The sequence below is a fragment of the Xiphophorus maculatus genome, chromosome 17 (genome assembly GCF_002775205.1).
Source record: "Xiphophorus maculatus strain JP 163 A chromosome 17, X_maculatus-5.0-male, whole genome shotgun sequence".
NCBI lineage: Eukaryota > Metazoa > Chordata > Actinopteri > Cyprinodontiformes > Poeciliidae > Xiphophorus > Xiphophorus maculatus.
The window spans coordinates 15,649,633-15,719,083 of record NC_036459.1 but is presented as its reverse complement, the minus strand read 5'-3'; the positions used below and the strand labels follow the sequence as shown (position 1 = coordinate 15,719,083).

Below are 69,451 nucleotides of genomic sequence, written 5' to 3'. Positions count from 1 at the left end.
CATGATTTGTTGATCGAGTCTACTCTGATACAAGGTAAAGTAAAAAGAGTTCTATTAGTAAAATCGCTGAAGAGCAGACAGGTTAGTGCTACAAAAGCCACATTGCTGATAATAGGAGATCTTTACATTACGGCATGGTCAACCACAATTAACGGAGGACTGATAAGTAGGTTCAAGGCAGTCATACAAGATGGTGCTAAGATTACTTGTGTGTCACTTTCTGAAAGTGAAACAATTTTACTGACAGGTGATAGCTGTGGAGTAGTTTGTTTGTATGATATTGAGGATTTTGGTCTTCAAACAAAAGATAATGTGGAATATGAGACAATCGGTGGATGGCAATACCCTTTGCAACCACCTCCACTGATAGCCACTTGGAAAGCTGGTACTTCTGAGTTGATAAGTGTTGCATGTGACCCTGCTTGTGAGAAAATAATTACAGCAGAGGTGGATTACAATGTGAAACTCTGGTCAAGCACTGGTACCTTTGTTGGCATCTTTGGAAAGGATCGATGGGTGAACATGGTTCCAAAACAAGTTCCGGCGGTGGAAGACATAGGAATGGATGGACCAGAGAGTGTGCCACAAGAAGAAAAAGCTACAGATGGCATGGAGTTTGACTACATGATCTATAAACAACCATTTTTGTTAACTTTAATACATTATCTTCAAGAGACAAAGTACATGCAACGTTTGACGAGGCCATTGCCAGAAAATTCTTCGCCTATAGATATTTCAGTTGAAGGTGCAATTGCTCAGTTTGCTAAAGTTAGGAAGGAATTACTCTTCATGAAAAAGCTGAAGCAAACATACTATCAAGAAGTCCGTAGCAATAGAATAAGATACCTGTCTGGACTTTTCAATGTGCCTATAGAGCCGGAAACGTCAGCAAAATCTCCAAGTGAAGATGAGGAGAAAAGAGCTGAACAGCCTCCGGATGAGGTCCAGGTGCAATCTGAATGTCTTGAAACTGAACAACCTACATATATCTCAGAGATTATAGCAGGTACTGAGGCTGACGATGTGGAAACATTTGAAGATGATTATCCATTGACTGGCTTTGACAAAATCCATGAATACATCAAATTATCTGAAAGTGAAGAATCACCAAAATTATCAGACGAAAAGGAAGAGGTGAAGCTATCTTGGCCTATGAAATTATTAGAACAGTCCCCACCTGAGTCTCCACCTGATGAAACAGAAAGTATGAGCTTTCTGGAAAAGCTGCCTATGAAGAAAACAAATCTTGATAAACTACTAGAGAAGCTGCTAGCATTGCCGCCACAGATCCAAACAAGGCCTCGGTTAAGTCGGTCAGAAAGTAGAAGTTATAGTATATTTGAAAAGGAGTCAAAAAGTGACGATACGGAGACACCAGGTGTCATTTTGTCATTATCAGAGAGATTAAAAATGTTTAAGTCAATCCAGGAACAATTTGACTTACTTGAACCTGAAGAGTCTATAATTAAGGAGATTAAAAAACCTGAACCGCCCTCTACACCATCACCAAAAATAAAAATGGTAAAGTTCACAGAACCACTTGAGCAGCCAAAACTTGCTGAGTCCCTTAGACTTAAGCCTGGGCCTGTAAAAAGTGTTCTGAGAAATGCAGGCACAGTAAAACAAATGCTTGAGAAGAAAACAGATGCTGTACCTCTAACAAAGAGCCCAGAGGAACTGCAGCCTTCAACACTTCCATTCCACGATAGCCGATTTATGCAGCTAGATCGAGAGAAGCTTGACAAACATCCTACTAGTGATGTGAAAACATTTTTATTTGCTCCATCGCCAGAGATGTGGACTAAAATGGACACCTTGAGTAGAGCAGAAAAGAAACAACAAAAACAATCAATCTCAGAAAGGATTAAAGCCCTTCAGTGTATCCTACCAACCTTTAAACCTGTGACGACACAAGCCGGAAGTCAGATTAGACCAAAGACAAAGACCTCTCGTATTCCTTCATTATCACCAACATCCAAAAAGGTTCCCTTAATGCCAACCCATCATAAACCACACCCACCCAAGAGTCCTGCAGATCTAGCTACGCCATTAGGCATCTCAAGACTATACATGGGCACAGGCAGACATATGGGTGAGAGGGAAACAAAGGTTCTACCATCATCTTTAAAGAAGGTGGAGCCCCTGAAACCACAAACCACACAGAGGGGCAAAAGAGAAAGTACGTATGAGGTGGAAACAAAAGTTGAACCAAAAGAGGTTCAGTTCACTGAGAGCGAACAAAAGCCACAGACTGCTCCTCTGTCCAAGCGTAAAAAATCCAGATGCTCAAGAGGACATATACACGAGGACGAGATTTGTATTGAGGTATCGCCTTTAAAAATGCTACAGATCTCAGACAGCGACGACGAGTTGCATCCTGCACAGACACCTGCGGTCCAAGAGCAGAAGAAAAAGAGACGGACCACAAAAGGATCTATTCAGGAGACGAAATCTGTTGAAGCAGAATTGTCATCAGCATCCAAACCTTCTGAAAAGGCAGAGCCCCCACAGATTAAACAGAAACCTTCTACTCCCCCGACTCGTTCAGCCACGGCTTCAGAGGTGACGACAATACGGAGATGCAGATTTGGACATTTGTATGCAATTGAAAAAAGTCTTCAAGTGTTGCCGCCAATAACGAAAAAGGTACCCCGTTCAACAACTCAACAACAGCCACGTTCATTGTTGACTTCTGAAAGTAAAGCTCCCCTGATGGATCATTCACACAAATGCATCAGTGAAGCTATGCATGCGAGGAGAACAAATCTTCTTTTATTGCCACCAATATCAGGAAAGGTGGCGTCCCCTGAAGATAAAATGGAAGTGAGGGACGGGGAAGAAGTACAACAGAGACGTGACGGATCAGAAGATGTGCAGACCAAACGAGATTCAGAACCACATGCTCTAGCAACAGCTGAGGAGCTTCACAGACTATCAAAACATGTACACTTTGCATCTGAGTAGAGTCTTCTGAACAAATTTGCATTTGGTCTGCTTTAGGAATTTACCAATTCAATACACTGTGTGTGTTGTCTTCTGGTCCGTCATTGGGGTTTTCTCCGGGCACTCCGGTTCCCCCCACCCCCAAAAAAACCCTCTTTTCATATAATGACTAACTTTAAAATGTTAAGAAGTTTATCTAGCTCTTGGCCAATATCAAAATTGGCTTGTGAATGCTGTCATTCAGTAGATAATGGCACTTTTCATGCAAAGTTGACTCTTTTAATTGACTTTTAATATAGGTTTTAATGGAACTTTGCATAAAAATGTAATTATTTACCAAATAATGCTAAGTTGATGCTTTTAATGCACTTTTTTAAAAGTATTACAGATTTTTCTTAGTTCTATAATGCATTATATTGATTGTGTATATTTTATGTGTATATTTGTATATATGTATATTTTGCATGTGTATTGCTTAAATATATTTAAGTGAATGTACTTTAAAACATTTCATACTTGCTTTTATTTGCAGTTTTTTACTATCTGTGGGGTGATTTGTGAATGTGGTGTATCTAGGTTGTCTATATCGTAACCAAGTTAAGAAATCCCATGCAATTTTTGTTTTAGTTCACATTTTTTCAAAAACCCTCTAAATATCAAACACTACCACATTGTGTTCTGGATAAAATATATTATTAAAATTCAACTATTTCCAGACAAGGTGAAGCCCCTAATATTTCAGGATCCTACCAACATGTCTGGGACCTGAGTAGGAGCATTAATGTGATACAGTACAAAGCAAAATGCCATTTTATCTGAGGTTATTAGTCACTTCAGCCATTAAATATCAAAAAGCTATTTTGAATCATGAAGACAGGCATGGAAAAATAAACACTGGAGTGTTTTGCTGACTCTTTAAGACCTTCTCCTTGATATTTACCAAGCTTTTAAAGACTGTGACCACTTATGGGGACCAAAGTATGATATAATGTGGTGTGTTTTTGTTTCTGGCGTTAAGACATTAGCATTCCCTTCTTCTTACTATACAATCTCTTATTCTTATATTTATACATTTCACCTTTGTGTCAATATGCATGCTTCCATTAACTTGCCGCTGGTACTTGAATTTCCCTACTGGTTGACGATAAGATATTTCTAATCTATTCTCTATACTACAGAAATGAATGGAAGACTTTGCAATGACCGAATAGTGTGTGTGTAAGTGTGTTTTAGTATTTCTCACCTTGTAAGCCCCCTTTTTTCCAACAAATACTATCCAAAGCCTGGACCCCATAAGATGGGCTCTTTTTGGTAGAGCTGGGCGGATCAATCCAAAATACAGATAATATCAATACCAAGTTGATATCAGTATCAGTATCGTAGTAAGGTCGATACTTTAGTTTCACATTCCCTCTTGAAATTTCAACTCACTCTACTTCAAAAAGCAATTTTGTTTTGATTTGCTCTGAAATAAAATATATTTTTGTATTCTGTTTATTTAGGAAAAAATGCTCATGGATCTATTTTGTTTTTCTATTGTTTCTATTTGTCATGTTAATATGTTCTTAAAGTATTTTGTAGACTATAAAGCCTATAAATTGTGTCCAAATTCTGTTCTAGGTTTTAACAAATTAATTCAAAGGAACCCCCTCATCCACAAGAAAACACCTAAACGTCAGAAGTTTGATATAATCAAATTTGATTTAAAAGTATCGATATCATATTGGCATCGATGACATTGGCACTGTATTTACTCTGTATCGGATCAATGCCAAAATATGATGTATCGGGCGCCGATTAGGTTTAAGACTAAGGAGTGAATTTAGGTCGGGTTAGACTACGTAAATGAATGAAAAATGAATAGAAGCCAAGGCAAAGTCCTTGTGACAATAGAAAGACATACTGGGTGTGTGTGACTGTGTGTGGAAAGGAGCTTCAGAAAATGAGCATATATTATCAATTAACCTTCAGACGATAAATGAATGATTATGGAATAAAATCTCCTGCTGCCAAAAGCTTCAGTCTGTTAAAATGGCAAGCAGAGACGAAGAGCTCCTTTTCTAGGGCAGTGACACGTTCACTGAACCCCCTCATCTCTGATTGATGGTAGTTGCTGGTGTCCCGGTCATTCAGCCAGTGGATAAAACTGGATCAATGTGGCAGCCATGGTATTTTACGATGCCAATAAGATGCTCTCTTAGTTTCTTTCGCTGCTATAAACAGAGCAGCTGGGGTAATGGACTAGGCAGGTACTTGTAAAGTCAGAACAACCCTAGCTGTAAAGAAATGGGATTCCAGTGTACCTCTCCCTTCAGAGATGAGTGGTGCTTTTCAAGAGTAGTTTCCACTGACCTAAAAATGGAGCCCTTCTCCAGCCCTGCAGTGTTCCTCATTACACATTATAAATAATGGATTACCTTTTATCTTTCTTGACTATTTCAATCTCAATTGTGGGTTTCAGTGTTTATTCTGGTCATGGTGTGAAGAGCTTTTCTCAGTTTAGGTTCAGTTCTTGAGTTTGGGATCTTTGCTGCATGCCCCTTCTCTCTCCCCTTTTCCTGTCTGATAACTGCAAAAAAAGGCCACTAGTGCTATAACAAGACTAAACAAAACAAAACACTTGTCTAAGTGTACAGTTTATTCACCAGATAGGTTTTTGTTGGTGTCATGAGGTGCTTATGACACCAACAATACCCTATTACAGCACCCATTGGTTAATGTGAGCACATGCGCACCACTGCCACAAGATCTATGCTAAAGCAATGCAAATAACACAGCAATGATCAAGCAATAACATTACCAAATCTAGTTCACTCTCAAATTTAGATTTTGGTGGCATCAACCATCTTTTCTAAACTGTTGCCTCTTAGAGTAATATCAACAGTTTAAGAAAATCAATCTATATCCATCTAGATATAATTAGCTAGCTATCAGGCTAGTTAGCTACCTAGCTATTTAGATATCTAACTGAGCAGCTAGATATCTAGCTAGCCAGCTATCTGTCTAGCTTTTAGCAATGTAGCTGGCTATCCAGCTATCTAGCCAACTAACTAGCTCCTTCGGATGTTCTCAATTGGACATATTTTTTATGAAACATAGCCCAAGGATAGAGCAAAAAGAAATGCAATCCAATAAGAAATTAAATCAGGGCGTGCCGTGGTGGCGTAGTGGTTAGCGCGACCCGTATTTGGAGGCCTTCAGTCCTCGACGCGGCCGTCGCGGGTTCGACTCCCGGACCCGACGACATTTGCCGCATGTCTTCCCCCCTCTCCTTCCCCGGTTCCTGTCAGCCTACTATCATATAAGGGACACTAGAGCCAACAAAAAGACCCCCTGGAGGGGTTAAAAAAAAGAAAAAAAGAAAAGAAAAAAGAAATGAAATCAGTAAAAGATGTTCTGCCCTTCGTGTCTTGCCTGGTTTTCTTATTATGAGGTGATGTAGATGCCTGATGTAGTTCTGCCCCAGAGACTGCCATGTAGCGTTGATGAGGTTTTGATAAGACTTGCACTCTTCCTGACACCCGCCCTGCTCTCCCTTCCTTTTTATTTACAATGTAGCACACAATTACCTGTCTCCCCTCCCCCAAGTCAAATGCAAATATAAAGGCCCTCAAAAATAGGTTTGTGTTTTGAAATTATCCGAGAGAAAACGGCAAGGCAGTTGTTTTTAGCTAGTCCTGCAGGGTGGCTCCAGGAAAGCAAGCTGTCTGTCAGCTCACTGCTGCTTACCTACACTGGTGTAATTGGTTGAGCATGCAAATGGTTTAATAATATTAATGTCTTTGAATGGACTAAAATACTTTTGGGAAGTCGGGGTGAGATATAAACCAAATAAATTCTTCTCTAGCAAAGATCTTATTGGCAAAAAACACCCTAAGATGTATTATGTTGTGTTTAGTTGGAAGTTACCATAATTCTGCATCTGTATTCATCTCCAGTGAGCTCATATTTTCAAAGTCTAAACCTCCAACTCAGAGGGGTCCATGCTTGTTTGCAACCTCTACATCCTGTTTGTTGCATATGTAGCGTCAGTGTCTGCGCTTGTCATGGAAACAGCCCGTTTTTATTTAGTTTGGTTAACAAAAAAGCTTTTCTCATTTCCAGTTTTCGTTATTTTCGTAGTTTTAGCCAACTATAATAAGTTTGATGCACTCTAGCTAAAAAAAAAAGAAGGAAGTTTTAAACCGACATCGGTTTAAAACTTGCCACAGTTGTCGCGGTTTTGCCGATTGTTTACACTGGAGCATCGATCCGTTGAGTGTTGACTCGTGTGGCGTGGCGAGGCAACCTCATTAACTCGGCACACATTTACTTTGCTGTCATCCGCTATCAAAGCCCAGCACCCACAAACAGCTCAGCCGTCTTAGATGGCCGTGCAGCTAATCAATTGCAGTTCATCTTGGCTCTGCGACCCCGACTGGACCTGCAGGTTTACCCCCAGCACCCCACCCCTCCTAGGAACATCTCTACTCATAATGGTGACAACTGATAACAGGGAGATGGAGTGAAAGCGAAGGAGGGAAAAGGGAGTCATTCCTCCGCATTGCTTGGATAATCTGGGAAAGGTTGTAGAATCGGTGTCTTCCTGTCACTCGCAGGCCAGAAATTTACGATCGCAGATTTCATGTGGACGCATTCTAATAAAATCTGATTACAGACGCTGCTGCTGCTGCAATTAAATATCAGATGACAGCTCCCCGTGCCCGGTATGCTGATCAGACTGGTAGGAGTACTGCAGGGTAGGCGGAAGGGGGCTGCTGTTATAGCTTCACTAGTCTTCAGCAACATATGTCTAAAAGAAATGGAGTATTAAATCGGCATATTTTCTGGGAATATACGTACAGTGCTTACAGTGATTCTGAAATTCAAAAAGGTTAGAATTGCGAATTTCAAGCCTTACGTGTGAATCTGTTTTATCCAATTGAGAAAGGCCATTTCAGAAAAAAATGTCTTTACTCAATGACATTTTTTCACTGTAGACGTTTTATAAAAATAACTGTAGACTTGAGATAATCATGATCAGAGTGTTGGCTCATTGACATTTCTAAGAATGTTTAAAATGTGTTAACAATGATAATTCCAGTTATTGTACACTGCTTCTAATTTGTTGGTCAGTACCTAAAATGTCAGAGTCAATCAAGAAGGTTGTCTTGACACGATCAACAAAAGAAGCAACTAAACAGTTTCTGTATTGTGCATGACATTATGTTATGTTAATCTGTTTTTGTGCAGGTTCCAGCTTTTCTCCTGTACAATTTGGACATATGCTTAGCACTACTTTTTAATTTTCTTTAGCTATTTTTTCATATCCAATCTGGTCCTTTATGTGACCAACATGGGGGATTCTAAACATCCAATACCCAGGGCAATAAGGATTTGCTTTCTTGTCACAATCCCCTTCTCCATTGTCGAATCACATTCTAGGTAAGATAAGGTAATTTTATTTGCATAGCGCCTTTTCAGCAACAAGGCAATTCAAAATGCCCTACATGAATTGGAAAGAAATACAACAAAACAACAGACCAAAGGAAAGAGCAAAAGAAGAAAAAAGAAAACAAAAACAAGTATGATCCCATGTTTAAAGATAAGTAGTCTGTGATTTATAAACTAGTAGGGGTTTCTCTGGATTCTTGTTCTGATAATGTAGATCTAAGGTAATGAGTAGTTTCTCTAGATAAACTAATAAGAGTTTCTCTGAATTCTAAATTTGTTTTTAATTCCTGCTCTGAGTTTCTCTAGCCAGTTAAAGTCTGGCTTGGTGCTAGCCAAGTTAGTAGCCAGTTCCTCACTATGTGGGCATGTTTATGGGCAGAAATGTTGGAAATAGGGCTGGCCTTGAGTGTGCACAAGCTGTGGTTGAGTGTCCGGTGATGTAATTTTGCACATCTACCCTTAAATGTCCAGTTTCTTTGAAACTCTTGGTGTATTTGTTCGTTATGAGTTGCCTCGAACAGTTGAAGAGTTTGGACTTCAAGGTTTGTCCAAGGAATTATCGATTTGCAGCTCGCCATCTCACCAACTACTACAGTCTCCTTGCAGATTGAAAATTGTGACTGAGATGTTGATGTAAATTCACAGGCCAATCAACGAGCATAGCCTACTGCCAATCACACGTCACAGAAGTTACAGAACAGTAAGTGTTAAACCAAAGTGAGTTACTCAGTTGTGTTGTGGCAGTTCTGGTGCTGAAAACCAACGGGTCAAGACTACTCCTAAGTCTCCTGATTCTTCTTCTAATGTATAATAAAGCAAGCTTTAAGAAAAGGTGGGATTCCTTACTTCAGAAGGACTTTTAATAGGTTATGATTCATATCTCAATCATAAAAATCAATCAGCATCCCTGGATATCATTTTAAGAGAAGGGCTTAGAACCAGAAGGTCTAGATCTTTATCACAGTTTTTGCGCATGTCTATTTTCTCTTGTCTTATTTTGCTTTTGGCTACATGGCTAAAAAGCAACAAAAGCACATGCGCTGTGATCTGTCTCAACACATTGAATGCTTAAGGGCAGTCTGGGAAGGCGAGATGAAATTAGGATTCTTCTTGTTTACTTCCAAGATTAAAAAACAGAGCGGAGAGGCCTTTGGTGGTAATATTACATCAAGACCCCAGTTCAAGTTTTGCTCTGAATGCGCCAAGTTGGTTCCTCCTTATATCTTATTGCTGCAGGTAAATATCACTGAGGACACACTCTGGGGAAGATGCATCATTTCTCGAGCTTTGAACAAGACAGCCTAATTTCTTTCCTGAATTGGATTACTTTTAACCCTGTAAAACTAAATACTTGAAAGAAAAATGCTTCAAAGAATGGTTGATAAAACTTGAGTTCAACAACAAACTCAAGAGTAGTGCAAAGTACTATTTCACCCATTCAAGTGTTTCAAGAACCCCTGAGTCATGTAACTTCTTGTAAATATTTTAGAAGTGTGGACTGTGGACTCTGACATTAGCATGGGGGACGTCTGTGCAGCTGCATTGAAAAGCTTCGCCGATAGGCTAGCTCCTTTTAGCAGAACTTGAACACAACAATAGTCTTCTCTAGCATCCCGTCAGGTCGTTTTTTGAATCATAAATGATCGCCCAATAGGCCGAGAGAAGCAGTTTTGTTGTTCGTCACTGCTGTTTCCAAATGTCGGTTGTGCGTCAGGTTTCTGGGCGCACCAGAAACGTCTGCATACAAAGGTTCCGGCCAGAACCATTGTATGGAAAAAGAAAAACGTGATTAATTGCGTCAATTATTTTTTACGTGTTATGGAATTAATGTGTTAAAGTCCCAACTGTAATATATCGAGACTTTCTGTCTTCGTAGTCTCACGTCTTTTCCATCCTCTAACAGATGCTCTTCCTGGATTGCCCTGTGTTTGTCCTTAAGTATATTCTTGTAAACATTGAGCTCTGCTGAGGAAAAGCTTCCACATTCTGCCACTTCCAGCTACGCCCCATTCAGTCTGTCAGATACACCTGTTTCTTGCCAAGTAATCACCCACCCAATTGGAGAAAGAAGATAATTAGGGGCTCATCTAGGACTAAGAATACTACGAGTAGCAGTGCTACTATAATTAAGTATTCCACTTGAATATTTTTAGTACATTTTCTATTTCCACTCAATCAAAACTAGCAAACAATGAGAAACTCTGCTGTTGGCTGACAGTTTATGGGGTCTTTGGGACATTTCTCAACAACTTCTTAGGTTGGTGTCAAAGGACTTTAGTATTTCAGGAGACGTATATCTGAATGTTGGTTCTATTATGCTTTCTCCACCCAAGTGAGTTAACAAAGTCAGATAGAGTCAGGGCGGTTTGTCAATCCAAGTGGCTGGATGAATTATGTGGTGGTATTAAAAGTGAATGTTGGTGTTAGCTTATTAAAGTGGGTAGTAAAAGTTGGATATATCAGGTTTTTCCTTCAGTGTTTTAAACAAATACCTTAGTAGCAATTAAAGATTCAACCCCATACCGTTAAAGGGCAACTTTTTGTCTTTGCCGATGAAGTATTGCAGCCGACCCGCTCTCTCGGCTGAGTGCAGCCGCGTCCGGCGTTGACTGTGAATGGCTGAGTGCGAATTACACTGCTGGAATAGCAAATTCTGTTGTTGAAAAACCGAGGCTGAATAAATGCGTTCCTGCTAATCAGTGAACCAAACACCAGGCCACGGGTGGAAATGACAAAAATTAGCTAATCAAATTGGATTAGAAGTACGGCGCTGGATCTGCGCCGTGAATTTTATTGAGAGAGGAAATAGACTTTTGAATAAATTCTTTGAGGTTCACTGCTCGGGACACAATTATCTTACATTTAACTGTGCTTTTCCCATCATGTCCTTATTCCAGAGGGGAATGCAGCTCTCCTATATATCCTTATTAACAGAGTGATGCCTCTCCATATGGTGGGGGGGGGGGGGAAACACTGGCACATCCTCATAAGGTCCTCTAGGCATATACCCGTTCAAACGGCAATTAAAACTGAAAAAGTCATTTAATCAGCTTTCCTGTTACTCAGTGATACAGAAAGCATGTGCACACAAGAAGAGCTTGTTTTAGAGGATCTCAGTTTCTGCTGATTTGCAGGCCTCCGTCAGAATCCCAGGAGGCTTAGCGCGAACAAGGAAAAGCAGCAGCGGGGGCTTATTTTCTCCATTTCCCCCAACTGCTCAGAAATTGGTCCCAGGAGCTCTCAGAGTAAATTCAGAAGGTAAACGACACTGCAATTTGTTCATAAATCCAACAGATTGTAGCTCCTGCTGAAGAATTGGAGTGTTAAGAAAGCGACAGCAATGTATTTAGAGCTGCAAAGCTCCCGGCGCAATAATGTTTCACTGCACGGCTTTAAATCAGAGGATTAGTTTCAGTTTCCAGTTTGTCATCTTTTTGATTTTCCTTTTTATCAAGCTGCTAATCAAACAGCTGCCACTGGAACCCAGTGCTGCTTTTCATGTCCAGTTAACCCTGGGAAGCACAAAAAGGTGTAAACACTGGTATATGTTCACAGTGATGGGTTTTGATAGGAGTCAAATGGGTGGTTGCCCAGGGCGCCATTAGAAAGGGGAGCATGAGTACTAGATAAAAAAAAGACTAATTTGGTTGGGGAGGGGGTCAAATAAAGGTGGGGCACCCCTCCTGAACATCGTTGGAAATCTACATTGTCGCATGTACCAGTACATCCAATTGTTACATTGTATGTACCAATGTAGTAATTGGTCCATCTTCTGCAACATCCAATGATGTACTGGACCAATAAATTTTTAAATATATGGGCGCAAAAATAACAAAGTGGGAGGAATTGTGTGATGATTGATATACATTTGTGTTAACCAAATGCAATGTTGACCATTTAATCCCCATCACGGCATGGTTTAGCCAGATCAGGTACATTACTGTTGCCATGACAACCTTGTCTCATTTGTTAATGTAATTTTTTTGTGGTTAGTTTTCAGTGCTTTGAATCTCACCTTACGGGTCAAGTCACTTTTTAGATAAATTCATCGAAACGTAGGTCATGCTGTCAGTTTCACTTTTTAGCTTTAAGCATCCAGATAAATGAAGTGTAGGGTAAGATTAACTAATGCTATGATGTACATGTCTGAGCTGTAACTTTATGAGGTGGAAATTTTCAACCTGGCTAAAAAAAAAAACCATTAGTAATAATAATCCATTCCAGGCTGGCTTATCTGGTGATCAGATTGTGTGGGCTAGTGTCAGATGCACGGTAAGCAAATGCGGTAAATTTATCGACCTCTTCTCACAGCCTGTGGGCGGATTTACAGATGACTGGGACAGTTCAAGGTGCACCTGACTGCTTCCTAAGTCAACTATACTCCTCATCAGACGGTCCCACAGGCCAGTGGTTTTAAGCACCTTAAATAAAGTTAGTTTACGAGGCCATTTCCTCTTTATGTGGAATAATCATGTCAGTAAGCACTTGGAGCAGCGCAGAATTTTAATCCGGGGTTCAAACAGCTGTGACTTGCATCTTTAGGCTGAATGAATATGAACTGCAAATGCTCCAATCTGTCAACAAGTATTAGGTTGCAGTGCTGCGGGCTACTGTGAGCTTACCTCTCCATGGGAAATGAATCAGTTGTTAAGGTAGCTGCAGTCAGGACTGCTAAAACCTGTATTTTCAACTGGTTGCAGTCTTAAGATGATTTATACCATTTAAAAGAAAACGGAAATGTTTTTATTTTCCTCTTATGGATAACTTTTATTGACCAACAGACCAAACATATTGGAGAATATGTCTGAATAGAGAGAATGGTAGTCATAGTTATTGTCCTCGATGTTGAAATGCAAATAAGTAGGGCACCATATTTTAAATACACTGCTGCTGTTGCACACCTTGCGTGGTGGAGTTCACCTGTTCCGATTCAGAAGATTGTACATTCAACTGTAAGATACAGAGATCTCAACTTGTACCATAACAAAAAAATAAGTTTTTCATTTGCAACACAAGGAAGTAAAGCCATTGGTAAGTGACAAATCACTGGTATTAACATCACTCTGGTGATCTTCCAAGATATATATGAGAAAATATGCAAACATTTTTGCTTAAAGTAACAATATAACACTACAATTATGTAACTACAATTTCTATAAAGTGACCAGCTCTTTTTCTTTTTTAAGGAATACTATATTTCTGCCTTGGCCTCCCATTTGTTCTTATACGAGAAGTGTTCCTTTCCTAAGACCGCTTCGGGATACGTTCGTCCGTGAAATGTCTTCAGCTGTTGTTTTTTAGCTACTCCATGTAGCACACCCTCAACAAATAAACGCATCACAAATGCAACCTTAACCTTGAACATTTAAAAAGGATAGAGTGGATGCATGATGCAAGCTTAATGAGCTGCCATGAAACTGTGATTAGTAAAGATTTTGGGGGGAAATCTGTAAAAAATGGACTTTGTGTCGTTTTTGAAATGTTAAACATTTCTACAAATGTTTTCACTGAAATGTCAACAGAACAATACACACTAATTGACATTTTCACCCAAACCTCCTCCACACAAGATCAGGAAGGAAACGTGACTCAGCTTTTTCCAACATCTCCACAGCCACTTTCTGACGCTTTATAGTTAGGATCTAGATTTGTTCCGCTTGTGTTACGTACAAGAAAATACAAAATGGAGGCAGGAAGTTAGTTCATCCTTCGTTGTTTGTCCTCTAAGCCATCTCGAGCGATCATTGGACGACTTACATAGTGCATCCTGGACAGGTCTTCAGAGACACAAGACAAACATCTGTCTTCTCAACAGACAGTTTACATATGAAGCATATGTTAGGACTGTGTGGGAGGAGAGAAACATGCATTCACAGGAAAAACATGCAAGCTCCACGCAGAAAGAGCCCGGTCTGGGTTTCCAACTTGGGATCTTCCTGCTGCAAACCACCAACAGTGCTAACCACTGTGACAGGAAGTGTGTTTCAGAGAAGTTTTTACCAGTAAAAACATTTAAACTTGCGCCACAGGCTTGCTGGTCGATGTGCCGCTTCTTCTAGGCTCACCTAGTAAGACCTGGTTGCTTGTTTCTCTCACAAGACCCTTCAACGCGGCTCTGGAGCATTTTATGTGCTCTGTGGATGTTACCATGGTGATGCAGCGGGGTCAAAAAGAGCCACCCTAGTGACATTAAAACCTCTCACCTTCAGTTTAGCATAAACATTATCCATGATTTGTCGTTCACCCCTCAGGTCACATCTAATTTTGCTCAGCAAAGACCTTTTTTTCCCCCTTTTCACTCACGCTCAGCGTATTACCACACTGTGTTATCTACAATAAGAATTTGAGCAGTTTATTATTCCTCCCTGCACTTTTTTAGCTTGTTTTTCAGACTAGCATATATCTTCCACTTGGGGTTTCTTTGCCTGTTTAAAACTGATCAGATGTGTTATATGTGGACTAACTTCTCAGTTGACATTAATCCTACCTGACAATTGATCTCCCTGCTGTCGTACTGTGGTTTGTCCCTTACTGATCACCTTATATCCCTTCAGCCTCTATCACAACACATCACATCTGCCTATGTCAGAGTTGGCATTGGTGCCTTTACCATTGGCATTGAGAGTGTGTGCACTACTTGGGGGAAACACAAAACTGTCACATTGTGTGGTGGGTCTGTTTTCCATGTGGGGACAAAGACTGACCACATGATGCAAATCTTTAAGTTTTGAGCTAGCGGCTGGGTTAGTGGGTTGTAGTTTGTGTGGACATTCAGAGTGCCATTAACCTAATGGATCTGGAAATGAGGTCAGGTTCAAGCAAGCCGTGTTCTAGTTGCAATCAGGAGGCCAGTTGAGTTTGCTGATTATTTTGGTTCAAGTCAGACTGTCTATTTTTAGCAATACAAAAGCTGACGACAATTATGTATTTCTCTGCACTTCATGCAAAGAGGATGCATGCATGCATGCTCTGTGTCACTTATTCATTAATACATACCCCATTATAAGAGCGAATAATAAGATAAATGCTACATATAAAACCAGATCTTGTACCCAGGGCATTTTTCTTTTACTACTAAATTGAAACCTGGAATTATGACTTTGGATCCTTGAGTCTCCCTTGTGTAGATGTACCGTTCAAGAATATGACTATAAGGAGAGATATGAAAGGCAGAATCATCCTGTGTGTAGTTGTTCGTGCCACCATATTGGCTATCTTGCAAAGAACATAACTTAAAGCATAACCGTGAATTCAGATTACCAAGACAGGGATGCCAGGCATCGCTATGGTTTCATAGTTTAAGCTGTGGGTGAAGATCTTTGTTGAATTTTAATTTCAGAACAGAAAGCAACTAAACTGTAGCATCAGAGAGTTGTTGGACTTCAAATACGCTGTGGCTAAATAAATATTACTGGTATCTCACTGCCACTTGTAGCCCGCTGACTAGAACCTTTCAATCGGGCTGACGGGACGGTTTGTAATGGCCTCATTGAGGGAGTGCAGAGGTATGTTTGGTGGCTCTTCTTGGCCAGACTAAGGAATTGCTTGGTGAAAACACCTGTGTCTTTATAATGATGTATTGTCAGATGGCAAAAAAAAAACCCAGTTGTGCTGGGCAAGTCCATTGGGAGGCTCAGAAAACCCAACTAAGATTGCAGGGATGGGAGGTGAGTGGTCAGATGTCTTCTGCCACAACTTTTGTCCCGGTAATCATTCCAGCTGATGAAAGTGATACATAATAAACTCTTTACTACAGTAATACTATGAACTGCTGTATTTTTATCAGCTTACTAGTTTATCTGACCGAATCATTAATCATACAAGTGGTTAAATCAAAGTTTGACATCCAGCATGTATGGACGTACCGTCACAAATCATCAATAATAAACATTGACCACTTCAAGGTAGTACCGAGTTCATTCAGATACTTTGAGTTTCTGAATTAGTCATTCCAGATAGTACGACACTCCAGTGGACAAACCCATCCATTTTCTGTACACCCTTGTCCCTAGTGGGGTCGGGAAGGGTGATGGTGCCTATCTCCAGTGAATGTTTCGGGAGAGGCGGGGTCACCCTGGACAAGTCGCTAGTCTGTCGCACACACACACACACACACACACACACACACACACACACACACACACACATATAATCTATTAAATGTGTTCTTTCACTGACCTTGCCCTATTTTGTCGTCTCCAGGCAAGGTACTGAACAAACATACTAGAAGTGACAAGTTTGGTCTGTTGGCTGAAATGTCATCAATGTAGCTGGTAAAAAGAGACTTCTTTCCAAGAACATGGCCTGTATTTATCCCAGATATGTTTGGTATTTTTTATGGTTGTTGTCAAGATCATTCAGTAGGTAATTTTACATTTCAAATGTACATTTATAATAGGGAATTTAAAAAAAAAAAACCATCTTATGTTTGTGACATCCTGTATTGGAAATTCACTTTTTTTTATTAATCCTGCTGTATTTTCTTTTCAAATATAATTGTACAGTTCTGGAAAAGTAAATACGCCTCTACTTGTTTTCCTTAAGTAAGGCAGTCTAGACAGTATCAAGTTTACTCTTAAAACAGATTTTCTGTGAACAGTGACCTCTTGTTCGTCATCGTCCCGGACGTCAGGGTTGGTCTGCTGTTTCATAAAGGAATGGTCCCCATGGGGGAAACAAGACGCCAACATCTGTGCACCGCCATCTCCAAACCCTGCTTGCAAAAATTACAACCTTCAGAAAACGTGCGTAACCTCGATCCCTACCTTCTCAAATCTTAAAAATCACCCACATAGTAGTCCAATCATGACATCCAAGAACCCTTTTGCAATTTATTATAATTATCCAAACTAATAAATGCGCCTATGAAGCATCTCCCTATTAGGATAATTTACAATAAAATTGCAGCTATTAAGTGATGCATTCGTGTTTTTTAGCTGCAGTTGCAGACCATTCAGTGCAGCGATCCTCGCAGTCAGGAGGGGCTGCTGTAATTACCAATATGATGTTACATTACCTCTGTTTTCTTTCTTGTGAAACTCGACGAGTATCCAAACCTACAAAGTACTCCATGCTGCAGAGCATACAATGGCAGAGGTTTATACTTTCAGGTAAAGTCTCCTGCACCTCTGCACTCACCACTTACTCCGTTACCATGTCACTTTATACCCCAACCCCCACATGTTTTGGACAGGACTGATACATTACCCCGGTGGGAAAGCATGAGAGATGCCTACACATTGATGGAGCCTGTTGAATGGATCATGTTTGGGTCTCAGAGTGAATTGTAAGAGTTGAAGTGGCAAAAGCTACTGAGCCTGTTGAAAAATCTTTTTTTTTTCTCACTTTTTTGTCGCCCTTTTGAAGCGGAGGTACAATGCAAGATTGACATTTTGCACATTTATATACAGCTTCTAACAACACTTAAAAACATCTGGCCAATTTGGCAATAAGTGTCTAGAAAATGACTGTAACGTAATAAGTAAGCAGGCACTGTCCCTCACCTAGCAACCCCAGCGAATCCTAGCCCGTCACCTAGCAACCCAAAGTGAGCTTCAGTGCATTTGGTCAGCTGGTTTTACTGCTGTACAATGGCTGCTGGGGGAAAAAAGTGTTTTGTTGTTGACTTACCATTCAGAAACCTCTTGCTACATCCTTGTTGGTTGTGCAGGAGGCTTTACTAATGCTTTTCAAAGATGTACCGTTGTGTAATTGCTAATCTGTTTGAAGCCATTGTCATAAGTGTGTGTAAATGTTGAGATGGAGTGAGGGTGAGTGTGGCCAGTAGCAGCTTATTTTAGATTTAAAGTGACAAGACGCCCTAAAACATCTCATCCTGAGAACAGATCAAACTAGACAGAACTGAGCAGACTGTGCAAAAAATGGAATGAATATGTTTTGTATAGTCTAACCTGTTCAAGGAAGCATAGTCATCTTTTCGATGTAACAAAACTAAGACGATTGGCTTAGGCCAAGACTACTGCACTACCCAGCACTGTCTCTGACAGAAGAAGTATACTGTGGAAAACAAGTGTTTGATACACCATTGATTTTTTAAAAATGTTTTCCCATCTTTGTAATTTTCAACTGCACCTCAACTGAGACAACCAACAACAACAACAAAAATTGAGAAAATCCCATTACAGGATTCATGAAATTAGTATTTGATGATCTATCAGCCAACTAGCAAGAACTCTGACTCATACAAACTTGTTAGTTCATCTTTAAGAAACCTTCCTATCCTCTGCTCAATATGAAAATGGACGAAACATGACAATCAGTTTCCTCTGGCCTGGGCTCTATGTAAGATCTCACCTTGTGGAGTATCAGTGACCATAAGAAAGGAAAGGGCTCAGCCTTGAACTACACTTTTTTTAATGTGTCCTGTCCAGCAGTGTGGCACTCAGAGTTGTCTGAGTGTCAAGGTGAGGCCCAACAGCTTTACTTTCATAAGTGATTCATCTATATGACTTTATTAGAAATGGTTTTGAGTTTATTTAAAATGTAATGGGCAAAGAAATGAGAAAAGAAAGGGAGAAAGGAGTGGAAAAGATTTGAAAGGAACGGAGATGTGAGTAGAGCAGAGAAAGAAGTTTAGAAAGAACACAAGTCAATACTCTTGAAGTCTGCCTCTAAACCTGCAGAAAGAGAGAAAAGAAAACTGAGAAACCGCAACAACAAACAGCATATACAGTACATATATAATAGCACATGTAATACACTGTACATGGTAACACAAGATGTATTTAGTGGCAACTGCAACCCAACTGAGACTGTCTCTGACAAATACTTGAATCTTAGCACCAGACAGACCTGGTTGGTGACCTGAAGAGAGCTGGAGCCTCATTCCCAAGAGTTACCATTAGTAACGCACTACGCAGTCATGGATTAAAATCCTGCAGCGCTCTCAATGTCCCCCTGCTTACCCTAATATGTATTCATGCCCATTTGAAGGTTGCTAATGACCATCTGGATGATCCATAGGAGGCATGAGAAGAGGTTATGTGGTCAGAAGTGCAGTTTTTCTGTAAAGGGGACAGAACAACAGGATGGGATTACAACATTTTGGGCACCAATGTCCTTCCCTCAGTAAGATCATTGAAGAGGAGTCATGGCTTGGTTTTCCAGCATGACAGTGACCTGAAACAAACAGCCAGGGCAAGTGAAAGGAGAAACCTGTCAAGGTTTGACTTAGCTAGTCTCCATACCTGAACCCAATAGAAAATTCTTGATCCCATATATAATTTATATTTAGCTGATCAAAATCTGATTTTGATTCCAAAGGTTACCTGAAAACATAGATTTACAGCGCAATACATTAACTAACTACATTTCAGCAGTATTTCTGTTTTTTGTAATATAGGGTACAATGTTGGCATTAGTTGGTATTAAGTATGTATGACTTATAGACTAGAATGACTGCTGGCATCAATATGTGTTTTACCCAGATATCCCCTGCTATTGATGAGCCCAGCCCATTTTGTTTAGTTTTCCCTGGTTTGGTCAACCATTCTTTTTCCAACATTACTGTTCGGGTTTAGATAACTCTGTATTTGAACAGAAACTGTTTGGATGCTAAACCAGGTTCATGTTAACCAAACACCCAAAGTGAAACAGGATTATTCCCACAACCAGTGGATTGTTTTCCATTGGTTACCTACAGATAAGGAATTGAGATGAATGAAACATCTTTTGGAAGTAAATACGTAAAAACTGTGTTTCTTCATTTCACTTTGCAGACAACAAGCCAACAAAGGAAAAACTTCCCCTGCCTCGTGTTTCAGCTCCTCTCAACGACCGAAACAAAAACTTCTCAAAAGGACGCTGCTGAGTTTAAATCAGGTATGACTTTAGGTTTCAGAAATAACACTCAAATGAGCTTCTTTACCTAATACTGCAAAGTGGGACGGTACCGATATGAACAGATACACTTCAAAAACACTACTGTGATAGCTGCAGAAGGTGGTTCAACAAAATACCGACAAAATCATAACAAAATCATTTTCCTTCCACTTCACACTGCTGTTGTCTTTTGGATTGGTCTGTGACATGAAACCTCAATAAAACTCATTACCTGCATTTTCATTACAAGTGTACACGTGAATAAGTTTGTTTATGCGATAAGTCATTAAACATGCCACGTCATCATCCTCCAACTACTTCCTGTCGTCGTCTTCTTTGTGGTTTCCGCCAGTAGCAACATCCGGTTGTTGATCATGTGACCCGTGTGATGCAAAAAAAAAAAGTGTTTCCATTGCAATTGTGCGAAATAAACTCCATCCATCCATTTTCTGTACATCTTTGTCCCTATTGGGGTCGGGGGGGTTGCTGGTGCCTATCTCCAGCGAGACTTTTCGGGCGAGAGGCGGGGTTCACCCTGGACAGGTCGCCAGTCTGTCGTAGGCGATATAAACCAATTTTGTATAAAGGTGAAAAACTCCCTTCTCATCCTGTCGCTAAAACCTTTTATCAAAAGGCAATTTAAAAAAAATAATTGTTTCCATTAAGCTTATTTATTCTCAAAATGTCAAATTGCGCGATTATCTGACCAATGGAAACGCAGCTGATGAAGACTGTGGATGTGATCAAATGTCAAAAAGTTAATGGGTTTCTGAATACTTTTAAGCGTCTGTATAACCACCCAGATTAACTCATGTTGAGAATGATCCTGAATGCAGGAGCAAAATATCTATAAAGCTCAGACCTTAATTAACAGAAATTGGTGCGTTTCTGAATGGGACTCATGACAACAATGGTTCAGCACCTGTAATGGTTACATATTGGTCTTTCAGCTCAAATACACATAGTGAACAATAACATATTACAGATCAAACATTGGCGTCACTCGCAGAGACTAAGAGAGCACAAAATAGGAGACACTGACAGCAATGTAAGCTGTGAGGCGTAACAAAGCCTCTATCTGGCCTTTTCTTCACAGTTTCCCAAATAGACAGTAACAGGCTATTTTCACTTCTCTCCTTTTGATTTTCTTCTTGTCACACCGTCTTGTTTCCACTTTCTCCGAGGGGAAAAGGAAGCAGTGGGAAGTGTGGCTTTCAAAAAGAGGGAGGGTGACGGCAGATGCCCCGGCCGTCTCCGTTTCTCAGCGTCTTCACACCTCAGATTGTGCTAAAAAGAGATGGAGGAAAAACAGAAAACACACCCACGCCCTCCCACTCTTTCTCCTCCTCTGTCTTCCTCTTCCTTCTCCTCCATCCTCTCTCTGCCTGCAAATTTTGGATTCAGCTCGGAAGGTCTGCTCCCACATTTGATCCCCGGCACTCCCCTCCAGGGATTGAGTGATGTGCCCTATGCGTGTGTGTGCGTGTTTTTGGATGTGTGGAAAAGGGAAGAAAAAAATGTCAGCCTTCAGCGCTCCTGGCCTGTTAAACAGTTTCCATAGCAACATCCAAGGATAGCTTTGCAGGTACGGGGACGCTGAAGCTCAGAGGAGTCGATACCCGGCGGCCTCTTAGTGAACTGTCTGACTCTGACTGACGGCCGGAGGTTTGATTGAGGCCTGTCGCCGTGTGTGAACAGATCGCTTCGCGGAATAGGCGGGGGACGCAAAGCGCTGCTGTAAAAGTGGAAGTTAAACACTGACAAATGGCCAGGCGCGTTCTAATAAGTCCATGTTGAAACACGGGCGTGGCAGGACTGGTGATGGACGAGAGAGAAAATAACAGTATTGATGTCAGTAAATGCGTTTCCATTGACCATATAATTGCGCAATTTGACATTTTGAAAATAAATTTGCTGAATGGGAACGCCACAATTTCGACAAAACGTTCATTTTCTGATACGTTTTTTGTGTTATGATGAGGTGGGTTTTTGTTCGCTTTATCAAAATCAGTTCGTCTCGCAAAACTGCAACGGAAACACAACTGGATGTTGCCGTTTTGCAGTTTTCAGGAAGTTTAGGAAAAGATCAATATTTTCTGGTCTGATGAACCTTGATTTCACCTGTGACGTTCAGGTGGAGGACTCAGAACTTGGTGCAAACGACATAAAAACATGGATCTGTTCTATATTGTTGCAACTGTTCAGGCTGCTTCAATGTTTACAGGACTCCAGTGAGTAACTACTCTTATTTCCTCTTAAAATCTGAGCTAGTGGGAGCATGTAGTTATTAAATAGAAGGTGAACCAGTATTGAACCTTGGGGTACCCCAAGCGTGACTTCTTTGTGCTATGATGAGTTATCTGTCGACACAAAGAAGTCCCCGGCCATGACTGTAAGGCACAGTGCTCAGACAGAACACTGGGGATCAAGTTCATTTTACATAGTTACACTATAAATATTTAAATTGCTTTTTTCTTTTAATGAATAGAAAAGTATCCCCTCTGCCAGCATGGTAAATGGTATTTACAGTTTAAGATAAAGGACCCAGATTTAGAGCATAAAACACAGGTTCCTTTTGTTGTTAGCCATAAAACAATAAATAAATTAGGATTGTATATATTGATTCAGACCAAAATAGCTCGCATGAGCGGTCGGCATTTCTCTACACAGCCAATATTTACCTTAATTTAGCGAGTGGGTGTGCGCGCGTGAGTTGCAGAGAGAGAGAAACGGAGCAGGGCTGAGTCTGCACAGTGCATACATCACAGACAAAGGACGTCCCAAACACTGACAGGTCCGGTAATTGCCTTCAGCCGATCATAAAATTGCACGAATTGCATCAGTCTTGCCTCGCCGATGTGGGGGTTGGAGTGTTTTCGTCCCGGGGTTAGAATGCCCGGTGCGTTTCGGTGCAGCTTCGGTTAATTAAAACCCCCAGCGCCGTGCGCGTAGCAGTGCCTCAGCGCGACGTTGGCTGTCGCTGAAAGTCAACCGCATGAGAGGATCCCCAGTTTTCTGCCATTATTCTCGCCTCCAGCCGTCTCATCTCTGCAGATTTTCAGGATTGTCCGCCTCACTTTGTTCAACAGAATGAAAGAGCAGTTTTGCGTGTTTCCCTTATCTCAGCAACATAGCACTTTATTGAATAACCCAAATACAACGTCAAATAGTCACAGGCACTCAGATAGCCTGGAAGTAAATGCGTTTCCATTGACCACATATAACCCAGGACGTGGGTATCGATCCCTGTTATAATCCATATCAATCATTTTTATGTACAGGGCCCAAACATTAGCATTTCAGCGGCGCTACGGCCAAGGCAGCTGTCTTGTGTTTAATTTGAGCTGAACTCTATTGTACATCACGGAGCAAAAGGCCCGACTTCTGTCTGCATCATCTTGATTTATCGGAACAGAAATAAATCTGTCACATTCACGGGGGGACAGGAAGCAAGTTTCTGCATTTTTATGTCTAATTTAGCTCCCTTCACATTTAAGGATTCAATTTAGCTGTTGAGGCAGCAGAGATTGATGGGCCTGAGGTACCTGGCAACGGCTGTTCACATTTCGTTCTTCTACAAACACAAACATGCGTGTATTTTAGTGGGATTTTCGTCAGATAAACCAACACAATGTTCAAATGGTGTACAAAAGAAGATTAGAAAAGGGCGCATTTGTAGTCAGCCTCCCACCCTCCCTTGTAAGTAGCTTGTAGAAGTTTAAGCGTACAAAGGCACAGAGTGTTGGTCTATATGCAAGCAATATATTGAGAATTGAGTTTGCATGGCAAAAAAGTAAAATATGTAACTGATTATGTGTCTGATTGGGTGGTTTACATATCTTCATAAAGAGTAAAAGTCTAAATTTAACAAAGTAATTAGCCATAAGCTAAATATTTAGTTAGCAATCCAAGAAGAGGCGGGGTGCACCCTGGACAGGTCGGCAGTCCATCGCAGTGTAAGCTAAATATTTATCACTATGAATAATTTTTTTTATTTAATTAACAAGGCTTTTTTTATGTAAAGCTACTCTGTGCAACAGCCCAAACTGATGTATGTTGCATAAAGGTTTTCGCCAGGAGCTGAACATGTCCATGTTAGGAACAAAATTACAGCGATAAAAAACGATAAAACTGAAGAACTTCTGGGACTTGAAAAAGAACACCTGGGTGTGAGAGACAGCCGTAGTTTGAGGCCGGAGGAGGAGGAGTGTCTTCCGGCCTTCTGAATGAAGCGTTTTGTCTCTCTACCCAGGCAATCAGATGTCTATTGAACCTGAGGAAATAAAAAAAAGTGCTTCCGATGGGGATTATGTTAGTGTCCCTGCGCATTAGTTAAAGCTTTAGTTTTGCTTCAGCAAAAACTACTTTATATCTTTAAACACTCTGTGTGTTTTCATTTTGTAGAAAATTTAAAAAACCACATGGCGCCGCTAAAGTTGCAGCCTCCTTTGAAGCTTCTTATCGGCGCTCAGCTAACAGCTATTTCACAGTTTTTATCAAAGGCGTGAACTCGAGTCATGTGACTTGGAACCAAGTCACACTGCAGTCACGAGTATGTTTGACCTTAGACTCGGCTCACAAAGGACGTGACTTGGACTTTCACACCAATGACTGGAGCTTGGGTCAAATTAACTTCCATTAGACTTATAGCTAATGCAGTGACTAATGCATGGTTATTGTTAGCATAACAAGATGCTTTCTAAATCTACAAATTATTTCAGAAACTATTTGTTTGAATTTAAAAAAAAAAGAAAAATTTAAAACCAAGTTTTCTTTTCTGTTCCCCAAAAATCTTGCAAAAATCTAATCTCCTCTCACTGTCGGAAACTAATATTGTCGGGCAACTTTCCATCAGGTTTGAGCAACATATGCACTCTGTTAAAATGTCACAATTTCAGGAAACTCTTAGGCCACAATTTTCCAAACTTATCTCAGCCGTTTTCACCCTAAAACTTCCAAATTGTGGCTTTATTTTCATTCTCCAGACTGTAGTAGTAATTATGCCTTGGGGGGGGGGGAAAAATGTGCAAGTCTAATGAAGAGGGAAGGGGGAGGGGGGTGAAGAAGAGGAGACATTTAAAAAATCCATTGAAAATTAACAAAGACTTCATAATAAGCTGCTATTTTCTCACTTGAATAAAGCTTTTATGGTCTTTCTCTGCCACAGAACAGATAACGAAAAGACAAACGCTTTGCTGCCAAACAAAAGCCAGTGCTCTTTTTTTTTTTCATTTGCCAAAGAACGACAAAGGACTTGTTGACAGGCATGTAGAAAAAAAAAAGAAGCAGGTTTTTTCACTCTTTTTGGGGGGTTTGAAGCTTTTAAGCACAGACTCATGCAGGGAGCCTGGGGCAACTGTCTTTTTCATGTATTTCTCCAATATTGCAACATTTGTAGGTAATGAAATCCCCCGCTGTGTCCTTGAAAAGGACATTCCCCTGGGGAAAAAGATGCACAACAACCACGTGTTTTTGGAGCAATTTAAGAAAAATAGACACAAATCAAGAGTGCGCAGGAGGGATAAATCAAAACCCGAATGAACGCCCCCTCCTGCTAGACGCGTTTGTGCATTATGTTATTCCTTGTAGCCATTTGATAAAACAAAGGCTTCTCTGCAACCTTTGAGTGTTGTGATTTCCATGGCAACTACATGTATTGGCGGACTTCAAATTTCTGGATGCGGCTCATATTTCATGGAGGGTCACGGTGAGGCATCAACGAACACTACAAGTGTGTAAAAAAGGAAAAAAAGGGTGAACAAGTCACGCATCGGATTTCAGTGTTGGAGCAGAGGATGGCTTCTCTCTAACATGAGAGAAGCCATCAGATGTTTCCACAGTCAATATTCCACTGATGGCCAACAATTTTACAACTGCGGTGTTTCCATTAAATAAGAAACGCAATTAAAATCCCACGTGAATAGGGGTGTTCGTGCGATAAGTCACTAAAAAATACGCAGTGCCATCGTCCTCCAACTGCTTCCTGTTGTCAACTTCGTGGTTTTTGTCAGCAGCCAACTTCCTGTTGTTGATCAGGTTCACCCTGGACAGGTTGCCAGTCCATCGCAGGACAACACAGAGACAGACAGGACAAACAACCACACACACACTCACACCTAAGGAGAATTTAGAGAGACCACTTAACCTAACAGTCATGTTTTTGGACTGTGGGAGGAAGCCGGAGTACCCGGAGAGAACCAACCAAACACAGGGAGAACATGCAAACTGCATGCAGAAGGACCCCGGGCCAGGAATCGAACCCAGGACCTTCTTGCTGCAAGGCAACAGTGCTGCCTACTCCGCCACTGTGCAGTCGTAGCACTGTGAAGCCAATTTCAATTCGGCCAAAAAAATCCCACCACATCATAGCAACAACTTTTTAAGAAAAAACATTACTTTTGTTTTCAAAATTCCCACATTTCCATTAAGCAAATTTATTTTTGAAATGTCAAATTGCCCATTAATATGGTCAATGGAAACCGGGTCTTTGACGATATCTTGTCAATGTGAGATATCTGAAGTTTTATATATTTTTCCTCTAGGACTTTACGATATGGCTGGAAAAACTTATCAGAATATAAGCGTTTCATGTCAGTCGACATCGATAAATGTCAACATGGACAATTATTGATTAGTTTTTTGTTTGAATATCTGAGATACTGCCAAACTGGTGGCGTGACCTTTCCTGTTTTATCCACAGTTTTCACTCCATGTTGTTGTTTTTCATTTTTATATGAGGCACAGTGGCCAAACCTAAAGCTGCTGCTGCGTAAGTTATTCAACGGGTTGTTGCTAGGCAACCAGTGACGCAGAGAGTTTAGTCGATGCCACCATCCTTGTTTAGTTTGCCTTCAGAGGTCGGATGCAGCTAAATAGAGGTCACTCTTCTATAAAGCCTGTTAGAGGCTTACAGATAGACTACTATGGAGGGGTTTAAATAAAAATGTTCTTATGTTAGAATGGCTTAGTCAAAGTCCAGTGCTAAACCCAACTAAGTCGCCACACTTGATTGATCGCAGCCGCTGTAAAGCAGTGGAGCGTGGTTCAGCAAAGGGCTGAATTCAAATCCCGTCCACAACATTTTGAAATCCATGTCAAGGTCCATCACATAAAATCCACTTTTTTTTTTCCCCAAAGGACCCATAACTCCAAATGTACCAATTGCATAATTTTATCTCCAAGTCAAAACAGTTGTTTCAGATCAAAACAGCACATTTACACAACTATGGATTTGTAGGGTTGTGTCTTTAGTCTTAATTCCAGCTTGGTGGGCTCAAATCAATATTAACGGAATAGAAATTTCTCTGCGACGTCATTAAATCCACTGAAAGGAAGACAGCAAGGACTTTAAACTGATTACTTAACTGTCAGTAAGTGAAGTTACAGGGTTGACTCTGATTGCTGATGCAAAAAAGAATCTATGCAAAACCCCCTAAAAAACAAAGAGAGACCCGTTCAGCGACTTGATGTTTACAACAGGATCCATTAACTGTTCTGTCCCTTAAATCAGACCCGAGAGAAGAAAAGGTGAAAATCACCAGATAAAATAATGCAGAAACAGCTGGTAGAAGGTCCAGAAATACTCTACACATATTTATTAATGCCATTCGCCTGTTCTTAAAGTGAAGGGTGAGAACTCTGCATCACAAAAAATAACTTAAAATCAATGTGGACTCCTTTAGATCGGCTCAAAAGAAAACCTGGACATGGCAGTAGCTTCCCCACAAACAAAGGCAGCAGGCGACTGCTTAATGATCCTGAACTGCAACTGCTGCGAATTTCTTTAGCAACTCCAAAAATGACTCGACATAGCCAATGCAACAATAATGTACCAAAGGGTTACATTATTGTAATCTATAAATAGCTTTCCAACCAAGACCAGCCAAAACCCATGAAAAGTTCAGTTAGCTACTTTTCTAACTTCTTGAAACAGTGAGTTGTGCTACAGCTCTTAAAATGGCTTTTACGTGAACAGAAGGAACAAGTGAGGAATAAGGTTTATTTATTTTTAATCATTGTTATATTTCTGTTTTATTTGCATCAGTGTATCTCACATGAAAGGCTGTAAAGCTAACACAATTCCCCCCTACACTCAAACTTCTACAAAGGTTTGATTGGTGCACAGGGCTACACATTTAATTACCATTAAAGCATTATGTGCAGAGAATAATTCTGCGCCTCGTCACTACAAAACAATAAAACCAATGTTCTGGTTCCCATCGGAACAGAGTTGGGGCCCAAAGACATAATTATAAAAGACCAAAGACGAACCGGTAGCGGTGGAGTTAGACGCCGTAAAAGCCGCTGTCATCTCCAAAGATAATGTTTACGTTTTCGTCAATGCACACAACTGATTTTGAATTCCCTTTCATGAAATATTAGGAAATAATCTGGGATCCCCAAAAGCTTCTTTGATATACGTATTTAAGGCCGTCACTGAAGTGGGGTGTGATGCATGTCCAGATGCACTCCATGGGAGAGGTTTGATGGAAACCATCTCATTTGTTGGTTTCCAGAATAATAGGTTATTGCTTATTGAATTTTTCGTCAATATCTTTGAAGTCAGAAGTTTACGTACACGATATTTTGTGATATTATTGTGATAATTGTAAAAGTGACAATTTTTAGGTAATAGCAAATGTATTGATATTTATTGGTGCTATTGTTGAAAAAATAGTGGATAAAATGTTAAAACTAACATTATGGACAGTTTTGGTGATATTAGACAGTTTTAATTTATAGTGACAACAATAAATCAAAAATTCCACCATGACAAGAAATTTATCATGATAAATGATACAATAAATGCACACATATCCGAGATTACTATGATTTTATCCTACTGGACAAAAATACCTTAAACTCCTAAAATGAATGTAATTTAACTCCAATTTCAAGGCGTTAAATTACGTAGTCTAACTTTTTTCAAACTTTATTTAATATATACAGCATTTTTATAGCAACCAATAGAAGATAACATAGATACTTGATTGTACATACACAATATTGCCCTTTAAAGCCATTCTTCCAACTACTAAAGAAATGTATGTGAACATTATTCTGCCATTTAGCTAATGGGAATAAATCTGGCAATCCTAACTGGCCTAAAAAAAAGAACATGTTTAGTCTGATTCAGTGTCAACCAGTGGGGAGGTGGAAATCGCTGCAACAAGTAATGACAGAAACTGTGAGTGAAGGTGTGATTGACAGAAACATCTGTCATCCCATCTGTTTGAAGACTACATAAAGGATGTAGCTGGGTGCAGCTAACACACGCCGCGTCCTCCTAAGACGGTGCAGCCGATTAAATGCCTGTCTCTAGGCTGGCCGTGGGCATCCAACATGGCCGCCGAAGGGCCTGGTGCGTCTCCTGACAGCGTGCTTATTGACTCCATCAGGTTAGGATTGCATTATTTCAGAGCAAGTTAACATGCGGGTTGTTTCCATTACCCTGTCAAGATGTTTTGACAGGTGCCCCCGCTGCCCGGCTCTGGAGGCCGGACACATGAATGAACATAGTGGTGTGGAACTATTGACATTACGTGGGATTTGTAGATGGTATGTTATTTCCCCAGAGGGGCCCCCTCGCTGTGTTTTCTCTGCAGCAAACAAAAAGCTGTGCGAATGAAAGTCTTTTTGACATCAGCAATACCTCCTGACAAGTAGTGGGCACGCTCTGCCAATTCTGGATAAGCACGGACCGCGAAGTTGCCGTGTTGATGTGTGTGTGTGTGTGTGTGTGTGTGTGTGTGTGTGTGTGTGTGTGTGTGTGTGTGTGTGTGTGTGTGTGTGTGTGTGTGTGTGTGTGTGTGTGGGTGTGTGCGTGCGTGTGTGTGTGTGTGTGTGAAGGGAATTGGAAAGACGGAGGGGGACAAAATAAATAAATGCCCAAAGACGGCATTCAAATCAAAGCCATACAAAGATCAAGGTTTTTTTTTCTTCATTAATTACCCGATTAAAAAAAAGAAAAAAGCAGGTCTGGCAAGCTGTAATGTAGCCCAGTACTGTCAAAACTTCTAAACATCTAAAGTTTTCTCTTTCATGCAAAGAGAATATTTGATTTCCAAACACAGTCAGCTGGTAAAGAGGGAATTGCCTGCTGTTGCTCTGAGGGTAACAAGATTTTCCTTTCATAGAGAAAAATACTGTTTGATTTCTTTTTCTCTTTTTTTCCTCTCCATAAGGCTGTCACTTCTAGCTCACAAACAGGTCTTTTGGATTAAAGTTTGTCTTTTTTTTTTTGGAGACACTGGTGTATTTGAGAAGATAAATGTTGCTTCAGAAAGCAAACACGAGTAAAATGGATTTTAAAGATACACCTGAGTTTATGAAAGTCTTCCAGCCGATAGTCTGGGGAAAGGATAATCTCTTGGCTAATATACAGACAAACCGTCGGATCTATGCATGGTACTCCTCACTTCTGTATTTCCATCAAACCTGGCCATCCACAAGGAAATTTAGGGAAACATAGATGTCAGTTTATAACGTTAAGGAGAGGCTAGCCATCTTTCTCTGCCTCATTCTGCCATGGTCTTCTGTGACAGGGAATTTTGCTTTTCTTTTATTATCTGTAAGTGAGAGTCATCAAAATGACAAGAAACAAAGGTTCGGAACATGTCACGCTATGCCCTTCCTGAGATGTCTGGCAAAAAATATTGCACTTTTACGCAATAGTCCAATTTTTTTAACGGCCAGGCCTGGATGATTTCTTCTGAAGAAAAGATTTCCGTCTTCATTTCTACTTCTCAGTCCAGACATACAGAGAACATTTTAGGAGCAGCTGACTCTCCTCCGAGCTGCAAAGCACTCCCGTGCACATGGAAGGTCACGGTTCGATGATGCCAACAGAACCACATGAATGAATCATGTTGTCTTTTTTTTTTTCCACGGCTCTGCTGGTGTCAGCCTCTTGGGGAAGGCATCAAACAAAGATGTTCCATGAGAAGAGGGCAAATGTGTTGGAATCTGTTTTATCTGAGTGAAAAAGAGGAAACGCTGGTGTAGCTTAAAGCACAAACGTCGAAGATGCATGATCATAAGTTGAAGGATCTTCCGGTCTTATCTTTGGAGGATCCCCCTCCAGAAAATGTCAAGGATCGGATACCACAGATTGGTGCAGGATACTATCACTAGGTTCCATTAATTATGCTAAAAAGTTTATTTTTCTGTCATATCAGACAGATTCTGCGACAAACAGGAAACAGAAGAACTAGACAGGAAATGGCATGAGTAAATTTATTTGACAAAGTAGAAGCTAAAGGCTAATAATTTTACTTTTAAAGGTCTGTAACTTCTTTTTTGTCAAGCTTTATTCTGACAATGTTTTAATGCATAGAAAGAATCATTGCATTGTTACTACTGTCATTGCAAAAGATTGCTTGACTAGTTTATAACATATTGTATGTTGACTTTAGCATGATAGGGTCAAGTTAGCATGCCACACCACACATTATGACACAAATGGCATCCCTGCACATTTGTACAGTTTTCTAGAAGTTCTTTGTATTGTTCTTCTCTCTTGCTGATGTGATTTTCACTATCAAAGTCTTCGGAAGAGACGATAAAATAGGTTTGCATGTCTTCATTGAACAAGTTTAGTTTCTTGACTTCTTTCCTAAGTTGTAAAATATGGCAATGCTGTTCATTAAGACCCAACCTAATTTCTCCAACCAGCTGCAACCAGCTAGTAGATGCCCAGCTGGTCCCAGAAGTCGCATATATGGTTTCTGGTTCCGACTTGCGCATGCAACCGCACCGTCAGGTTCATGAAGAGCCAGCCACTGGTGTCAGAATAGCGTGGCCAAACGGGAAGACGTTGCTCGCGACAGAAAACCGTCCGCTCAGCCCTTGATGATGGGTCACCAGTGTGTGCGAAAGCCCCCCAGTAGCACAGCATCCGGTTAGACAGGAGCTTTTCAGGCAAGGTCAGGGAGTAGTTGGCCACCGGGGCAGAGTCGAAGAGAAAGGGCAGCTCCGCCCCGTGGCAGACGTGCTCGTAGCAGAATGTGAGACCGGACCAGACGCCGCGGTCTGAGGCCACATGGTCAAACACGTACATCCATACATGACCGCCAGCAGTTGTTCCGGCACGCGCCGACCTCCTGGACGGACACAGGAAGACGTAATCGGTGATGATCTGAAATGAGAAATAAAATGGTCTCAGATAAGTGATTTCACCACAACTAGGTGCTGCATTATGATTAATTTAGTTCCTTGTCACCATAATGTCACAAAAACCATGAGTAAATCTAATTGACAAAATCCGAACTGCTACATGGTTTTGCTCATTTCTGGACGTCCAGGGTTTTCTACATGCTGTTATATCTGGGACAGCTGGACCACATGTTTGAATTCATGCTCATGGTGCTCTCGCTACTGCTTCAAATATTTTTTGTTCTTTGTTTTCTGGCTAGGTCACAACAAAACAATATTTTTGTTGACTAACCAGTTCGTCAGCACTTCAGCTGGCCGTTTGGATCGTAGTCATGCTGAGACATTCTTTGCTACCAAACAATGGGTGGGGTTGAGAATCTTTAGTCTTTTTGTATTTTCCAAAACCTCTTATGCTAGCCACCAAACTTGTCTGTGGGGATGATGTTCTTGGGATAGAACACATCTTCTTCTCTACCCTAAACAGAGGGTTCACCAGTGCAGTTAAACACTTCGATTTTTGATTCGTCTGACCACAAAACACAAGACCAGGATTCTTCCTGATTGTCCAGATGGGATTTTGAAGATGCTAAGTGGTGGCTTCCTTCTTGCTCAGCACCCAAGGACTCCATCAGTATACAGTATCCGCTGGATTATCTGCTTTGGGACGTTGTCATAACGTTGGTCTCCATTCTTCAGGGTTGCCTTGGTGGTAACCCTAGGACTGTTTTTCACCTCTCACACTGTCAGCCTTGCCATTTCAGATATCACTTGACTTCCTATCACGTTGGATTTTTTTTTTTTACAAATGCCCCTGAAACTCTAAGAACTTTTATCCAAACCTACTTAATATTTGAATACTTCTACTTTCTGGGTTTCCCTGTAGTATATTTATTGAATTAAATGTTGCTGAATGTTGCTGAAGTAGATCTTCTTTCTGTCTTGCTTCTTCAACATATTAAAATAACATGTTCTAATATTTCATTTTCTCCATAATACTGATAATTCCCTGTGTTGTGTTCTCTTTTGTTTCATCCGGTGATTTGATGAACACAGTTGTTCCCAATTAATCGGGGTAATTAGGATGCTTCAGAACCTCCTGTGGAACTTTTAGTTATCTATAGAAATTGTTCTGTTTTGGCTAAAACTATGGCAGTGTCATATTTCACACAAAAGAAACATGTTAAGATGAAAGATTCCTTTATACTCAATCCATCATTGGTACGACTATTTTTGAGCTTTGCAGCAAATGTCCAGTTATTGCTGGATATTTATTTGCTTTGTGTGTTTTATTTGAAGAGATGCGAAAATGTTTGCTCTTTATTTTTATTGTTTTACAGCCGTAATTAAAATGGTAACAAATCCGTAATTAAAATACGGTTCGGCCGTATTTCAGGGTTTTAATTTCTCATTCTGCTTGTTGCACATTGGGATCAGTTTCAAGTTGGGGAATAAAACGCCCCGCGTTCGTCTATTGATTATTAAAGAGTCTGTCAAATACATTTTTTTTAAAAAGGCCATCAGTTTAAGCATCACTGCTCTTTAAAGGTGCCGCAGATTACAGTGTGAGCAGAAGTAATTAGTGGGATTTCTACGGGAAGATGCGCTTGGGGCAGAGAGATAAAAAATACAAATCGGGTGTTCCCTCTTGCCTAAAGGAAAGCAACAGAAGTGAAACCAGACTTCCTCTCTCCTGCCTGTTACCTGGAAACCAGTGTGTCTTTTTGGGCAGTGTGCGACTTGCGCCCACACGGCTGAACATCTCACACCTGAACACAAACAAGCTTCCTGTAAAAAGTAAAAAAAACAAACACAACCCCCCGCCCCACCACACACAAACATACACCTTCTCTCTTTTCTCATATTAGGCTCATGTCTGCTCCAAACTGTCTCAAGATGAAATGTAATAGCTCAGAACAGGCACATTCTGCACCTGAATGCTGATATCCAGTGGGTATGCGGTGTTATGCAACAACTCCCCCTCTGCCTTCGAGTGGCAGTGACTCTCGCACAAAAAAAAAACTTCTAATCCATGCAATCATACAGTTAGGGTTAATCTAAACTACAATTACAACTTCACATCATTTTAGTTGGAGTTTCTGAAATAGACCAACATCGCAATGACTTAATGTGAAGTGGAAGTAAAACCTTACCAAGAGACCTAACTGGTAGCTCTGTAACTGGTAGAGCTCCAATGATTTACTTGTGCAAACTTTTTTTTCATGCAAAAATGGTATGTGGCATGTTTGTTAGCTGGTTGCTAGTTTTTATGTGGGTGTGTTGAGGAAAATGGATGTCGCATCCAACGTTTGCAGGCTGCAGACGTTACCTTCCCCTTCTGAACTTTTATTTTACATATCATTTGGAAATTGTTTCTAAGCATTACATAATGTGTCTGGTACAAAACGTCCCATAACTCAAGTCGGATGCTGCAGTCAAAATTAGGCAAGATCACGTGTACAGGGATAAAATATGTCTAATAATGTAGAGATAGTTTTTAAAGTGCGTCACACTTGGCGTTCAAGCGTATATTCTAGCGAGTGAGTGTGCTGACCCCAGTTCCTGTGGAGAAGTGTCCTTTATTCACATTAACATGAGGCGTATGCAGTGGGGCCAGCTCTGGCTGCAGCTCCAGCGTCCTTACTGACCAGCCAAGTGTGGCTGAATAATAGAAATGCATATTTTGTCAGGCTGTGTAAAGTCGGGGCATCATTTTGGTACAGAAATCATGATTAATTGATGCGCTCGGGCCTCTGAAGACATAAAGTATGCAGCTTTGAGATAGAAGTCTCGTCTTTCTGAGAAACACAGCTTCTTCCAGTGGAAAACTGACTCTGTCTGAGCCTTATAGCTAAAGAACATCAAGGCCCATCACACAGACTGGGCTTGTATGCGCAGATGAGACATGACCATCTCACTGCTTCTTACACAGAAAATACTGGAATGCTAATCCACATAAGGGAGGAGATGTGATTAAAGTAGACAGAAGGCTGAGAGGTAGCGTTGTTGGTCAAATGATAAACTTGCGGCGGTTTGCAAGAAATGAAGCAACCCAACACAACGTATAATTGGTACAAAATACATAATGCCATATTTAATTCGAGATAACCGCCTAAACTCCTTTATGACGAGCATCATTAGCTCTTAGTAGTAACTTTCTGCAGTTAAGTCCTGCTGCAGCTGCCAATGTGATTGATGGACAGACACTATAGAGTGAAAATAGTCTCAAAATACCTGTGTGTCTGTATAATACTGGATTTGTAATCCATGTAAGCATCTTTGTGTGTAACTGTGGATAGTTGTTCCTGTGAAGCATAATTTGTAGACCGTAAAAAGAACATTTGTGCGTAACTCCTGGTACTTGTAAATATGTGGTCAAATGCGTACACGAATATGAAGAAATTGGAACTAAAACGGACGCTGCATTACATGTCGGTCTTCTTTTGCTGTAGTTGTGATTTAGCATGACATAAATAAAAGGAGTTGAAAATACTTGAATAAAAGCTGCTAATTTCACGCACTTTGGACGTTTCTGAAACACCATGTCTTTATCCAACTCTCTTCTGGTAGTGACAGTGAGTGCCTCCTCTTCTGGTGAGGCCGTGGTCTTGATCTGTGATTCCACAGCTGATCCCACCCGTCACCAAGGACCCGCATGAGAATGGAGTCCCTGTTTAGCGCACCAGTCAGGGTTGCATTTAAGCAGACAACCGTTCTGGCTTCAGGTGGTCTGCATGCTTCCTCCATGCAAATGATGGAGAGGGGGGGAAAGCACAGCCTGTCACTCAAGGTTAGAGATGTTGGAGCGGCAGAGCTGGAGCTACAGCGCCCACTGCAGGCCATTTTCAGACAGTCTGAACTGCTGACTACTGGAGAACGCTGTAAGTTTTTACTTTATTTTAGCAGCAAAAGAGAACAACTGATCACTGTTTTTTCTGCTCAGAAAGAAGACAGGGAAGGAGGTACGCCATGTGCTGTGACACAATCAACCTGCATCACTTTGTGTTGTGTAAAATCCCAACAAAATACAATGACGTTTGGGATTAAAATGCAAAGATTTTCAAGACATTGAAACATTTGCAAGGCATAGTTCAGCATGTTTTCATCCAAACACATTGCTCTCATTCTGCTGGCTTCTTTGTGGTTCCGAGAGTTTCCAGGGGTGCATTCACACCAGCCCAGTTTAGGCCGCTTTAATCCAACTCCAGTCTGTTTGCCTAGAAAGTCTGGTTTGTTTGGGGAGGTGTGAATACACAACCAAACTCTGATGTGGAGCAAAAAACTTGAACTCTGGTCCGCCTAAATACCCAGGTTTTGGTTCGGTTGAAGTGAATGTTGGTGTGGTTCGAATGCATATGTGGATGCAAGCGGACCAGAGACCGCTCCAAAAGTAGGAAGCGGACTACAGTGCAGGGCATTCTGGGTAAATACAGCAAAAACAAACGTGAGAGTCTAGGGTTAGCAGGAGAAATGGCTGGTGGAGAAATCCTACAACCTCTTCTCCAGGGGTGTTTGTGTTGTTTCCTTCAGTGGTTCTTGGTGCAGCGCCCCTACAGGCAGGGAGGTAAACAGGTTTTTCAAGAATTTGGTTCGTTTGACACCAGAACCGCAGCAGCAGAAAATGTAACAAATGTTGCATTTTTGGTCCCCAATCGAACCGAGTCAACTGAACTATCAGGTGTGAAAACACCCTAAAAGCAGAATGAAAGGAAGATTATTATGCTGTTTCTAACTAGATTTAATCTAGTTGTATTGGATTCAGCTGCATTGGATTAGCTAATAGATTTATCTTTACATTTCTTCAGCATGCAAATGGAAAGTCCAAAGCGGTCAGTTAGGTTTCTCTAACTGTGCCAGTTTCCAACTGAACCTAGCTTAAGGAGAGGATTTTAGCTTAGCTTCATCTACCTGTGTTAGCATGTCTCTGCGGTCAGCCTCCTTGTAGAGCGGCAGGTATTTGTGTAGGATCCTCAGAGAGTGCTGCTTAAAGATGGCTGCGATGTACACGGTGGCCTCTACAACAGACACTGGCTTGCCGAAGACGCCGTAAACAAACAGCACTCCTTCTTCAGAGGTCGTTCCTGCAGGGCAGAAAACAGTCCAAAGGAACAAACGTTGCAGCACTGTCGCTCCAAAAGAATATCACCGACGTTAGAGGATTTTTAACGAGGACCTGTGGGAGTCCAGTAGGAAGCAGGATGAAAAATAATAAGACATTAGAATTTGCTGCTGCTGTTGCCTCACCGAGCAGCAACGCCTTCTCTTTTTGCCACTCGTCCTTCTGGAAGGCGGTGATGGCCTGCTCTGTGATCAGCTCTCCGTCGATGTGCGGGCCCCACGTCTCGAAAACCTCCAGGAACCTGAACGGGTTCACGACCTTAGAGCCTGCGAACGGAAAGAACGCCATAGCGATTTGGAAGTGAGCTTTTCAAAACAGAGGAAGGAGCCTCACAAACGGCACATTAAACTGTAAAACATGCTTGTAAAAATAAAGATGGCTGCCTTTATCACTCTGAGCTACGGAAGCCCAAAGAGCACGCTGGTGGAAAAGAAATCTTGATTTTCCAAAACAGAACATGTTATTAATTGATAATATTGATTTATCGCCCAATCCTAGCAGGAAGCAATAATTAGTACATACATACAGGAGAATTAAAATATCGTTTGGAGAAACGTGATTACCAAAATCAATCAAGTTCACTAGTAATCCATCAATATGTATTTGCTACTGACAAATTAAATAAACAATGACAAATCTGCTCGTCTGATTGGATGAGTGACCGACCAATCAGATGGCTTCTTATGAATCAAGTGGGTTTTATAGATTGTTTTCTTACAGCCTCTTTTAAGCTATATCAATAATAAAACAAATAACTCAACTTACCACTTTGCTCATAACAATCTCATGACTTATGCTTCATACTTTCCCGTTCTACTAAAATCTTCCACATATTATATTATTGACATTTTGACCCTCCAAAAATAACCAAATAACCAACTAATTAATAGTTATTTTAAAACTCTTTCCATTTCCAAATATACAGAACAAGATAACTGATGTAACAAGAAACATGTTTTTACAAAGACCCCAGCAACACCTGCGTGGTCCTGAATTTGCTTTGAATAAACAGTTAAAGTGGCTAACAAAACTGAGAGTTTTCTCCCTATTGTCTTTTTTAGTATAAAGTAAAAGTGAAAACTGTCTCTCAGAGCAGAATCCCGGATTTAAAGACACTGATCAATAAACCTGCCAACCATAGATGGATGACATTCATTTTCTGCTGTGAGGCAGTAAAACCCACCAAACGGCTCCTTTAGGGGCTAAAAGTTCACTTTAACCCATTTTGTCTTCCTCTAACTCGAGATAAATAAAAGCTTTTCATCATCTTTCCCAGATAGACCCGCCGCGTCCTGCTGTCTGACTTATGTAAGTGTGTGGGCAGCTCTAAATTCGGGTGGTGGGTGGGTGGGGGTTTGTGGCGCCCTACTTGTTTTCATCTGTGCAGCCAGGACGGCCTGCGGAGCGAGAGACAGCAGGCAGACGAAGTCGCTCGCCGAGCAGTTGGTCTCTTTAGCGAAGTCTTTCCCCAGCCTCAGGGCGTCGTGTCTGGGAAAAAGACGGGGGGGGGGGGAAACCAAATTAGTCCGCAGCTCGAAGTTATCCGGAGGCGTGCCAAAGACGCCGAGAGGGCTGGGTGCAGCGTAGAGTCCTTTGAGCGAGTGCGAAGGCATCAGGTTCTGTTTTTAGAGCGCGGCTGACCTCGAGATGTGGGTTTCCTACCTGGTCTTGAGTGGGATGGAAAAGGGCAGGCTCTGCAGGACGGCCTGTTTGAACAGAGGTTTGCTGCTGTGGATCATCAAGTGAAGACTCACCGACTGAGCGCCGGCACTCTCTCCAAATATCGTAACCTTAACCACAAAAAGAGGCGAGAGTGATAAAGGGATAAGAAAATCCGCAACAAATGTATATCCTGTGTTTAGTTTTCAGCCAATTTCAGGTTTTGAGAGGCTATTTGTTTTTTATTTAACAGAGACATATTATGCAGACTTCATGTTTTGCACATTTTTGTTTTTCCATTCAGGTATCAACTGCTTTTGAAAAAAAAACAATCCAGATGTTTTTATGATGTCTGGAAAACAAGCTGGTTAATAAACCTCCCAACTTTTAAGTCACACCGTGACCTAGCAACCTCAGTGGAGCTCCAGCACGTTTGGTCAGCTGGTTTTGCTGCTGTACAATGGCTGCTTTAAAAGACAAGTGTTTTGTTGATGACTTACCACCCAGAAACCACTTGCTGCATTCTTGTTGGCTGTCCTGGAGGCTCCACTTCTACTTTTCAAACATGTATATGTTTGAAAAGTAGAAATGGGTAGAAATGACAAAATGGGTTGTAGAATTGTGCATCTGTTTATACTCTTTTTCACATGTGAGCGTAAACGTTGAGTTGAGGGAAGCATTGCCAGCAGCAGCTAATTTGCATTTAAAGTGACAGAGACCCTAAATCAACTAATTCTAAAAGAAGCTCAACATTGGCTGAACTGGGCAGACTAAAATCTCAATAAATGTTACAAACATGTTTTGTCTAGCCTAACCTGTACTGGGAACCATAATAAGTCACCTTTAATATGAACAACAAAGAATAATTCCCGTTTATTTCTTTTTAAAATATGCTTATTTGTGACTTTTTATTTCAGAAAATTGCATCCCAGTGCACTGTTACGAATATTTTATGTTGGAAGGCTACCCAACGCAACCATTTGTGGTGTGCTTGTGTGCATTTTTGCTTGCCTTGCTAGGGTCGCCCCCAAACGCTGCGATGTTCTGCTGCACCCAGAAGAGCGCCGCCTGCTGGTCCAGGATCCCGTAATTCCCCGTAGCGGAGGACAGAGGATCTTTACCCGACACCAGGAATCCGAATGCCCCTTCCACCAGAGACCAGTTCGCATCGTCAGCAAAAAAAAAACAACAAAAAAACACAATCAACTTAGGAAAGACGCTCATTTCCTCTGAATTCCAAAGAACCAATCACATGCCCCCATTTCCAGCCTGCTGGATGGCCACTTCATCCAATTAAACACTCATTTCTCCTGCTTTCTGGTGCTCATATATAGTGTTACACGTTCCTGGTGCTAAAACACCACCAGTGTTCCTCACCTAGTCGGTACTCCACGTTCACAACAACCGTGCAAGTGAAGTTGCTGATGAAGCGTCCGTCATACACGGGCTTGGAGGCCGAGCCGGCTATGAAGTCACCCCCGTGGATCCACACCATGACAGGCAGGGGGCGCCACAGAGGGGAGGTGCAGTTGAGATCCAGAGGCACGAAGACGTTGAGGTAGAGGCAGTCCTCGCTGAGCTGTTAGGGACGCAGGTCATTTAGCTCTTGCTGTGCTAGCAAATGACTGCACTTTAAAATAAACACAAATTCACATTCTGTCTACTCTTTCTTCCTACTTTTTTCCGTCTCTTTCTTCTTGTAGTTTGTTTTTTGAGTTTAACGCTTATGCCTCTTGTAAAAATATTTGCTATAAATACATAGTAAATATTACATTTCACAGCAAACTTTGTGTATACTGTTAATTAATTTGTATTATTATGTTCTATATTTATGGACAACCCTGAGCATCTTCTTCATGACTGTCATAGAAAAACTGTGTGCCTTCAGTCAGAGGATTCTTCAAATGTGCTGTAATACAGACTGCTACAGGAGATCCTGCCTCCCCACAGCCACCAGAATCTACCACACCTTTTGGAGAACCTGGAATTATTATGGTATTCAACAACATTTACTTTCCTTTTAGGATCAATAAAGTATTTTTGAATCGAATCAAAACAAGTTGAGCAGGTTCTTAGATTTACACACCTGGTGTAAATAAAGAGATTTGAATACAAATGTGTGCCACACTTCAGATTTTTTAAGGAAAAAGTTTAGAAAATTTGTTTTACAGTACATTCTTACATTTTTTTTTTTTGCGCAAACTGTTACCCCTGCTGCCCCCAATAAAATACATGTAAATTTGCAAACAAATTCGGAAAATGTGAAAAACGCATTTAGACACTAAAACCCCACGAAAGTACCCCAGCAGCGAACAAAAGATGTTTGCGTTTCTCACCTTCTTAGGACACTCCGAGGAGGTGGCTCCACTGCAGACCTGCATGCACGCCGGCCGAGGGAACGACGCATCGTAGACCCCAGACCACGGGCTCACAGGTCTCGGGGGTTTCCAGCGGTAGGCACCGACTGGAGGGTCTGCATAGCGCACCCCGTAGAATACATGGGCCTTATCCACAGTAACGCCCTTAATCTGCCCGTTTTTGGTAAACGCCACCGGCCCATCAGCGCCGGCTCTGCCCTCAGTTTGCTGTGTGACTTCAGGCTCCGCTGGGCGCCTCAGCTCTTTAAGCTCAGAGTCCCTGACGAACGGCTCGGCCCTCACCAGCAGCCTGCCGTAAATATTTCTCAGAAGGCCGATGGGGTCGACGCCATCGTCATTTCCCCTCGGTTCTCCAGGGCAAGGCCTTAAAGTACCTGCAGTCAGCAGCAGCAGCAGACACTGCCGGCTCTCCATAATCGCACCACGGAGCTTCTTATAGCTCTGGACGGCTCGCTGCCTAGATCATGGTTTGACTTGAATTATGAGATGAGGCAGAGGCGATCCTCGAGCTCTTCGCGGGCGGCGCGTGACTAGAATTTGCCTGGTTCTGTTTTAGACAAAAGGTGCCTTCTCTGACCACTGAATTAACTCTGGACAAATGGACTCCAAGACCACTAATAGAAGACCACTGGCCTTTTATTTGCCTAATCCAGGCTAATCACAGTCATACATCCAAGGTAAAGGGAATATTCTGGATTTATGTGGAACAAAACAAGGTTTGGAAGTCTGTTAAAAGTCTTTTCTGTTTCAGTGAGATGCATTTTATTTTATAAATTTTAATTTTTTTGGGGAGGGGGGATTCCTTTAGTGTAGCTTTAAGTGAAATTGGAGTAAAGTACACAGTGCCATCTATTGGTCTCCTGTAGCACAACGCAAAACTGGAAAATCTGGGAGGTCACCATGGGGTCATCTGTATGAACACAGTGTCATTTGCAAATAAAAAAAACATTCAAACTGTTTCAACTTATTCTCATTTTGTCATGTTACACCTTCACTCGTTATTGCGCTTTATACAAAGAGCCTATGGCAATCTATTAGGGCCATTGTAGATAGAAAAAAAACTCCCAGGTTTTGAGATTAATCTCAGAAATTTTCTAGAAAAAAAAACGTGAACATTTATGCGTTTCAAAAGTTTTCCACTTTTGGACTTTTTCTGAGTTTCAAAGGTAAAAAAAAAATTCAACTTTTAAACTCAAGACATTACTACTTTTTTCTAGAAAATGTACGAACTTAATTTGAAAATTTTAGATTTTCTAGCAAATTTTTGACTTCAAACTTTTTTTTTATAGAAAATTGATAAAGATTTTTTTGGTGGAAGTTTTTTTTATATTTACAATTTTTATATTGACTGGTAGATAATCAGTAAATCTCTTGACATTTAAACAATAATAATGACCAATAATGCTACGAAACCGCAAACACCCCAAAGGAAACAAAAAACAAAGTAAAAAAAAATAATTCTTAGGCTAAAATTAAAAGTTGTCGTATTTATAAACGACATTTACAGCGATACACAGAACCGTGACGTTATTACATTTCCTCTTTTTTTATCAAACTTTTTTTTTTTTGTGACGTCAGAAAACCTGAGCAGGTGAAGCATAGCTCTGCACACCTGCCTCTTATTAACAGCCTGTCTGTCATTGCCTGCTTTTCAGTTTGGTAACTGCTCGGAAAAGAAGGAAAATGTAAGGAAATTCATATTCAGAGCGAGTTTAAAAACCAAAACGTAGCCTAATTATTTTATTTAATATGTATTTTAATCTTTTCAGGAACTCGTTGGAATACTCCTTTATATTTTTTATATTAGTGCCTCATTCGTTTGGTAAGTATGGACCTGCTCTTTTCTGTTTAGGTATGTGTACGATAACTCGGTAAATGTTTCCATTTATTTAAATACAGGAAGATGCTACGACATGCTATTCTCACTTTGTTGGCTGGACACGGAAGACGCTTTAAATGGGTAAAAAAGAAAAAGAAAAAACGCTCCTCTCACCAGAAACGTACCTGTAGCAAAACTAGCTGCTGAAATACTCATGACGCAAAAAAAAGTAACTGTCGGCCAGCGCGCTCGTGCTCCCATGCAGTGTTTTGTCACGAGCTTTTCTCCCCAACTATATTCCCTAAGTTAAAATATAACGCTGTCACAAAATGACGAGGAGCGGAATTTCGGTAGCGAATAAAAAAACACACACAACATAACGTTGTAAAATAAAATAAAATAAAAAATTCCCTCACCGGTCTGGAAATTTTCTTTATGTAACTGCGTCGTTGTCGGGCTCGTGACAGTTTAACTGCTGTTGAAATGTCCGCAGTGAAAACGTCACAAGGTTTCCTTTATTTTTTCCGTTTCTTAAATGTCACGAAACGGGGCTTGATGTAGAAGAAGTTGGGCCCTTCCAGTATAGATTGAGGTAGACCTGGAACTTTTTACGCAACTAAACTACTGAACATTAAAAAAAAAAAAAAAAAAAAAAAACCATGTTGCATAGAATTTCTGCTAAGATATATTTAGTACATATTTTCTACTGTTACATGCCTATATTTATGCTCCAGGGAGTTTTTGTCATTCAACCTAGAACTTGATTTATTTGAAAATGAGACGGGATCACCCAAAACTTAGGCTTTATCAATTTTGATGAACGGTCATTAATTTACATTTAGCATAAATTATGTTTGCTTAAAGTGGTACTCTTTTCTAAATTCAATGGGAAACGTCTTGTTTAGCTTTACAGAATGAATGAAACCCTCCTTATAATTAAAGGCCAATGTTTTGCACATTTCATCCGCTCTGTCTACAGCTGTCAGTTAAACTATTTCTGAATAATCATATTGTGTAGCTATGATTTAAGATGCATGATAGTTTTGCTAGACTGAATCAAAGTTAAAGCTTCATCTAGCCAAAATTTCTGAAAAAATAATTTAACTATAAAATATTTTAAACGTTGTTTGTATTTAGAATAGATGTAAAGAAATGAGAATAATTTTAAGGGAAACAGTTATTGCTCTGAAGTATAAAGACTTGGTTTTTAAAGTATTTTTGTTCTTTCAGGCAAAATGGAAACTTGTGGCTCAACGGCACTTCGTTGAACTTCATGAGAAAAGCAGGGCGAGTTACCTCTGTAACGGTGTCTCCAGTTGTAGAAAACAAGGTTGCTTTGCAGTATGGAGGCTTTACTCGGAGATGGACCCTAGCAATCAGCCCACGTAAGAACCAAAGTGCCAAATAATTTTTTTTTTATCGATTATTTGTACCCTGTAAGAACTTTCTCAGTTTCACCCTAAGGTACAAAGATGATCAAAATCACAGGCAAACACAAACCCTTAGAGCAGCCAGCAAATGCGACCAAGGTATTGCTAACATATATTTAGGCTTACTTTTGTTCAAAGATGAATGTCATTGATAAAGTGTTATACACTGCTTCCACTGGGACAAAATTCTACTTGCATATTTGTTTTTCAGGGCTTCCTGGAGTTGCTCGAACCCACTGAGGTGTTTGCATGTGAAAGTGGCACAACGTTCCTCCACCAGGACGAGAACTTCTTCCTCGCTGTTGGTATGAAGAACGTTTCATTAACACTTTGAGGCTGATGACTTGAAAGTCAAGCTTATAAAATAGGTTCACAAATATTAATACCTCTTGAAGTTTTCCACATTTCGTCATGTTACAACTACAGTCCCTAAAGAACGCTTTTGGGGCGGAAACGTTTAGATGTGACCGCTGCATGCCAACCACTTGAATGAACATTTTCTCTCCTCTGAGGTCATACGTTGCGCTTCCCCATCAAACTGGAGTCCAGGAGTCCCTTCATGTTACTGGTGTCCTGGTTGGTGAACAGTCCAGAAGATGTTTCCTCTCACACGGTGACCCTTTACCACACTGAAATGGGATCCTACAACCCCTTCTTTGAGGACAACACCACCCTGGACCACTACCGTTTCACCGCCTTGGACTCCTGCACTCGCTACGTGGTCTGTGTGGAGCTTGCCCACACTTACTCTTTCACATGCCTCTCTACTATTTCAGGTATGAACATGTAGACCTTACGGTTGGAAAGGACAGTATTTTAATATGCAAGTTGAGGAATTTCAGTTTCATTAAATTTTCCCCGCCTCCACTAGACCCCGATGTTCCAAAGTATTTCGAAGTGACGTCGTGGAGCAGCAGCCGTATATCCTTGGCTTGGGACTGTCCTGCAAACCTGAAGTACTCGGTCTTCCTCCTCACGATCTTCTACCTGAACGGTACAGACCATGTCACAGAGGAGGCAGAGTTGTGGATGACCGACGACAGCTTCACGTTCACGCTGTCCGACCTGCAACCCTGTGTCAGGCTGAAATTTGGCCTGCAGACTGTCTGCCAGTTGGGGTTGGAGTCCCGCTACAGCAGAATGGTCCTGAATAAAGGAAACTCTGGTAAGTCTGAACTTTAACCGGGCTGTGTATATTGATATACTTTGACCTAAACCTTACAATTATAGCTTTTTCAGTGTGTTTAGGGTTGTTTTATACATCAACTCACAACTGTCACCAAGCTCTTACTTTCTAGGGAAATGCTGAGTTTTTCCATTTTAAAAACCAGCATTCAGTTCTCCATAAAAGTTATGATTTTGATGTCACAGAACCTGATCTGTGTTCCTGTCTTCTTGCCAGATTTCTCCAACATTTACTTCTTGCACCAGACTTCGTTTGCGCCCAACAATTACACTCTAAGCTGGGAGGTAAAGAACACCTCGTCCATCTCCATGTTCAGAGTTTACCATGAGGGGGCGCTGAAGGACACCACACTCTTGACCATGCACACCGTGGCGGGGCTTCTGCCATGCCAGAAGTACCAAGCCAAGGTGGCGGCGGTGTGTGGTGACAACGTGCTCATGAGTGTCAGGACAATCACAGCTCAAACAGGTAACACAAATCTGAGCATCTGACATTCTATTGTATTCCCACCCTCTGTATTCAGGTGGCGCAACTCATTTTTTGCGTTTTTTGTTATTTATGTTTGTTGCAAATGGTAAATAATCTGTCTGTCCAGGACCTGGCGGCGTGTCCGAGCTCAGGTTTCGGGCCAGTGATTCCACAGCTGTGTGGACACCTAGCCTCCCTAATCAGCAGGCGGTGGCCTACATGTACAAGCTCTCCCTGGAGAACAGCTCCGTCATCGAGAGCAGCCGTGTGTTCAACAACAAGTTGCCTCTTTCAGGCCTGGAGGCAGGAAAAGCCTACATCCTGGACATATGGGAGGAGTGCAACGGCCTGTGGGCGTCTGAACCGTCCCGTTTGGGTTTTGAAGGAGCCAATTCAACGTTCGAGATTGACGTCAGGGCCATTGAATCCCCTCACAACAATGGTCAGTTGTAGGTGTGATCAGGGTCAAGGTAGACTTTGTGTTTAGAAACAAAAGCTAACTTTCTACTTTGGGCCCTGTGTAGAGCTGCAGATTGATTTCAACAACATTGGTCTTAAGATGGTCGTTCCCTGGTCTCTGCCTGATGATCAACAGAATGACCCGTCAGAATCTAGAGCCAAGCTGGATCAGATTTTAAAGACTAAGGTGAGACAAATGTGTAACTTAGAATATATACAAAAAGGTTTGTGTGTTTTAGTTAAATTGATTATAGTCAAATATGTTCTTGAGGTGATGCCTTGTCAGACATTTACATGTTTCACAACCAATAGACTTACAAATAACTTTTGGGTAAAGGTTTTGATAGTATTGATTGTAAATTATTCATACCTCTTGAACTTTATCGTGTTTCTGAACTGCACAAAATTAAGCGTCAGTGTATTTTACCAAGATTTTATTTGATAGACCAACACAAATTAGTACAACTTTATGAAGTGGAAACCAAATGAAATGTAGTTTTTAAATCTTTCTTTTACAAACTAAAATCTGAAAAGTGCAACATCTGTCTGTATATGCTAAAATAAAAGCTTAAAGGTTCTGAATACATTGGCAAGGAACTTTATAGCTTATAAATCATTGTATCCAAGACACATGATCAATTTAATTTAAGCAGCATTTTTCATACGTATGCAACAAACTGAAATGGTTCTGCCGTAATTGAAGGATTGTGTGTGTGTGTCCTTTAAGCTGGAGGAACTGTTGAAGGACTATGAGCGGCCAGCCCGAATTGAGCTGGATTTTCTGGGACCTGCAGATGAGCCAGCAAGGACAGCAGTTCTTTTTAGGTCCTTTGATGCTTCTAACACAAACGTCGACTTACCAGTTGACGACCAGCTCAGACACATTGGCTCTCTCAACATGTCTGACATCAGTGTAGAGAACGGAGTCATTTACTGGGATGGTAAGTGATGTCGTGGTGCTTGTCTTGGTCTCGCGTATAAGATGTTGTTCTCAGTCAAACCAATTTTTGAGACTTGCTTTGTACTTTCAGGTTCAAACTTGTGTGCGTCCATGCAACCTTTCTGTCCCCGTAATTCTGTGTGCGTCAACAGTCTGGGCTCATACAGGTGCGTCTGCCAGGACGGTTACTATGACGTCGGCTCTTTTCTACATCTGCCTGCAGCTTCACATCCAGTCTGCAAAGGTACAAAGCAGGACTCCTGATGTTTTTCTAAACACTTTCCTTTTCATTTGAAATGGGTCCAACTCTTCACTGATATTTAAAGGGAAAGTTTGACTCATGACAGTTATTTATATTGGATAGTTTAAAGTCCTGATAAAAAGATCACACAGGATTTTTGGTACTTTGCAGTTCTGGGTTAAACGGGTTTCAACAGAGGAGCAATTGTTGCTATTCATCAACCCAGGAAGGTTTAAAAAACTGTTCCCATGCAATGTTAAGTCCATGGTGTTGCAATAAAGATTATACACCGGTGGGAAACCTTTGACTTGCCAGTCGGTCTGCACAATGCGCTGAACACTGTAAACTGCTGAATATATTAGACTGTGCAGTTCAGAGCTCTGACCAGTTTCTTGTTAAACTGACATCAAAGTCCTGCTAAAAAAATGCAGCATCTCTTGTCTCAAACAGATAGAGGACTTTTCAGCCAGTGTCTGGAGAGAGTTATGATGGGTGGAATAGCAAAAGCCTACCTGACCTCTCTGTTTGGGGGAAAGCTGGAGGTGAAACTGAACGACGGCCAGTGTCCAGTGAATGAGACGGAGGTTGTGTACTACTTCAACACCTCACGGCATCCACCAGGGTGTGGAATGGAGAAAAAGGTCAAACTAACTTGCATTTCGGACGAAAATGCTGCTGTAGCCACTGCATTTGTTTTAAAATTTATTTCATTTTAATTGTTCAATGATGGAAAGTGTGTACATTAACCTGCAAATGCTGCTTTTTGGGGGATGTTTTTAAATGGTTTGCATAGAAGTGTGTGTGCGTGTGTGTATCCAGGGGAATAAAACCCACGTTGTGCTCCAAAATACTCTGAGCATCAGTTTGAGTAAAGAGCATACAATCAGCCGGCGAGATCTCAAGGTTGTCTGGAAGTGCATCTACCCTCGACACTATGTCCGAAACGCTCAAGTCGTTGCCAACATGGAATGGTGAGAACCACATCCTAGTGTTCTCCTAATTTTGTAAGATCAAATAAGTTGGAATAAATGAGTTTGGGTGTGCTGTTTGTTTGATTTCAGGCTGTCCTCACTCTCCCTGGTGAAGTTTAACTCATCGGTACTGCTGGGTCTGACCATGTACTTGTTTAAGGACGAGTCTTACAGCCATGCTTACACGGATCCCGTAGAGCTGGGACATGAGGACACCTTGTACTTCCAGGTGGCTCTGCAGACCAACCGCTCGTTTGCCTCGGATGTGCTGCTGCAGGTGGAGTCCTGCTGGGCCACCGAGAGCACCGACCCACAAGACTCAGTCCAGGCTGTCTTTCTTGAAGATGGGTACGTTTTTCTTTTCTTTCTTCTTCTTCTTTTTTTTATTTGGAAACTGACACAGAGCTCTGTTTGTACCCCAAAACATCCAGTGTTGGTTTTCCTCTTTGCTGCCTCCGATTAATTTTCTCTTTTCCCAGCCTGACACATGAGGTGTAAAGCCTTCCCTTGAAGGTTCACATGTGCTTTTCCATCTTCAGATGGTAAACAGTTCTCTGTAAGATGTTAAGTTTTGAATTACCTTTTATTAGCTAATCATACTTTAAATTTCTCCACAACTTCTGCCCTGGCCTGCTTGCTGTTTATCTAACTAACACTTTGACTCCTTCACAGAACAGCTTGATTATACAGTGAGATTGCAATCTACACAGTTGGTTCCACCAGAATTTATTTAGGAGACAAAAGCCCGCTTCTTAAAAATGTGATAATTCATCATCCGCATGCATCTCTGTTGTGCACTAATTTGTCTTGGTCCCATTACATAAATTATTTAAAGAGAAATCCAACAAAATACTTTTAAATTTGAACAGTTTTACATTGCAAACACAAATTGGTATAAATACTTTTGCACTATAAGTTTTATTTAAGGTTACCTCGTGTCTAGTGTGTTTTTTTTTTTTTAATATTTACTTACTGTAGATTTTAAGGAGACTGTTTGTTCCACTGCTTCCCTTCAGCTGTCCCACTGACAACACGTTCCAGTGGCTCTCTGCTAACGGCCTGGCACAGAGGAGCAGGTTTTCCATCCAGATGTTCCACATGCCCAAAGGCTTACCGCTCTACTTCCACTGCCTGACCAACGTATGTGGGCATAAGGAAGACTGCACTCGGGTAAGACTGTGCAGATAATGGCATCAGATCCACTGAGCATAGCGCTTTGGCCTGGTTCATATAAAATGCACTCTCCTTTTGAACTATGATCAACTGTAAGGCGTATTCAACTCCATGTTAATCTGTCCACATCCTGGGTTTTACTTATACTTGCATTAAAACCTTGGTGGTGATAAAATCAAACATTTGACCTCTGACTCTGAGCTTTGGAATGCATACCCCAGTACCAAAACACTACTGGTGTAATATGTGGTCAGTTTGCAACATATTCTTTAGCATCATGAAGAGGATAAGCTGTAAGAGCAGTATGTCCAAACATGTCCGCAGCTTTGAAAGCACAATTATTTAAAATCTTGCCATACGTTCATACTGGGAATTGACCCGTATCTATATGCAAGCCACAACTTCCTGGATATTTATTCAAGCCAAATATTTGATCCTGAAGATATCAAACTGACTACTTTTTTTTAAAGGATAATCATATTAAAACCAAACTAGTTTTTATTTTAGTTGGTTTTAAAATCAGTTTATGAAGAAATGATCATTCTAATGCTGTATAACAAACGTCTGTTAATATCTTTTAAGTCTTCTGATCATTCAAGGAATCTTTTTCTTTTATTTCTGCGAAACTGGAGAAGATTTGCAAACTTTAATTTTTTATGTGTTGTGGCCTTGCTTTAAAAGAAACCAGCTGACCCTTATTTAAATGCAGAACTGCAGCATCCAGCAGCGCCCAAAAAGGTCGGCGGGTCAGACGGACAGACAGGAGAAACAAGCTGCTGTTGTGTCTGCTGGACCGCTGACGGTCAGCATGAGGGTGAAGTCCAGCCATCCGTCCGACTGTGAGTCTACCGCCTCAGACTAGCATAATGAATTATGACACAATTCATTCACCTGATGTAATTTGTAGGGTTTTTTTGTTGCATTCAAATGGACACAGTTTAATGCAAATGTGTCATACTTACAATAAATGTTCCTAATGTTCTGTGTTTTGGGTAAACTTATTTCTCTCTCTTTCAGGGGCAGAGCACATGAGCATGGTTATCATTGCTGCATCAATAAGCTTTTTAGGAATCTCTGTGCTCTCACTGACTGCTATTAAGGCAGTAATGATGTACTATGAGAAGCTACGGCTTCAATAAACACCTTGAAATCACCTCCCAGAGCTTTTTGTGTTGGTGTGACCATGGAAACTGCTCCCCCGCAGATCAAAGCCTTTAACTGTTATCTGAAAGCTGTTTGAGGGGACAGGCGGGTTACAGAAACAAAACATAGTTAATAGAAAATGCCAAATTTTGATTGCTGTGGTCTACCTAAATATCCTGATGCTTTTCCATGCTGGTTAATTATTGAAGTTTAAAATATTGGATAAATAGACAGGAGTGATTTTAAAGGTCTTTTATTTTTCAAATACTTGTTGCACTGTAAACTTTGGAGGTCAAGGAAAAACCTCCAAAGTTTACAAAGTGGAGTAAAGTGTAAGAATTCATAAAAGGTAAAAAAAAAAAATAAATAATCAGATCAATACATAAGAGACAAAAGCCAGCAAAATGTTTATTTGAAATTGAATTGCTTTTAAATGTCTGAATTTCTGCTCAGGGGTCTTTACTCTGAAACTGAAGTAAAAATCATAACCTCCTTGTGAAGAGAATTCTCTTTACTCTAATTTTTGTTTTATGTTTTCATGTTAATACTGTAAGTTTGCATATTTGTTTAAAAAAAAACATTTCCTACTATAGTGATGCTGATGAAGAAAATAGAAGCTAACAGTCACTTTTCAATTATTGAACAAAAACGCAGTTAAAAAAACTAATTTTTTAATTTTTTAATATATATATCAATACAACCAAGTCTTTTTAATTTTACACAACGCCTTTTGTTTTGTTTTTTATAAAAAAAAGGCAGTCAAGTTACCTAAAACTCCGTTTTATATTTAGAAATATGAATATAAACAGTCCTTCCTGTAAACGTCTACAGGAAGAAGCAAAGATTTGCGTCACTTCCGCCGTTTCTCAGCAATGGCGGCCTCCACCGCTAAAGACAGCACGAGTGGAGCCCAAACAGCTAAAAGCCCTAAAAAGACCAAAGTTCCAGGTAAGTTCTGGATCCTTCAGAGTTCCGAACCGTCAGCTGCTACTGCAGGGAGCAAAATAATAGTTTATGGAGGACATGTTTATTCCAAATTTGTTGACGTATTCATTACCTTTCGTGATGCACGCTGTAATCCACTCGGTTTACAAAATGACTGCCCACTGTGTTAACTGTTTACATATTGGATCATAAAGTTAGCAACGCGACAATGAAACTGATTAAAAACTATAGAAGTCTGTTACAGATCCTCTGACGGGATTTAAATATAACGGACTCCGTCTACACTCGTAACTTTATCAGGTGAACCTTTGACAAGGTGTTTAGATGCCTAAACGCGTTGAGTTGTTGTGATTGGCTGATGTGCCATTTGTATCAACAAGCCTTAAAAACTCGTACAGTCCTTTAGCAGTGGCACTCTCACTGAATGCGATTTCTTGTGCGCCTCGCAGTGGATGAATCTGAACTCCTGACTGTTCCTGATGGGTGGAAGGAGCCAGCGTTCACCAGAGAGGACAACCCCCGCGGGCTGCTGGAGGAGAGCAGCTTCGCCACGCTGTTCCCCAAATACAGGGAAGCTTACCTGAAAGAGTGCTGGCCGCTGGTGGACAAGGCTCTGGGAGACTTGGTATGTACACAGTCATCCCACTGATTCTACACTCTGTTTACATTGTTCAGAGCTTTTATTGGATATTCAGTGAAAAATGTAACTTGCAAGATAGCTTATGGAAAGATCTTACACCAAATAATTATGTGCGAAGTTTTTATTTTTGCACTGTATTGCCAAAAACAACATGGTGACCACATACCTAATAGTGCTTATGTCTTTTCCTACAAAGAGTCAATTAAAAAATATATATTAGCTCCAGATTGAAATTAAATGTTGTTCTGGCTTTAGAGCGAACAGCTGAGATCAGGGACTGGAATTGGGACAATTTTATTTTTAATAAATTATAAAAATAAGCTCAAGACTTACAGGTTTCATCAGATGCCTGTTCATTATTTATATTGGTATTGCTTCAGGGCCCAGGTTTTCAGCCCACTCCCAGCAGCGGTTCGAATGTTACTAAATCTTATTTCTTTCAGCACATCAAAGCCTCTCTAGACTTGATCGAGGGAAGTGTCACCGTGAGCACCACCAAGAAGACATTCGATCCGTACGCCATTGTGAAAGCCAGAGACCTCATTAAGCTGCTGGCGAGGAGCGTTCCTTTTGAGCAGGTAAAGGCCTCTGCTCTGTTTATCACGACCTACCTGGTTCACACAGTCCCTAACCTGTACCACCCTCAGAAAACTCTGATTATTACCTTCCACCGTCATCCTGCTTGTTTCCAGGCTGTCCGCATATTACAAGATGATGTGGCCTGTGACATCATAAAAATCGGCACTATGGTGAGGAACAGAGAGCGGTTTGTAAAGCGGAGGCAGCGGCTGATTGGCCCCAAGGGCTCCACCTTAAAGGTAAAACCTTAAAGTAATTTAGCTTTTTGCATCAGAGCTAATTCAGCATAAGAAGTTCAACTTGTGTAAATATTGTCTCGACATACATATTCTACATCTTTCTTAACATTCATATATTCATCAGTGGAAGTGAATTATTAGTAAAGTGTCACCAGGTGGCAGCAGAGTGTTTTAGCCACATAATTTCTCTTCCCCTCTGCAATTCAGCTTACCAGTTATAATTGTATTACTCTCTAAAAGTTATTCTTTAACCTATTTTTTAAAATATTAAATAATCTTTTTCATGATGCATTTTTGTTTTCTTTTGCTTTCTAGGCATTAGAGTTGTTAACCAACTGCTATGTGATGGTGCAGGGCAACACTGTGTCAGCACTAGGGCCCTTTAATGGCCTAAAAGAGGTAAGCGTTCCACAGCGTCTATTTTACATAATACTGCCCCTATATAGGAAAATAAACAGGATTTCCAGCAGTATTAGATTTATTGCTAAAAGGCACACTCAACCAAACAGAAATTGATTCACTGCAAAGTTTATATTTTATGGTTCTAAGTAAGTAATGAAAGTACCGCAGAATGAAGAATAATTATTTTATTCTACAGGTACGCAAAGTGGTAATGGACACCATGAAGAACATCCACCCCATCTACAACATCAAGGTATGTTAGCTGCTCTCAGACTCAGCTTCCTATTTCAGGCCTAAAGGTCTAAGACATTCATGTCCAATGAAGAGTTTCTCCATCCTTGTTCTTGATTTCCTGACGGAAACAAAATCCCTCTGGGTTTGAATGCCATGGCTGGCTCAACCTGGAGCTGAGGGCATAAAAAAAGTTATGTTTTGGAAATATTAACAATTGTAGAAAATGCCATTATCATTGGTCATTAAATGTGCACACCATTAATTATCCATACTGTAGCTTTTACTGTTCTGTTGTTCCAACAGTCAATGCTCTAATTTTCTCTTTCTTGCTGCCTGAACCGTCAGACGTTGATGATCAAACAGGAGCTTTCTAAAGACCCAGACCTGCGGACGCAGAACTGGGAACGCTTCCTGCCCAAGTTCCGCCACAAGAACCTCTCCAAGCGCAAGGAACCCAAGAAGAAGAGCGTGAAGAAGGAGTACACCCCGTTCCCTCCTCCACAGCCAGAGAGCAAGGTCAGGTGGCGTTGGCATGTGAAAAAAGGAATTTGTGCAACTACCTTGTACTACACTCCTAAGTGTGTTTGTCTCTTTATCTAACTGACCTGATATCTGTCTTCATAATTTATCTCACATTGAGATAAATCTGTAACTTTAATTGTTTGGATTCCATCACAGGTTGATCAGGAGCTTGCCTCGGGTGAATTCTTTTTGCGTGAAAGTGTGAAAAGGAGGAAGAAGATGGGGGAAATTAAGGTAAGCATTTTTTTTTTCTGTTGCTTAAATGTAGCCACTTCTTTCATGTGAAAGAGACTTCCTTAAATCTTTGCTAAAAAAAACCCTGTGAAACATATGAAGTAAAGTTGCATCACCCTGAAGAAATGTAACAATAGTGTTTGTTCTTTTTTCAGGTCAAACAAGCAGAAGCGCTGACCAAGAAGCAAGAAGAGCGGAACAAAGCTTTCATTCCTCCCAAAGAGAAACCGTTAATGACGAAGACGGCTAAAGGTAGCTGAGTTCAGAGGACTTATCTCTGTAAGGTGACTGTAAAGTCCTGATTAACCCCCTGAATGTTTGTGTTCAGCTCCTACAGAAGGAAAACTGGACATCGCAGCCATCAAGGAGAAAGTGAAGAAGGCCAAAACGAAAAAACTGGGAGCTCCACCTGTGATCCCTCCTCCGCCCACCAGCAGCACCACAGACAAAAAGAAGAGAAAAACTAAAGACAAAGGCTAACACCTCACCAAGTCCATCATATAAACATGTACTATATGACTAGTAATTGTTGGACAGTCAGGGTGTACCGAGAGAGGACTGGAAGGGTTTAAATTCTTCCCAGATGTCAGGATGCAAAGTGTTAGAGATGATGTACATAAATGTTTCTTCCTTTCTTGTCTTCATTTCTTTATTTCGACAGTTTTGGACAGATGTAATTTCTTGTTTTTGCTTAGACTGTGTCACTGAGGATGCCAAGTCACTCATAAATGTAAAATTAAAGTATTTTTTATGATATGAATACTGTTAAATTGTTATTTTTGTCATCCATGTTACACTACACTATTATTTTCACCAGAAGCTGACAGTTACCAAGGTCTAGGATAGTCGTCAAGAGTCGGTATCCTGCAACTTTGGATGTCTCTCTACTTCAGCACAACTGGCTCCCCCAGTTTCACCATTTAACAAGTGTGCAGGACAAGGGACACATCTAAAAGTTGCAGGTTGTGCTTCTGCTGTTGGCAAAGTGCAACCCACGTATAGAGAACTTAGTCCTTGAAGCAGACATCACAGGTTTGAGTCCAGGCCTGATGACCTTTGCCACATGTCTTCCCCCACTTTCATTACCTACTCTCCTGTCTAACCACTCTCAAAGACTGCCTGAGCCAAAAACAAAACTTAAGAAAAAAAGTTACAGGACTTTGGCCCTTGACCACTGGTCTAGGGCAAACTCTTAACCAGTGGGATGCCCTTTGGTATTCAAAATTACATCGTTTTGTTTTTGTTTTACATGGATTGAATAAGGTGTTTGAAATATTCCTTTGAAATTGTGATTCTTATTGCCATACATATATCAGTATTCCAAGAAAATTCCTCACTCCATTGTACCTTTTGCAGCTTTTAATGTTAAGAAGAAAACTGATTGTCACATCTGAATGTAGAAACACTGTTAGTTAAAGGGAATTCAGGTTTAGTTCAATAAAGACTTGGACGTGCTTTTGTATGGTAGATTTTGTCCATACAAGCATCATCCACAGAAAAATCACAGATATAAGGTTATGGTAACATTTTGTGGTTGAGATAATAGAGATGAACATTTGGAGGTCATTGTGGGACGCCATCCATCTGGGTCTCCCTGTAGACCAAAAACTACTCATAGCACAAGAGAGAGGGCCAGAAGTAATGGACTGCGTATGCAGCATTGCACATCAAGATGAAGGTGATGGGCCGCATGATCAGGATATCCAGAAAAGAGTTGCAAGGTGCAGCACTGCTTGTAGGTGAAGCAGTGTCCCAGCGCGGAGCCCAGTTGTAGTCTAGGAGACCAAAGCATCTGTTTTTAGATTTACAGCAGAGTACAACTGGTCACTTTAACTTTCATAGGATTCTGGATTTTCTGCCTAGTCACATACTTTTTCTGGAATCTCGTTGTAGATTACCTGCAGCGAAACACAAAATGGTTTAGCAAAGTTTTCCTGGTTCGGAAATGTGGTTCTGGTAAATTTAGTCCAATATTTGCATTGCTGTATCCGTGACTTTTAAACATAGAAATGTCATACTTACTACACATTTTGTTGTTGCATTCGCCTTTGCATCCAGAGCATGGATCCCCAGTAGTTGCATAAGGCTGAATTCCATCGATATCTCCACTACAAAAGGAAGCGTCTGGTTCAAAAACCTTTGCAATCAAACCTTCCCTCTATTTACCATCTGTCTTTAGTGTATTTACAGGTTTTAAGACATTGCTTGGTTGTTTGTACTGATAGAGTAAATGTGGTTGCTGATGATTCATCAAAAAGCTTCTGGTTTACATGATATACCACAATATCATGTGGTATATCAATATACCACATGATATTGTAACGTGTTGTATCAAATGTAAAGTCTATAGTGAAAGAGATCAAGTTACCCTGGGGCGTAGTTGCATACAAAAATGGCACCCGGACGATCAAAGTTTTTGATACTGTGTGGACAGTGCACTACAGCGCAGCCAACCTTGTAGCTTTGTGCCCACACAACCTGAGAAAGGAAGAAGGACACTACATATTCATATATATAGTATAAAACACATAACCTTATTGTTTTTTGTCTGACATTAAAAATGACAAAACTTTTCCTGTCTTAGGTTAGCTTGGAATGCAATAATCCACGCTATCCTAAGCTCTAGAAGAGTGCGGTTTTCCATTTTTTGCCTTTTTTCCAAAGTTAAATGTTTATCATCCGTCTGTCTCCCAATAGTTTGCAGGGATTTTGGCCCATTCCTCCTAATGGAACTGGCATGACTCAGGTTATGTGACTGGCTTACACACACCTGTCTCAAGTGTGTGGTTTGCACCTGGAGTGTGTGCGTATACACCTCAGATACGTAGTGGCATCCCTGCCTGGCAGCAACATTCAAATGCCTTTGAACCCTCAAGTTCACTTGACGTGGTATTTGCAGATTGCAAGTTTCAACCTTTGCCCTTCAGACTTAGCAATGGTCAGGAGACTTACAAGTCATGACATCATAAATTGTTTCATAAAAAAGGCATATTAATCCTAATAAATGTAAACTTTATGTGTGTACAATTCTCACTGTTCTGTTTAGCAAATAGAAATTATTTCTATAATCCCAACTGATCTTAAACAGCAAAAGTTCAGTGTTCATGTCCGACACTAAGTAAATAAGGATATGTGATTTTCATACAGAGCACAGTTTCATCTGTAGAAGAGAGATCTCTGTGCACATACCTGTCTGTAGTGGTCACAAACAGCTGTGCATCTGTCTTCCTTGTAGCTGTATAGCTTGGCTTCATCCACCCACTTTTGAATGGCATTCTTTACGCTGAACTCATCCAGCGGGCCCGTCCAGATGTTCTCTCCCACAGAGGTAAAAGTGGGGTGCATGTTGCCGACCTCCCTGAGGTGGACGTTGTGTCGATCATTGCAATGTTTTGCCCACGCTCTGGCAGAAATAGCCAACGCCTCATCCCACGACTTTATGACATCAAACAAAATGAAACAACACATTTTTTTATTTTACTTCGGTTACTTTTAAGCGTCACACAGGAAGTTATAAAAATGATGGTGAACAGAACTGATTCTAGGTGATGCTTAGAAACCAAACTGGTGGTTTCATTGATTTAGGCAATGTGAATTCACTTACAGCTGACTCTGTGTTGATAAGAATACTTTTCACCCACTTGTGTGGTCTTCACAAACTACAATGTTTTTCCACTTTTTTCCATTTGATTACAACCAAATTTCAGTTTAATCAACGACATCCTGTAAAGCCACCAGTCTGTTCTCCTTTCTTGGCAGTGAAACACAGTGTGATGTGCAGGACCCACCATGTACAGCATGTCGTTTGCAGGTGGGCTGACAGCTGAGCGGGCTTTGTTGTGCTCCTCCACACACTCAGCGATGAAGTTCTCATCAGTGATTGCCGGCAGCATCACGGCGGAAACCCCCAAATCCAGAACAAGAATGACCCACAGCAACATCTTCAGTTCTCCGCAAAGCGCCGTCTGTAAACTGCAAGAAGTTTCACGAACACAGGAAATGATTCGCTCTTCAAAAACAGAATGTAGAGTAGTTTATTTGAAATCTTACTGGGCAATTTCTACATGTTTCTAGAACGTCAAACTCATCTAACAGCTTTTTAAAAAGTAGCTACGTGGTAGAATGTTAAAGGGATTGCCAAAAGACCAAATTTTCCACTTGGAAATTTGCAAAAATGGAAACAGAAATAGAGGTTCCTCTTTTTCTATATCCTCTTAATAGCTGAAATATCTGAAACAATAAAGTGAAACAAAGTGTGAAAAGTGGGGGCAGTCAGTCAGTCATCTATCACTACAATCTATAGTACAATCTTTGCTCCCATTATCTGAACATTTGAATGCTTTGCATAAACCCATTCCCAACCTACCTGGTAAAAACCAATATCACTGCCTTAACTCCCTAATCATCTCTGTTAGAAACCAGTCTTTCCAATTTGGTCATGTCCCCTCCAAATTAAAGAAAGACATTATCAGAGCATTCCTCAAAAACCCACTCTTGATCAACAAGTCCTTTTCAACTACAGGGCAGGCCCATCTCCAAATTTGCTTTTTGTATCTAAAGTTCTAGAGAAAGCAGTTGAAATCCACCAACAATATCATCTAAAAACTCAATAACCTGCATGAAAAATCTCAGTGTGGTTTCTCCCTCCACCCTCACTCTCCTGGACTTACCTGCTGTGTTTGACACAGTGGACCATGGCATCTTACTCAACAGGCTTCACTTCAGCACTGACACTGCCCTCTGTTGGTTCCAATCTTACCGCACAACCAAACAGAATTCATCTCCATGGGTCACTCGACATCAAATCGACAGTGACATGTGGTGGTCCTCAGGAATCAGACCTTATTCCTATCCTATTCATCCATTTTAACCTCTTTTATTCATTTATGTATTTTTGTCCACTCTAACTGCTTGTTTAATTTCTCAATCTTTGTAGCCCTTCGAGGTCTCAACAAACAAAGGACATTATGAATAAAATCTGATGCGTTATTATTTTATTACCTGAATGGTTTTGTGCATGTGTGCAGTGCAACAGGTTAAGCACTTGTCATTGAAGTTTGATTAAGGTAATTTTTTTCTATCTAAATTTAATTTAACAAGGAAAATATATTTCATTACTTTAATAAAATTATGAAATTTACGTATGCTAATATTGCTATGCCTTAATGTCATGACCCACGGGGTGTTTGTTGTTCATTACTGTTGTTTGGGTCTTACCACGTACGTTCTCTTTGTATATTTTGATATATTCCCGTATGTTAGTGGTGGGCCTTTTACTTTGTTGATACTTTTGTTTTCTGTGTTTATTAATCATTTCCCCCACTTTTTCTGCCCTGCATTCTCTACCAGCTGATTCGTATTTGTCTGATTAAGCTAACCTAGTTTCTACGTTAGTAATGAGGGGCGCGTGCAGCTTTACGGCAGTACGCACTGTGCGTACCTTGAGATTTTCCTCAGAGTAAAAAAAAAAAACGGTAGGTATTGTACTTTTTATTTTCACCACATGTGTGAGCGTCTTAAATCTTAATGTTACTGTTCTGTTTTGTTTATTTGGCGGCTTGGTGCTCGTTCTTTCTGTGAGCTAAACGTGACAATGCCGTGAAGCTAGCTAAAATTGAATAACCGGACTTTTAACCTTGACGTACTTCTGAGAGGAGTCGCACTGACCCCAACAGAGTTTTTTTATATATATCCTGCATGTGTACGCTTTGATGAGCTTTTTTTTTTTTTTTAAATGTTGTTTTTTTTTTGGTAGTTTCTGGAACCGAGCCGCTGACGGGACAACATCGATTCTCCATTGACAGACCGTGACATCGTCTGCCGCTTCGCTCGTCCTCAGGGTCACGCTACACTGGGAGAGTTAAACCGTTAAATCCAGACGAAACGTTTGTCACAGAGTGTAAATGCAGTCGCTTCACATCCTCCCCGGGAAATCTCAAGTAAACCACATGAGCCTGGGAATCAGCGTCTCTCCTTGTCACACAGGTAGGCGTTGCTTTCCTGTCGTTATAATTTGTTAATAAAAAGACAAAAAGTTATGCGGGCATATGTGTGTGTGTATGGATCAGATCGGTGGTTTCTGTGCCATGCGCATCGCGTTCATGTGTAGGTTAGGTTGGTGTTGGGAATGTGGCTGTTGTTCGTGTGGATCAGGTGCAGTGAGAGTTTTGAGCGCGCCCTCCAATAATGGCTGTCCTGCACGCGCCCCTGTCAGTTATCAGCGTCAACCGCCGCAGTGTTTGAGCGGTTGCTTTTGTCCGTTGCTGGTTTCTTCCGTCGCGCTCACCCTGTTCTGCTCTCGGCTCAACTGGAAGTTTATCTTATTTTATTTTCGTCCTATTTTCAACTCCCCCACCGTCTCATTTCCGTTTGAACCCATGAGAGTTAAACCTGATGAATAATTAGGTTTAACGGCAATAAACCAGCTTAGCTAAAAAAAAAATATAACTGTACCTGCTAATATCGTTTAATCTAAAATAACTCGTAGTTTTGGAATATAACGACAAAAGCAGTTTAAATCACACAATATTTCAGATATGTACTTATTTCCGTCAATAAACATACCTTGAGCCGCTATAAAGGGGGCAGCTAATAAAATACCTTTTTATAAGCTCCGTTACAACTTCTGTATGTCGTTTGCCGTTAAGCTGAATTTACGCTAACCGTTGAACAGGAAGTTGTCATTTCAAAACAAAAGCATCTCTACTCAAACAGGAAGTTAAACATATTGTAATCTGAAGGCGAGATAGGTCGATACCTTCCTTGTTTTTTACATTGTTGTCAACGTTATATGAAAATTTATAAATATTAAGTTGTGTAACAAAAAAAAAAAAAAGGAATGAATTCTTTGTCGGATTCGCACAGGCTACAATAATGGATTCCACTGTTCATTCTTAAGTTTAAAGTTATTAATTTGAGAAAATGACAGGGAAATCCTTGAATGGTATGATTAGGACGTCCTTTAGTTAAAAGTTTGTCACATTTATATTTTAGGCTAATTACGCATTCACTCTATTTGCCTTTGTAGCAATTTTCTTTGTGTGATGTTCCTCATTGTTTTTCATAATCCTCCATCAAAAGATGATGCTCATTTGGTGTGAGGCCTGATGCACACAATTTTTCTGTTGCTTCAGTGAATTTGTGGTTGATGTCATGGTCTCTTGAAGAAATCTATGGATGCACATTTACCCGAGTTACTTGAATGTGGAGGAGTTTGTGTATGTGTGGTGCCACAATTTGCACATAGATAGTACAACTTTAAAAATTCTGAGTGTGGTATAAAAATATCTGCTTGTTACTAGTAATTTTGACAGAAGTCAACCCAGAAATCCAGACCTATGAATGAATCAGCAGTTTTCCCCCTGAAAACGTGCTAAACCCGGTGGTCAGGGCACCGGTGGGGTCCACCGGATGTCCACTGTGTTTTTGTATTAAAAGATGTTAAGTAGACAGGGAAATGCAAAAATGTTACTGGGTAGTTATGTTACGGGAAGACATCTCCAGTGAAATGCTATTTAAGCGCATAATTGGTCTTAAAAACAACAAATAAAAAAATACGATTAAAATGAATATTAATTATTTGCACTTTTGTTTAATCCTAATAAAGTCAGCGGCTCCATAGCTCCCCAGTGCTTCAAGACCCCATAAATGCCAACATTTTAACACAGACTACAGATGTAAAAATGTAACATTTGTTTATTGAGATGATCAATGCTGCTAAGTTTCAGTATACATAAATTAAAATATTTCAAATTGCTTAACATTTAAAAGTAAAATTTTAAGCATCTGGCAAGTTTACTTTGTAAAAGTTCAAAGAGCAATATTCACAGTTTGTTTTGTTACCACAGCTACAATCTGATGCTGAGAGTTTGATCTTTGAGTTTGAGCTCTGTTTGTTCACAAATATAAACCGGTAAACTGCAATTATAACTAATTGATTTTAGGTTAGCCAATTAAACTACTCCCCCTCACCCAAATTAAATCTAACACAGTAGCTGTTTGAGATGCTGATGTTTTTAACAGGAAGAGGGCCCCTAAGTCAAATTCTGCTCAAGGCTTCATACAGTCTTGGACCGGCCCTGCATGATGACTTAAATCCGCTTCACTATACACCGCGATGCGCGACAAATGGGAGATTTGACTTAATGCTGCTAATGTGACTTCAGTACCTCTTCTATTTCCTGTCTGTTGAGTTTTTGTTTTGGTTGCTCGAGTTTATGGCAAGTTTTTCAGATCCCTGCGTGGCCGCACTCATTAACTTTGGCTGACTAATTGGACAAAGCATTTGATATTGTCTAATGTTTGTGTAACCTGGAAAAGAATCAATGAAATAATAATAAAATATAAAACCAAAATGATGCGTGACTACGAGGCGAGCTTGAAAGCTCCTCACCTGACTGAACCTGCATGATGAGGTTAGCGCTGGTTCGTTAACCACTAACGCACCGACCAGCAGGGACCACGTACATAAACTTTATCAGCCCAGACAGAGCCACATGCTGGGCAGCGAGTTGAGATGTAAACGCCACACATAATTCTTTGTTCACAAAGATAAATCATTCTCACCACTCACTCAACGTGCACCTCTGGAAGCACGACTACAAGTTATTCCTGCGGTTCACATAAAGCTGCACAACCAGAGCTAACGTGGCGCGGTTTAGACTCTTATCTTGATGTGGAGTTCGCCAAAGAAACATAATTCCTCACAGGGGGTTGATGTAAATATCAACCTGGTCAGCCTGTGTCCAGTTTGAGTGAAACTGGATGCGCTTAGGTAAACTTCAGAGATCGCGCAGACTCAATGAGCAGAGGCAACGTGAAGGGGCGCCAATTCCGCTTTCCTGGCTTCAAATGCATTAATTATATAAACTTATCTTTTAGGAATAAATCTGCTCCGCCAGTGAAATGCTCAGAGCAACAGAGACGCTTGCAATCTGGCTTTTTTTATAAAGAAAAAAAAAATCTGCTTTTTTTTTTTCCTTTTCTTCTAAAAACAAAAACACGCTACGCATAGCCTGGCGTGGGGGCTAGTAAAGCATGGTGGGCCACCAGGCTTATGATACACTGGGGGAAACCCTTCAGCCCTTTAAATTTTTTTTCTTTTCTTTCTAAGATCCTTTTGCTTTTCTCTTTCTGCCGAGAATAAAACACCCCCCGTCTGGCTGAATGACATCCGTTCTCAAAAAATGGCACTTGTTCTTTCAATCTCTACTTTTATTTATATATATATATATATATATATATATATATATATATATATATATATATATGTATGTATGTATGTGTGGGGGTGTGTGTAAATCAGATAATATTCTGGCAAAAGGCCTCTAAAACAAGAGTTGTTGCATCTTTAAATACATCATTAACTTCCAGATAACCTGGTAACTTACATGACTTGCATGACCTGTAATTAGTTTCTCTTATCTCTGTAAGGTGTCTTCATTTCCTGTCTGTTTCGACAGTTTTGGACAGATGTAATTTCTTGTTTTTGCTTAGACTGTGTCACTGAGGATGCCAGGTCACTCAAAAATATAAAATTAAAGTTTCTTTTATGATGTGAATACTGTTAAATTGTTCTTTTGTCATCCATGTTACATTACACTATTATTTTCACCAGAAGCTGACAGTTACCAAGGTCTAGGATAGTCGTTGAGAGTTGGTGTTCTGCAACTTTTGGATGCGTCTCTACTTCAGCACATCTGGCTCCAACATCAGCTCATTAGCTAATGTTGGAGCTAATGAGCTCCAACATTATCTAGTGAAGCAGTTTCAACTGATAGTGAAGCATGTTCACCATTTAACTCAAGTGTGTAGGACAAGGGACACATCTAAAAGTTGCAGGTTGTGCTTCTGCTGTTGGCAAAGTGCAACCCACGTATAGAGAACTTAGTCCTTGAAGCAGACGTCACAGGTTTGAGTCCTGGCCTGATGACCTTTGCCACATGTCTTCCCCCACTTTCATTACCTACTCTCCTGTCTAACCACTCTCAAAGACTGCCTGAGCCAAAAACAAAACTTAAGAAAAAAAGTTGCAGGACTTTGGCCCTTGACCACTGGTCTAGGGCAAACTCTTAACCAGTGGGATGCCCTTTGGTATTCAGAATTACATCGTTTTGTTTTTTTGCCCATCTGCCCTGGTCTCTCTTCAGACCAAAAACTCTACTCGTAGAAGAAGAGATTGGGGTAGAAGTAATGGACTGCGTATGCAGCAATGCATGTGAAGATGAGGGCGATGGGCCGCACGATCAGGATATTCAGAAAAGTGTTGCTTGTAGGTGCAGAAGTGCTTGTAGGTGCAGCAGTGCTTGTAGGTGAAGCAGTGTCCCAGTCTGGAGCCCAGTTGTAACCTAGGAGACCAAAGCATCTGTTTTTAGATTTACAGCAGAGTATAACTGGTCACTTTAACTTTCATAGGATTCTGGATTTTCTGCCTAGTCACATACTTTTTCTGGAATCTCGTTGTAGATTACCTGCAGCGAAACACAAAATGCTTTAGCAAAGTTTTCCTGGTTCGGAAATGTGGTTCTGGTAAATTTAGTCCAATATTTGCATTGCTGTATCCATGACTTTTAAACATAGAAATGTCATACTTACGACACAATTTGTTGTCACATTCGCCTTTGCATCCGGAGCATGGATCCCCAGTAGTTGCATAAGGCTGCTGTCCGATGAAATTTCCACTGCAAAAGGAAGCGTCAGTTGGTTCAAAACCTTTTGAGTCAAACCTTCCCTCTATTTACCATCTGTCTTTAGTGTATTTACAGGTTTTAAGACATTGCTTGGTTGTTTGTACTGATAGAGTAAATGTGGTTGCTGCTGATTCATCTGATGGTAAACCATTTCCTGCTTCAGCAAACCACTTCTGGTTTATACCACAGGTTGTAATGTATCAAATGTAAAGTCTATAGGGAAAGAGATCAAGTTACCCTGGGGCGTAGTTGCATACAAAAATGGCACCCGGACGATCAAAGTTTTTGACACCTTGTGGACAGTGCACTACAGCGCAGCCAACCTTGTAGCTTTTTGCCCACACAACCTGAGAAAGGAAGAAGGACACTATATATTCATATAGTATAAAACACATAACCTCAAGGCATATTAATCCTAATAGATGTAAACTTTATGTGTACAATTCTCACTGTTCTGTTTAGCAAATAGAAATTATTTCTATAATCCCAACTGATCTTAAACAGCAAAAGTTCAGTGTTCATGTCTGACACTAAGTAAATAAGGGTGTGTGATTTTCATACAGAGCACAGTTTCATCTGTAGAAGAGAGATCTCTGTGCACATACCTGTGTGTAGTGGCCACAGACATCTGTGCATCTGTTTTCCTTGTAGCTGTAATGCTTGACTTCATCCACCCACTTTTGAATGGCATTCTTTACGCTGAACGTATTCGGCGGGTAGCCCGTCCAGATGTTCTCTCCCACAGAGGTAAACGTGGGGTGCATGCGGCCGTCCTCCCTGAGGTGGACGTTGTGCATAAAATGACAATGTTTTGCCCACGCTCTGGCAGTAATGGCCAACGCCTCATCCCATGACTTTATGACATCATGCACACATGCAAACAAAGTGCAACAACACATTATTTTTACTTCGGTTACTTTTAAGCGTCACACAGGAAGTTATAAAAATGATGGTGAACAGAACTGATTCTAGGTGATGCTTAGAAACCAAACTGGTGGTTTCATTGATTTAGGCCAGTGGTTCTTAACCTTTTAATGAGGTACCGAACCCATCAGTTTCATATGCGCATTCACCGATCCCTTCTTTAGTGATAAATAAAATAATTTTTTTTTCCAAATTCAAGACATACTGTATGTATGTTTTTTTGCTGGTGCACAAAATGAGCAATGCATGAACATCACTTTGCTCAAAGAACAAAACCATGAACTCACAGCAAGTTACAGTGTTACTTTATTCTGGCCCCCCAAAAATATTTCGGCCCCATAAAAGAATTTCAGCCCCCAAAAATATGTTTTTACTATATTACTAATTAAAAATAAATTTGGATTTTTTCACAAAATAAAAAAAACATTTCTTAATTTTTTTAATTTTAATTTGTTTTTTGTCATTTTGAATCCACAAAATACTTTTTTGGGGGCCAGAATAAAGTATTGCACAAATGACATACCTGCAAATCAGTGTGACTTCTGCTGTTTGTTTTTGGGAGACCAGTTCAGAGAGGCGTGGCTTCACCTTGGCAAGTGCGTCTTCAGAGCAAAGTCTGTTCATTTTCTACTTTTTTTTGCTCGACATATTTAGTATGGATTAAAATATTAAGAAAGAAACCACGCGACGTACAACTACGACAGCCGCTGATACTGCGCGCACTAAATTCCCCGCAGCACTGATTGGCTGAGCAACGTAACATGATCCTCTGCAGCAAGTGATGGCCAAGCGGGGCGAGTCATCACGAATTTACACAAGTGTGTCTTTACCTCCGCGGCAGAGGCTCCGCCGAACCCCTGAGACCGACTCATCGAACCCAGGTTAAGAACCACTGATTTAGGCAATGTGAATTCACTTACAGCTGACTCTGTGTTGATAAGAATACTTTTCACCCACTTGTTGGATCTTAACAAACTACAATGTTTTCTCACTTTTTTCCATTTGATTACAACCAAATTTCAGTTTAATCAACGACATCCTGTAAAGCCACCAGTCTGTTCTCCTTTCTTGGCAGTGAAACACAGTGTGATGTGCAGGACCCACCATGTACAGCATGTCGTTTGCAGGTGGGCTGACAGCTGAGCGGGCTTTGTTGTGCTCCTCCACGCACTCGGCGATGAAGTTCTCATCCGTGATTTCTGGCAGCGTCACGGCAGAAACCCCCAAATCCAGAACAAGAACGACCCACAGCAACATCTTCAGTTCTCCGCAAAGCGCCGTCTGTAAACTGGAAGGAGGAAGGAGAACACAGGAAATGATTTGCTCTTCAGAAACAGGATGTAGTGTGGTTTATTTGAAATCTTACTGGGCAATTTCTACATGTTTCCAGTACGTCAAACTCATCTAACAGCTTTTTCAAAAGTAGCTATGTGATAAAATGTTAAAGGGATTGCCAAAAGACCAAACTTTCCACTTGGGAGTTTGCAAAAATGGAAACAGAAATAGAGGTTCCTCTTTTTCTATTTCCTCTTAATAGCTGAAATATCTGAAACTCTAAAGTGAAACAAAGTGTGAAAATGCAGCACCGTTTTCAAATATACTACATTATATTGAAGCTGCCATCTGTGCTGTGCATCACACTCTTCCATTAATAAGCATAAAGAAAGCTAAGTTGTTGTGTGTCGTACTGTGCGCGACAGTTGGGCCTTGCGTGGATCAGATCTGCGGTTCCTGCGCCATGCCCATTGCGTTCATGTGGTATATCAGTGTGGGTTAGGTTTGTGCGGTTGGAGATGTGGCTGTGTTGATGTCAGGGCCGTCCCAAAGCATAAGCAAACTAAGCAGCCACTCAGGGCAACTAAGGGGCCCCCTCAGTGGAGCTGATTCTTTTTTCTTTTTTTTAAAGTAGTGATTTCTATGTCATAATATCAAAAACACACAATTTCACTATGAAGTGATTTGTTTTTGCAATAACATATATTTTAGAATGTATGTAGAAATAATTATTTAATTCAGTGGTCCCCAACCCGGTCCGCGGACCAATTGGTACTGGGCCGCGCAAGAAATAATTAAATATTTCTGTTTTATGTATTATTTGATTCTGGAGGATCGTTTATTTTGAAAGTCCTTTAATCGGATTCTCTCGGTCTTGCCCGCCAACATTGAGCCACAAACAGCAAAATGAGTGAGAAACAGATCAGATGTCTATGGAAAGTTTCTGTGAAGGGAAAAGGCCCAGAGAAGAGACAGGAGAATGGATTTATCCCGGCAGGTGATTCCCACATTCCAAGCTCTGCATGATATGGTGACCGGATGTTAATGAGACAATGAGAACAAGCACCCAGTGCATAAGCAACACTTCTGGTGTCATTGTCTCTCATCTCTAGATGGAACCGTCTCGTTGCAGAGAAACAAGCTCAGGGCTCCCATTAGTCGTTATCGTGAGTTAAAATTTTCACGAAAGTAAAATGTTCGTTTTTGTGGCGCATATGTATCTTATTTTGAAGGGATATATAAACGTTACCATAGCGACCAGAGTCAGCGCGTTAGGGCAGTGGTCGCGATGAGATGAGTAAAGCTTATGAGTTTTAATTCTGGTTCACAGGACACGATTTAAAGATTGTCGGCCGATTTTCCAAACCTCTGTGACGACAGAGCCGATAAAAGTCCAACAGGTTCGGTCGGTTCGTG

The 69,451-nt window shown here is 40.7% G+C and overlaps 5 protein-coding genes and 1 long non-coding RNA gene across 12 annotated transcripts; 3 read left to right on the top strand and 3 right to left on the bottom strand.

Annotated features, from left to right (window-relative positions):
- Window positions 1-31,426: 31,426 nt before the first annotated feature.
- LOC102223293 (cAMP-regulated D2 protein-like) lies at window positions 31,427-43,805 on the bottom strand. Of its 2 annotated transcripts, XM_023349936.1 has the most exons (9): window positions 43,759-43,805; window positions 41,482-42,433; window positions 40,523-40,724; window positions 40,157-40,290; window positions 39,149-39,276; window positions 38,856-38,974; window positions 37,612-37,752; window positions 37,276-37,448; window positions 31,427-32,353 (listed from the first exon to the last, which is right to left on the bottom strand). In XM_023349936.1, exons 2-9 carry the CDS (start codon window positions 41,935-41,937, stop codon window positions 31,901-31,903), a joined length of 1,806 nt encoding a protein of 601 aa, XP_023205704.1. In that variant the 5' UTR covers window positions 41,938-42,433; window positions 43,759-43,805; the 3' UTR covers window positions 31,427-31,900. The 2 variants fall into 2 exon arrangements, with proteins under 2 accessions (XP_023205704.1, XP_014325068.1); XM_014469582.2 differs by lacking the exon at window positions 43,759-43,805 and having other exon boundaries at window positions 41,482-42,697.
- LOC111611807 lies at window positions 40,625-41,573 on the top strand. Of its 2 annotated transcripts, none has more exons than XR_002754238.1 (3): window positions 40,625-40,703; window positions 41,066-41,140; window positions 41,490-41,573. It is a non-coding gene; the product is annotated as an uncharacterized LOC111611807 (long non-coding RNA). The 2 variants fall into 2 exon arrangements; XR_002754239.1 differs by having other exon boundaries at window positions 41,015-41,140.
- Window positions 42,992-52,110, top strand: LOC111611806. Of its 3 annotated transcripts, XM_023349935.1 has the most exons (19): window positions 42,992-43,208; window positions 43,293-43,345; window positions 43,423-43,483; window positions 44,573-44,727; window positions 44,807-44,871; window positions 44,984-45,077; window positions 45,285-45,548; window positions 45,644-45,937; window positions 46,175-46,426; window positions 46,554-46,868; window positions 46,951-47,072; window positions 47,613-47,826; window positions 47,917-48,069; window positions 48,517-48,707; window positions 48,886-49,037; window positions 49,128-49,385; window positions 50,054-50,207; window positions 50,920-51,049; window positions 51,228-52,110. In XM_023349935.1, coding segments are annotated over exons 1-19 (3,051 nt in total). In that variant the 5' UTR covers window positions 42,992-43,206; the 3' UTR covers window positions 51,350-52,110. The 3 variants fall into 3 exon arrangements, with proteins under 3 accessions (XP_023205703.1, XP_023205701.1, XP_023205702.1); XM_023349933.1 differs by having other exon boundaries at window positions 42,992-43,345; XM_023349934.1 differs by having other exon boundaries at window positions 42,992-43,345; window positions 50,892-51,049; window positions 51,228-51,387.
- A 78-nt stretch (window positions 52,111-52,188) lies between these two features.
- krr1 (KRR1, small subunit processome component homolog) lies at window positions 52,189-55,908 on the top strand. Its single transcript, XM_005801168.3, has 10 exons — window positions 52,189-52,301; window positions 52,748-52,923; window positions 53,382-53,516; window positions 53,631-53,756; window positions 54,072-54,155; window positions 54,355-54,411; window positions 54,738-54,908; window positions 55,071-55,148; window positions 55,304-55,400; window positions 55,477-55,908. The coding sequence occupies exons 1-10, from the start codon at window positions 52,226-52,228 to the stop codon at window positions 55,626-55,628; spliced, it is 1,152 nt and encodes a 383-aa protein (XP_005801225.1). The 5' UTR covers window positions 52,189-52,225; the 3' UTR covers window positions 55,629-55,908.
- Window positions 55,909-56,492: 584 nt separating this feature from the next.
- Window positions 56,493-62,975, bottom strand: LOC102223552 (GLIPR1-like protein 1). Of its 3 annotated transcripts, none has more exons than XM_023349940.1 (7): window positions 61,713-62,975; window positions 58,937-59,120; window positions 58,338-58,583; window positions 57,517-57,626; window positions 57,171-57,256; window positions 57,020-57,046; window positions 56,493-56,923 (listed from the first exon to the last, which is right to left on the bottom strand). In XM_023349940.1, the coding sequence occupies exons 2-7, from the start codon at window positions 59,087-59,089 to the stop codon at window positions 56,757-56,759; spliced, it is 789 nt and encodes a 262-aa protein (XP_023205708.1). In that variant the 5' UTR covers window positions 59,090-59,120; window positions 61,713-62,975; the 3' UTR covers window positions 56,493-56,756. The 3 variants fall into 3 exon arrangements, with proteins under 3 accessions (XP_023205708.1, XP_023205709.1, XP_023205707.1); XM_023349941.1 differs by having other exon boundaries at window positions 61,749-62,975; XM_023349939.1 differs by having other exon boundaries at window positions 58,937-62,975.
- Window positions 62,976-64,424: 1,449 nt separating this feature from the next.
- Window positions 64,425-68,210, bottom strand: LOC102223806 (GLIPR1-like protein 1). Its single transcript, XM_023349938.1, has 7 exons — window positions 68,127-68,210; window positions 67,865-68,048; window positions 66,442-66,690; window positions 66,074-66,183; window positions 65,742-65,827; window positions 65,591-65,617; window positions 64,425-65,494 (listed from the first exon to the last, which is right to left on the bottom strand). The coding sequence occupies exons 1-7, from the start codon at window positions 68,162-68,164 to the stop codon at window positions 65,307-65,309; spliced, it is 882 nt and encodes a 293-aa protein (XP_023205706.1). The 5' UTR covers window positions 68,165-68,210; the 3' UTR covers window positions 64,425-65,306.
- Window positions 68,211-69,451: the final 1,241 nt, after the last annotated feature.

What these genes read in the sequence shown, in the direction of transcription:
- LOC102223806 (XM_023349938.1), bottom strand. Translation starts at nt 68,164, where the DNA reads ATGAGTTTGACGTACTGGAAACATGTAGAAATTGCCCA. An exon ending in CAAACGACATGCTGTACATG is followed by an intron (nt 66,691 to 67,864) that starts GTGGGTCCTGCA and finishes GATGTCATAAAG; the next exon opens with TCATGGGATGAGGCGTTGGC. An exon ending in GTATGCAACTACGCCCCAGG is followed by an intron (nt 65,828 to 66,073) that starts GTAACTTGATCT and finishes TTCCTTTTGCAG; the next exon opens with TGGAAATTTCATCGGACAGC.
- krr1 (XM_005801168.3), top strand. Translation starts at nt 52,226, where the DNA reads ATGGCGGCCTCCACCGCTAAAGACAGCACGAGTGGAGCCCAAACAGCT. An exon ending in CCAAGGGCTCCACCTTAAAG is followed by an intron (nt 53,757 to 54,071) that starts GTAAAACCTTAA and finishes TTTGCTTTCTAG; the next exon opens with GCATTAGAGTTGTTAACCAA. An exon ending in AATGACGAAGACGGCTAAAG is followed by an intron (nt 55,401 to 55,476) that starts GTAGCTGAGTTC and finishes GTTTGTGTTCAG; the next exon opens with CTCCTACAGAAGGAAAACTG.
- LOC102223552 (XM_023349939.1), bottom strand. Translation starts at nt 59,089, where the DNA reads ATGTTGCTGTGGGTCATTCTTGTTCTGGATTTGGGGGTTTCCGCCGTG. An exon ending in CAAACGACATGCTGTACATG is followed by an intron (nt 58,584 to 58,936) that starts GTGGGTCCTGCA and finishes GATGTCATAAAG; the next exon opens with TCGTGGGATGAGGCGTTGGC. An exon ending in ACAACGAGATTCCAGAAAAA is followed by an intron (nt 56,924 to 57,019) that starts GTATGTGACTAG and finishes TTGGTCTCCTAG; the next exon opens with ACTACAACTGGGCTCCGCGC.
- LOC111611806 (XM_023349933.1), top strand. Translation starts at nt 43,273, where the DNA reads ATGTATTTTAATCTTTTCAGGAACTCGTTGGAATACTCCTTTATATTT. An exon ending in ACGGAAGACGCTTTAAATGG is followed by an intron (nt 43,484 to 44,572) that starts GTAAAAAAGAAA and finishes TTGTTCTTTCAG; the next exon opens with GCAAAATGGAAACTTGTGGC. An exon ending in AGCCAGCAAATGCGACCAAG is followed by an intron (nt 44,872 to 44,983) that starts GTATTGCTAACA and finishes TTTGTTTTTCAG; the next exon opens with GGCTTCCTGGAGTTGCTCGA.
- LOC102223293 (XM_023349936.1), bottom strand. Translation starts at nt 41,937, where the DNA reads ATGGAGAGCCGGCAGTGTCTGCTGCTGCTGCTGACTGCAGGTACTTTA. An exon ending in GAACGTGGAGTACCGACTAG is followed by an intron (nt 40,291 to 40,522) that starts GTGAGGAACACT and finishes CTCTGGTGGAAG; the next exon opens with GGGCATTCGGATTCCTGGTG. An exon ending in GGCTGCACAGATGAAAACAA is followed by an intron (nt 37,753 to 38,855) that starts GTAGGGCGCCAC and finishes TTCCGTTCGCAG; the next exon opens with GCTCTAAGGTCGTGAACCCG.